Source organism: Zea mays, chromosome 5, assembly GCF_902167145.1.
Source record: "Zea mays cultivar B73 chromosome 5, Zm-B73-REFERENCE-NAM-5.0, whole genome shotgun sequence".
Lineage (NCBI taxonomy): Eukaryota > Viridiplantae > Streptophyta > Magnoliopsida > Poales > Poaceae > Zea > Zea mays.
The window spans coordinates 206,191,274-206,261,524 of NC_050100.1; the positions used below are offsets into that span (position 1 = coordinate 206,191,274).

General features: G+C 46.0%; 4 protein-coding genes and 1 long non-coding RNA gene across 24 annotated transcripts; all 5 read left to right on the forward strand.

Annotated features, from left to right (window-relative positions):
• The first annotated feature begins 14,376 nt into the window (after positions 1–14,376).
• On the forward strand, positions 14,377–18,131 carry LOC118472097 (uncharacterized). Its single transcript, XM_035959236.1, has 2 exons — positions 14,377–14,653; positions 17,676–18,131. The coding sequence occupies exon 2, from the start codon at positions 17,686–17,688 to the stop codon at positions 17,923–17,925; it is 240 nt and encodes a 79-aa protein (XP_035815129.1). The 5' UTR covers positions 14,377–14,653; positions 17,676–17,685; the 3' UTR covers positions 17,926–18,131.
• A 568-nt stretch (positions 18,132–18,699) lies between these two features.
• Positions 18,700–36,322, forward strand: LOC103627572 (peptide chain release factor PrfB1, chloroplastic). Of its 17 annotated transcripts, none has more exons than XM_035959240.1 (15): positions 18,700–19,617; positions 29,243–29,414; positions 29,501–29,702; positions 29,770–29,829; positions 30,075–30,297; positions 31,014–31,106; positions 31,441–31,488; positions 32,196–32,293; positions 32,387–32,564; positions 33,115–33,146; positions 33,974–34,054; positions 34,148–34,295; positions 34,970–35,185; positions 35,301–35,487; positions 35,872–36,297. In XM_035959240.1, the coding sequence occupies exons 9-15, from the start codon at positions 32,538–32,540 to the stop codon at positions 36,162–36,164; spliced, it is 984 nt and encodes a 327-aa protein (XP_035815133.1). In that variant the 5' UTR covers positions 18,700–19,617; positions 29,243–29,414; positions 29,501–29,702; positions 29,770–29,829; positions 30,075–30,297; positions 31,014–31,106; positions 31,441–31,488; positions 32,196–32,293; positions 32,387–32,537; the 3' UTR covers positions 36,165–36,297. The 17 variants fall into 17 exon arrangements, with proteins under 17 accessions (XP_035815133.1, XP_035815137.1, XP_035815131.1 ...); XM_035959244.1 differs by having other exon boundaries at positions 30,102–30,297; XM_035959238.1 differs by having other exon boundaries at positions 29,770–30,297.
• Positions 36,323–39,441: 3,119 nt separating this feature from the next.
• On the forward strand, positions 39,442–43,033 carry LOC118472098 (uncharacterized). 3 transcript variants are annotated; one of them, XR_004849679.1, is made up of 4 exons: positions 39,454–39,655; positions 40,528–41,665; positions 41,836–42,021; positions 42,470–42,955. It is a non-coding gene; the product is annotated as an uncharacterized lncRNA (long non-coding RNA). The 3 variants fall into 3 exon arrangements; XR_004849680.1 differs by having other exon boundaries at positions 40,528–40,786; positions 42,470–42,949; XR_004849678.1 differs by having other exon boundaries at positions 39,442–39,655; positions 40,528–42,021; positions 42,470–43,033.
• Positions 43,034–45,676: 2,643 nt separating this feature from the next.
• Positions 45,677–50,468, forward strand: LOC103627575 (probable protein phosphatase 2C 26). Of its 2 annotated transcripts, NM_001357211.1 has the most exons (5): positions 45,937–47,425; positions 47,604–47,690; positions 47,778–47,891; positions 47,977–48,241; positions 49,651–50,365. In NM_001357211.1, the coding sequence occupies exons 1-5, from the start codon at positions 46,130–46,132 to the stop codon at positions 49,854–49,856; spliced, it is 1,968 nt and encodes a 655-aa protein (NP_001344140.1). In that variant the 5' UTR covers positions 45,937–46,129; the 3' UTR covers positions 49,857–50,365. The 2 variants fall into 2 exon arrangements, with proteins under 2 accessions (XP_008646097.1, NP_001344140.1); XM_008647875.4 differs by lacking the exon at positions 47,604–47,690 and having other exon boundaries at positions 45,677–47,425; positions 49,732–50,468.
• A 4,395-nt stretch (positions 50,469–54,863) lies between these two features.
• LOC100383936 (E3 ubiquitin-protein ligase PUB23) lies at positions 54,864–56,271 on the forward strand. The gene has a single exon (NM_001176555.1). The coding sequence runs from the start codon at positions 54,917–54,919 to the stop codon at positions 56,192–56,194; it is 1,278 nt and encodes a 425-aa protein (NP_001170026.1). The 5' UTR covers positions 54,864–54,916; the 3' UTR covers positions 56,195–56,271.
• Positions 56,272–70,251: the final 13,980 nt, after the last annotated feature.

Here is a 70,251-nt window from a genome sequence, read left to right on the forward strand (position 1 = left end):
GCGGTCATTCCTGGATGAACCTGTCAGAAGTCTGGACCCTTGGGGAATCCAGAAGGGTTTCCGGAGGAAGGCAGGCTTCAGCTCTGTAGGCCGAGGGACATGGGGTCTCGTCGGTGGTCCGTCTAGACGTCGCCATTGGAGTGGGAGTCCCTAGTGAAGACGTCCTTCTTTTTCTTCTTTTCGTCCCGGGGGACGGCACCCGAGCCGCCCGGCTAGGCAGCCCCGGCTTGTGGGACCGAGTGCCATGCACGGCCCTCGGCGGCTCTGGCGCACTTGTCAGCTAGAGCAAAGAGCATGGGGACAGTTTCCACGTCATGTGTGGCCAGCTTCTCTAACATTTTCTTGTTACGTACCCCCTGTCGGAAGACCGTGATGATGGAGGCATCAGAAATACGAGGTATAGTGCCTCGTACCTTTTGGTGAAGCAGGAGGTAAACATCCAGAGGGTCTCTCCGGGTTCCTGCCTCACAGCATGGAGGTGGGCCTCCACACCATGCTGTTGGTAAGCGCTGACGAAGTTCGCAATGAACTGTGCGCAGAGATCTTCCCAGGTGTAGATTGACCCTGGGGCGAGATTCATGAGCCAAGTCCGGGCAGGTCCAGACAAGGCGACATGAAAATACGTCGCCATCACAGCGGTGTTTCCTCCTGCTGCTGTGATGGCGGTGACGTACACCTGCAGGAACTCCGATGGGTTTGATGTTCCATCGTATTTTTCTGGCAGGTGCGGCTGGAACTTGGGCGGCCATGACGCCGCGCGAAGATGGTCTGCGAGGGCGGCGCAACCCACGTTGGCCAAGGGGACACCCGTTTGGGACCGGGTGCCCATTGGCGTCTGCGGTGCTGTCGCAGCAAAATCTTGATCGAGGTTGCGACCCTCGATGTTTTGGCGGCGTTTGCGCGCCCTTTCCAAAGAGATTCGGGCGTCCTCTCTCGTACGCCTGCGGTTGAGTTCTGCCCGGAGGTCGTCAGTCTCTGCACCCCTTACGGAGGGTGAGCGTACAGACGCCGCCCCCTCGCGTTGGCGCCGGGATGACCGAGGCCTGGACCTGGTTGAGGTAGAATGCGCCATGCCGAGTAACCGGTCAACATCGTCACACTACTGCTTCATGGCCCTCGGTGAAGCCGTGGAGCTAGGGGGTGGCGTAGCAACTCCCTGGCCACAGACAACGCCGTAGGCGCTGCCTTCGACGGAGTCCGGGACACCTGTGCTGGCGTGTGCTGCTGCACTGCGTGTACAGCAGCAGCCCCAGACTCAGGGCGGTCGGGTACCTACGACGCAGAGGATGCAACCTCTTGCTCCATCACCAAATCTTCCGAAGTTTCGGCGTAGTGCTCGATGATCCACACCATCATGCTGAGCGAGGAAACGAGCAAAAACTTCAAGCCTAGCCCCCTACCTGGCGCGCCAAATGTGGGAGAGGAAATCTCTCCGGTTGGGGTGGCGGATTGCACCCGCCCTAAATCCTAAGAAGAGGAGGGGCCTAAGCGTTTTGCTTGTTACGAGATTGGTGGGTGAACACACGAGAGCACGCGAGGGTTTAGAGTGGTTCGGGCCGCCGGAGCGTAATACCCTACTCCACTGTGTGATGTATTGCTTGAGAGCTTGTATGAACTTGTGAGTGTCTGGGTGAGCCTAAGATTGGATCTATTTGTAACGTCGCATGCCTCCCCTTTTATAGCTGAAGGGGGCATGCACAAAGGCACTGGGCCCTGACATGTGGGCCCAAGGACATAAAGAATATAGCGCTTGGAGCTACAAATGTTTGCTGCCGGGGCAAGCTTCTCGTGCCCTGACGCCCGAGATCTCCGTATCCTCAGCGTACAGGGGAAGCTTCTTGTAGAAGAGATGATGAGCACAGTGCGCCGCTCGGCACGGGCGCACTGTTTGCCAACAGACTGGACAGGCGCGCCGTCTACTGGGTGACTCTGACGCCTCCTGCCAGTGGATTAGACAAGACGCAATAAATGCTGAGAGGGCACGTCGCCCGTCAGCGTGGTGGCAGGCGGCGTGTCCTCTCCGCAATAAATGCAGAGGCTGCGCGACGTTATGGGCCTTACGTCAGGCCCAGCCCGTTGGCATATGTCACGGGCCAAGGGCCACACGGCAGCAGCGGGTCTCTGCCTGAGCGGGGAGCGCAGGGCAGAGCCTGGACGCGTGTCAGCACTGGACCCTTACTCAAGCCGGGGTCCTCCCCGTCCCGTGCCGCGGGCCTTACTTGGAGGGACCGGGCATGCCTTTCTGGGAGCTCCGGACTTGTACGCACAGGGGTCCAGTGTCCTACTGTAGAGGTCCGGACCCAGTAATACACCCTGGGATGTATTACCTTTCCTTGCCACGCGGTGCCTTCAGACCTGCCCACGCGGTGGGGTCGGGTGCCGTTCTCCGTGTGACCTGGAGACGTCGTATATGTACAGCACCCTCATACTGTAGGAGAGGGTACCCCTGATTCAGGGTACCGACAATTACCTAATATTGCATCCACCCGTGTGGCTAGGCTGCCACGCGCCGCGATGACCCACCAAGTTGCCTCGACCTTTTGGTAGGGCTAGATGTCGAGCTAGGACTGCTCGACTCGATAAGCTAACGAGACACATAGTTAGTTTGGCTCGGTTCGTTTAGCTCGCGAGACAGAGTAGAAAAACAATATATATATAATAATTAATTTATAGTTAATTTCAAACTAATTTAACAATAGAAAAATTATAACTATACTCATAGTTTCACATACCAAATCAATGTAACATGAAATTAACACAACTCAGCACTCATCAATTTACAATTTATACACATGTTCATCATTTTAACCTGCAGTTATATTCCTATAGACCAATTTAACACATAGATATAGTTCATCAATCATTAGTTTAACTTATAGATCATAGACACCATACATACATATAACATGTTTCTTAATTATTACGTAAATAATATGCATATAGTTTTGTTTTGCTGAAATATAATAACTTGTTTAGCTCGCGAGCTAGCTCGTTAACAACTGAGGTATAATATCAGCTTAGCTCGTAAATAAATTCAAACGGTCTGATTCAATCTGATCACGAACTAAACGAATGGACCAGACACGAACATTTAGCCTTGCCACGCACGTCACGAGAGCCCTTGCTAGACCATAGACGGGTCGTCGCACGCGTAGCCACCCCAGTACCCCACGCACCCTCACGCCTAGACCCTGCCACGGGCCCTGCCGTGCCCGTGCCTAATCACCTAGGTTGTGCACTACGACACGCTTGGGTCGCCCGCAACAGTGCTTCCTCTAGGCTGCAAAAAATTCCCTTATTTTATGCTTTCCCACCCTTTTACACATAGTTAATTTATACTATATTTTCTGCTATAACTGTTGCACTTAGGTAAAATTATACTTAATTTATCTATTAAAATTTTTAGTGTACGTTTAAATTACATACATTCTGTGTATGGTTATTTATTCTATGTATTTCTGCTAAAATAATAAATATAATAATACATGGTTAACATTAATTTTGTGTACAATCATTTAAATTATTGATATGAATGGTGTTGGGATCATGCTTCGTCGCCGAAGGTCCTGCAGAAAGAAACAGCTTCGGCTGAAGCTGCTCGTACGCGATACCGAAGGTGCCATTTCGTGAAGCTTCGGAATTACAAACCGACTTAAAGATAGAATGACCTTTTAGTCCATAAGAGTCCGAGTCATTGTTGTAAACTTTTACGAGGGGTACGATTGTAATTCCTCACGGGCTATGTCCTGTGCCTATAAATAGTGAATATTATTCCTTTACTGTTCACGCATCCCTGTAATTGCAACTGCATCACTCGGAAATTACCTTTGTCAAGGCAAAGGTATAAATGTGTCTAAATATTATGTTTGAACATCTTAAATTTATAGTATATAAATGATGCTATTTATCTCCAATTTACTTGTCTTTAATGCCTTATGATTTATGTTACTTTATATTATCTTTGTGAGCTGAATTATGAAGGTATAACCTTCGTAATTCTGGCATTATAACCTTCGTTCGAAACACATCCTTGGGGAAATAATGCTTCAGCGGACGAAGGACATTGAAATTTAATATTTTATGTTGCCTTGTTCTTAATTCATAGCATTTTAGAACAAGTCCCCAACATTGGCGCCCACCTCCGGTGAACTCACTTCCACTTTTTTGAGTTGATGGCTTCGTTCAACGATCAAGCCGGAGCTGCTTCGGCTCCGAAGCTGGTACTCCCGATAACAGGCGGTTCATGCTCAGAGCCAGCCAACAAGAAGTAGAAGAAAGAAGCACAGAGAAGGGTACAACACGTTGGGGTGCAAGGACCCTTCATCAAGTCAAGATGGTCTCACATTCCAATTACCTTCTCTCAAGAGGATCTCCAACTCAAGGATTACCCACACAATGATGCTATGGTCATCTCTTGTGTGATCAAAGGATTCCTGGTCCATAATGTTTTGGTTGATACAGGCAGCGCAACTGATATCATATTTGTTAAGGCCTTCAGACAGATGCAAGAGCCCGAGGATAAAATTCATGATGCCACACATCCCCTTTGTGGCTTCGGAGGAAGGCAAATTGTAGCACTTGGAAAAATCACAATGCCAATAACCTTCGGATTCATTAACAACACAAGGATTGAACAAGTTATATTTGATATTGTTGATATGGAATACCCTTACAATGCAATCATTGGTCGTGGTACTCTCAATGTCTTCGAAGCAATCCTTCATCCAGCCTATCTTTGCATGAAGATACCTTCGGACCAAGGGCCCATTGCTATTCATGGAAGTCAGGAAGCTGCCAGAAGGGCCGAAGGAAATTGGACAGACTCAAAAGCAATCCATAACATAGATGGAGCTGAAGCTTGTGAGCAATACAAGTTCAGAAGGGAAAAAGCTGCTTCGGCTGATCAGTCGAAGCCCATGCTCTTATGTGAAGACATAGCAGAGCAGAAGGTGCTACTGGGATCTCAACTGTCCGAAGAGCAGGAGAAAACCTTGATAAGGTTTTTGTTCAACAACAAAGATGTTTTTGCTTGGTCAGCTAATGATCTTTGCGGAGTAAACAGGGATGTTATTGAACACTCGCTCAATGTTGATCCATCCTTCAGACCAAGAAAGCAAAGGCTTTAGAAGATGTCTGATGACAAAGCCGAAGGTGCTCGCAACGAAGTGAAAAGACTCCTTAGTGCTGGAGTTATCAGAGAGGTAAAATATCCAGAATGGTTGGCTAACACTGTTATGGTAAAGAAGGCCAATGGTAAATGGAGAATGTGCATTGATTTTACTGATCTCAATAAGGCCTGTCCGAAGGACGAGTTTCCATTGCCAAGGATAGATCCCTTAGTCGATGCAGCAGCTTTATCAGAGCTTATGAGTCTGCTGGATTGCTATTCAGGTTATCACCAAATCTGGATGAAGAAGGAGGATGAACCGAAAACCAGCTTCATAACCCCCAGTGGAACATATTGTTACCTTCGGATGCCTGAGGGGCTCAAGAATGCCGGAGGAAGTTTCAGCAGAATGACAGCGAAGGTCCTCCATTCTCAGACAGGCAGGAATGTGCTAACTTATGTTGATGATATCATTGTAAAAAGCACGAAGCAAGATAACCACATTGCTGATCTGCAGGAGACCTTCGCTAATTTTAGACAGGCTGGCTTAAAGCTGAATCCAGAAAAATGTGTCTTCGGAGTAAAGAAGGGGAAACTTCTTGGTTGCTTAGTTTCAACAAAGGGAATTGAGGCTAATCCAAGCAAAATCGAAGCTATACTTCGAATGGAACCACCAAGTACAAAGAAGGGGGCTCAAAGATTGACAGGAAGGCTGGTATCTCTCAACAGATTCATATCTAGATCAACAGAGAGAAATTTACCATTTTTCGAAGTGCTGAAGTCAGCCGAAGTTTTTCAATGGGGACCAGTCCAGCAGAGGGCCTTCGAAGAACTGAAGCAATATTTGATAGATCTAACAACATTAACTCCACCAACGCCAGGGGCTCCTTTGTTATTATATGTGGCAGCTTCGCACTCAGCGGTAAGTGCAGCACTTGTCCAGGAGAAGCTTGAAGGCCAAGTTAAGAGGCAGGCCCCAATATATTTCATATCTGAAGTTCTTAGTTTATCAAAGAAAAATTATACAGAATTGGAGAAGGTACTGTATGCTGTTTTGATGGCCTCCAGGAAGCTTCGGCATTATTTTCAAGCTTACAACATAATTGTTCCTTCTTCACAACCTCTGAAGGATATTATGAAAAACCGAGAAGCTACTGGAAGGATTGGAAAATGGGTTGCAGAGCTCAATGAATTTTGTATTGATTATGTCCATAGATCTTCGATTCAGTCCCAAGCCTTGGCAGACTTCATTGCTGACTGGACGCCAGGGGCTCAGGAGGAAGAAACGAATAAAGATGCCGAAGCATGGACAGTATTTTGCGATGGGTCTTGGGGAACCTTCGGAGCAGGAGCGGCTGCTGTGTTGATTTCACCTTCCAAAGTTAAAACTTGTTATGCGGCAAGACTGGATTTTAGTTGCACAAATAATATCACTGAGTACGAAGCTCTGCTCTTGGGTCTTCGGAAGTTAAAGGCAATGGGAATCAGAAGGGCCATTCTTAAAACTGACTCCCAAGTTATTTCTGGTCATATTGACAAGAGCTATAAAGCAAGAGACCCGAAGCTTGAAAAGTATTTAGATACAGTCCGAAGGATTGAGGCTTCCTTCGAAGGATTCTCTGTCAAAAATATTCCTCGTGGAGAAAATGAATACGCTGATCTATTGGCCAAGTCAGCAGCGCAGGGGCTGCCTCTACCTTCGGAAGTATTTTTCGAAACAATAAAAGCACCTTCGGTCGAGCTTCTTGAAAGAGCGGTTCTTAACATATCCCTGTCTATAGTGAGGATTGGAGAACTGAAATCATCTCTTTCCTTCAGGGTAATTTTCTTTCAAATGACGAAGCTTATAACAGGAGGATAGAAGCAAGAGCTCGATCATATGTCATAATAGAAGGGGACCTATACAAGCGAGGGGTCTGTTCCCCGTTGCTCAAGTGTTTATCCAGATCCGAAGGCATAGAATTGATGAAGGAAATACATGCAGGCCTGTGTGGATCTCACATTGGATCTATGCCTTTGCTTGGGAAAGTTTTTCGTCAAGGATTTTATTGGCCAAAGGCAGCTTCGGATGCAACGGATTTAGTCCAAAAGTGCGAAGGTTGTCAAAAATGTGCAAGAGATCAAAAACAACCTTCGTCTTTAACTCAATTAATACAACCCACTTGGCCGTTGCAAAGGTGGGGCCTTGATTTGCTAGGCCCATTACCACCAGCACAGGGGAACTTAAGATATGTGGTAGTGGCAGTGGAATATTTTTCCAAGTGGATTGAGGCAAAGCCCTTAGCCACAATAACTTCATTTACTATTCAAAAGTTTTTCTGGCAGAACATTGTTTGTCGCTTCGGAGTGCCGAAGGCCATTACTGTGGACAATGGGACACAGTTTGATTCTGAAGCCTTCAGAGAATTTTGTGATCAAATTGGCACGAAAATCCATTTTGCATCAGTCCGACATCCAGAGTCAAATAGACTTGTCGAAAGAGCTAATGAGATCATAATGACAGGAATAATGAAGTCAATCTTCAATCAGCCTAGGGGAAAGTGGCCAGACGAGTTAATCAAAGTGGTGTGGAGCCATAACACAACCATGTCAAGATCAACAGGTTTTACGCCCTTCAAACTATTGTTTGGTGACGAAGCAATAACCCCGGAGGAGGCCAAAGCAGGATCAATAAGAACAGTAGCTTCGGCAGAAGGCGAAGACGAAGCTGATTGCTCTGTAGAAAAAGATGTTATAGAAGGGTTCAGACTTCAAGCTGTGGAAAACATCAATAAATATCAAGCTGAAACAATAAAATGGCGTGACAGAAAGGTCAAGCTGAAGAACATTGAACCAGGACACTTGGTACTTCGAAGAGTAGCCAACCCTGAAACAGTAGGCAAATTACAGCTGAAGTGGGAAGGCCCCTTTTTGGTAGTATCTTCGTCAAGACCCGGTTCCTACAGATTGAAGGATATGGACGGCAACGACATTCCTAGATCATGGAATGCGGATGAGCTTCGGCGATATTATGTTTAGCTTAATGTAATTTTTTCTATTCTTTTTTGTGGCACCCTTTTCCTTTCCAAAGGGGGAGAAAAGTTTTTAATGGGGCCACAACATGTAATTTTCCTTATTTCAATTCTATAAGAGTGATATCCCCCAAAAATGTAAATGTAAATGCAAAGGAAAAAAGAAAAAGGAAATAGGGAGAAGCTCAAAAGTCGTTCCTAAGGGAATGCAGAGCGTACAGCGAAAAATAAACGCTGATTCCGCCGAAAGTAAAAGGCGAAGAAGCTCCTAAGGGAGGCTTACAGCGAAAAATAAACGCTGATTCCGCTGAAAGTAAAAGGCGAAGAAGCTCCTAAGGGAGGCTTACAATGAAAAATAAACGCTGATTCCGCTGAAAGTAAAAGGCGAAGAAGCTCCCAAGGGAGGCTTACAGCGAAAAGTCAACGCTGATACACCGAAAAGTAAACGGTGAAGCCGAAAAGTAAACGGCAAAAAGATTTGAATCATTCCTAAGGGGATGAAGGGCTGTGATTATGGTTTTTGAACATGTGTCCCAATATTCATTTGCACAATACATTTCATCATGTCATTTGCATTCATAAACATTCATTTAGATATATGTAGAATCATCATCATACCACACAAACAAAACAGGTGCTTCAACAATGAGGAAAAACTTCGAAGGAAAAATTTTTATGCTTCGTTGTGAACGAAAAGAAGGGAAGGTGTTTTTCGCCTTCGGCTCAAAAGAGAAGTTTCGTCCACAGCAAAGCAGATTGTACACAGATAGCAGAAACAAAATATATTACAAGGTATGTACAAATTTACATGAGTTGTTCCATAACTATATTACAAAAGTTTCTCCAGAATTTTTGCAGGAAAATATATTGTAAGCAACTATCAAACTTCAGGCTAGGCTTCGTCAAACTTCAGCTTCGTCATTCTTCAGCTTCGTAATCCTGCGTACATCAAACAACAGAATAATAAAGGTGCAAATTCAAGGAGAAAGTAAAAATAACAAATATAAGTTTCTTACCGGCTTAAGATGACTTCGAGCTTCGTCACCCGCCATTTTTCGTCCGCCACTTACCCAGATCTGGGTCAAGAATCTATTTCCAATGCTTCGGGCCAGGCTTGGGATATCTATCAGATCTGATGCTGATAAGCTGAAGTTTGGTCTATTCACAATATTTCCATGCGTACAGCCAGCCTTCAGAAAAGCGGTAGCTGTGCCCCGAGAAGCTACCAGGGCGCAGAAGTCGGCATGCCCACCAATAACTTCGTCAAGGACATCAACCTCGCCTTCAATATATTCTAATGTGCTGGGCAAATTTTCAGCTGAAGGTGTAAATTTTGCAGAGCTGGCTCCGACAGAATGAAACACATCCTTCAGCCGCTGCACGCATCGGCTGCCGAAGCTTAGGCATTTTTCTTGAAGTTCCTTCAAGGATTTTTGCAAATTTGAATTTTTGTCCATCTCAGTTTTAAGGCTTGCTTCAAGGTGTTTCTTTTCTTGCTTAAATTTTTCTGATTGTTTCAGCAATTCATTCTTTAAGTTGTTGTTCTCTGCTTGGACTTTAGCCAAGGAGCTTTCTATAGACTGGATAACAAAGTCTTTCTTTTCTAACGCACCTTCGTGCTCTTTAACCATGATTTCAAGGTCTTGGATGGTGAAATCCTTCTTTTTCAGATCAGCTTCGTAATTTTCAACTTTTTCAGCCAAATCTTGGATGATGGCTTTGTTCTTCTCGTCTTCGAGATCTTGTTGCATTTTTAGAATCTTACTTAACAATATGCTCTGTCAAAAGAATCTTCGTTAAAAAATGACCTAAATAATAATAATAATAATAAAATAGCAATAATATCTGTTACCTTAAAATTAGCATAAAGTAAGCTTCCGGCGATATGGTGTCGTTGGTAGCGGCAGAGGTCCGCTTCCAGCTTCGGTAGGCCAATGTTTTTGGAGAGGGTTCTAACAATTTTAGCTTCACTGCGGTTTCGAAGACATCTCAGCTTTCCTTCGTTAACCCCACCAAACAGTGTAGCCCCTGGCTTATATCCGCAGGATATGGCACATTTTTTAAGCTCTTCTTTTTCAGCATCTGTCAATTCTTGCCCAAGTAAATCTTGAAACTTAAAATCTCTTTCCTCCAAAATGTCTTCAACTTGCTTTTCCCCCTTTTCAGTAGCTGTGCTCGCTGCAGCCACAACAGCTTTTTCCTCAGCCATTTTCAGGAGTATATTATCAATAACTTCAAGTGTGTCTTCCAGGTTTGGATCTTCTGTGGCCCCGGTTTCGGCTGCGCCGGTTTCAGCTTCGGGGGCTTCTTCTCTGGTGGCTTCGGCTGCGGCGCCTTTGGCTTCGGCGGTCTCGACAAAAGCAACTTTTGACACTGTCGCCGGTGGCGGCGTCTGATGAATCACATCTGCTATCTGAATAATTCTTCGTTTTTTCGGCAGTGCAGGACCTTCTTCTGCCGAAGCTGCTTTGTCCTTCTGAAAAAACTTCGTCAGTTCCGGCGCCAGTGGACTTAGCTTGACAGGCAAGGGTTCAGTCATTACCTTAATAATCTCTTCTACATTGGCAGCAGAAGGTGTTGCAGGAGTATCTTCTTCTCGAACCAACGTTTTTGGTTCTGGAGATGCAGTTTTTCTCTTTCTTGCAGCAGCCACCTTCGGCTCAGGGCTCAACTTTTCAGGACTCAGTTTTTCAGAAATCTCCTTTTTCTTTTTGGCCACTTTGGTGCTCTCTTCGTCAACAGCGCTGGCAATTCTTTTTTTCTTCGGGCCGCCAGCATCTCCACCCAATCGCCCATAGTCAGGATATTCGAAGCCTATAGCATCAAGTACTCTGTTTAGCCTTCGTTTCGGCTGGGTGCCGAAGGCTGCTGTCATCAATCGGTCTTCTTTTTTAGAGTAATTTCCAAGAATTTCAGTACTCATTATTTCGATTGTATCAAGCCATTCTTGGCAGGGTGCCTTAAAATATTTCTTGAACTTATAATGGTAGGGTAGTCGGACAAGCTCCCCCTCTTTCTTCTCCCCTGTAAGCTTCGGCATAGCCCACTCCTTCATAGTTGGAAATACTCTGAAGGCCAGAAATTCCTGCACTAAATCTCTAGTGCCAATGTGCTCTGAAATAGTCCTGAATTCAGCCAGCGCGATCCGGGTTGGACCTTCTACTGTCATATTGCATCGGGGTCTGGTTTTTCCGAAGATCAGTTCAAGTGGACTCTGTACCAGCTTCTCCTTGTCATCGTCAACTTTGACGTAGAACCATTCTGATTTCCAGCCTGCCGGCCACTTGCTTCGGTAGCTGATCACAGGAAATTTTGTGGTTTTCCGATAGGCAAAATTATAACAACCAAAATTTTCGTGCAACCCATCCTCTCTGGCCTTGGTTTGGTAATGTAGCTCGTGTACCTGACAGAAACCTTCGGCAAATGCCTCCACCGCCTGGCTTCGGAGAGCCCAGATATAAACACTAAGCCTAACAATGGCGTTAGAAGTCAGTTGGTGAAAATAAATCCCAAACTTTTGAAGCACATCAGCAATCATCCTATTCAAAGGAAATCTCAAGCCAGCTTTAAGAAAACTCTTGAAAATCACTATTTCATCCTTCTCTGGCTTTGGGGTAGTTTTCTCTCCACCGAAGCGAATCAGCTTTTTCTCATCTTCGCTGAAGTAGCCCGATTTCACCATCTTGGAAAGATCAGCCTTGGAGATAGTCGACTTTCCAAAGTCCAGATGACTAGGCTTGCTCGGTACTGAGATATTGTAATCATTGTCAGAATCAGCCTCCTCGATATCTCCTTGTTCTGCTTTGGCAGCGGCTTGTTCTGCTTCGGCAGCGGGAACTTCTTCCGACGTCACCAATCCAGATCGCTGCATTGCTTCCGAGATAGGAACAGTCTCCACACCTTCGGCTTCGTCTCCCTCACGCTCAACTCTAGCAGTAGAGCGCACTCTGGCCATTTAATTTTGAATTTCTTGAAAGATTTCTTCGAAATTAATAACCTTTTCTTTCGAAGCTCTCCTTCTAACGAAGCAAACGCCAAACAGAAGCTTCGTTTGAATGTGAAAGTCAAGCTTCGGCTATGGTTAAAAATTTTGGTAGCAAAACAGTGCAATAGCAATGAATGCTGTGGTAACTTCACACCTACCTGTCTGTTTATATAGTGCTGCAGGTAAGAAGGTGAATCGTCAGGATTTTTACACCAGGCAAACAGTTGCTCGCACCCGCTGCGCGGTGGGCCGCAAAAACCAAATAGTGAACCTGCACTGTGGGACCGCTCTGCGCTCAGAAACTGTATCGTTTCTCGACAACGAGCTAAGGGAAGGTGTTTTTCGGACCTTCGGCTTCCTGAAGCCTAAGAGACTTTTTTCACGGATCAAGCTCGTTACGAAAAACGACCTAGCACCGCGAAGGGGCTACTGTTGGGACCATGCTTCGTCGCCGAAGGTCCTGCAGAAAGAAACAACTTCGGTTGAAGCTGCTCGTACGCGATGCCGAAGGTGCCATTTCGTGAAGCTTCGGAATTACAAACCGACTTAAAGATATAATGACCTTTTAGTCCATAAGAGTCCGAGTCATTGTTGTAAACTTTTACGAGGGGTACGATTGTAATTCCTCACGGGCTGTGTCCTGTGCCTATAAATAGTGAACAATATTCCTTTACTGTTCACGCATCCCTGTAATTGCAACTGCATCACTCGGAAATTACCCTTTGTCAAGGCAAATGTATAAATGTGTCTAAATATTATGTTTGAACATCTTAAATTTATAGTATATAAATGATGCTATTTATCTCCAATTTACTTGTCTTTAATGTCTTATGTCTTATGTTATTTTATATTATCTTTGTGAGTTGAATTATGAAGGTATAACCTTCGTAATTCTAGCATTATAACCTTCGTTCGAAACACATCCTTGGAAAAATAATGCTTCAGCGGACGAAGGGCATTGAAATTTAACATTTTATGTTGCCTTGTTCTTAATTCATAGCATTTTAGAACAAGTCCCCAACAAATGGTATGTCTAATTAAGCCGAAGTTACTTTTGTGTGACATGCTATGAACAAAACTAAATTTCTGAAGCTTACCTTATACGGTAAGAACTATCTGATCTAAGGGGGTGTTTGGTTTGTAGGGACTAATGTTTAGTCCCTACATTTTATTCCATTTTAGTTCCAAAATTATCAAATATAGAAACTAAAACTTTATTTTAGTTTCTATATTTAGCAATTTATAGACTAAAAAGGAATAAAATGAAGGGACTAAACATTAGTCCCTAAAAACCAAACACCCCCTAAGTTGACACTGTTTTTTAACGATGGAAACTTTAATAAAATATGCATTGAGGGCTCACATTTTTATCCTACATGTTTTTTTGTTGTCATTCCGTTATTATCTCCGCCTTCCATGGTTATCACGTGCAACATCTCTACAATACAAAGCACGAGTTGTGCGTCACTTCATCTCGCTATATCACATTTAAATAATAAAAACTAAGAATATGCATAAATGATGATTTAAACTATGTTTGTTAGCTCCAAACTCACGTCTACACCCATCTAACCAATATAACACAAGTATTTTTGTAGTTTATATTTATACTCAAGCATAAATGAAAATCATAGTTATAAGTACTTTGCTAGTGTATTTACATATGTGACTACTATATATATTTTTATACCATATGAATATTGTGTAAATTAATTTATTTTCATTGACATCTTTATGACAACACTTGTTTTTTATAATATTATAAATGGTTGGGATATTTGATCATAATACCATATAATTATCTAATGTTGTGTATAGAATATAGAATATAAAATTATTGAGATGGAGATGTGTATCAAAAGAGACTACTTTATTTATCAACCAAATTTTATAAAGCTGATATGACAATCTTAAAAACAACATGGTAAAACCCATCATTAAGGCGATCTAATTTGAAATAAGGGAGTAGATTTTTTCCATAAAGAATAGTATATACTCCCTTTGTCCCAGAAAAGAAGTTGTTGGACCTTTTTATGCCAAATTTGAGTGACTTGTTTTATTCAAAATATTTGTGAAAACATATAAATTATAAAAAAAACAGTTGATAGTTAAAATAAAATATATGATAAGCTGAATCAGAATGAAAATAAATAATAATTATATTTTTTAATAAGATGAGTTGGTCAAACTTAATTTTAAAAAAAATCAAAACCACATCATTTCTGAACGGGGGAGTATCAATTAGCGTAGGGAATCCGCGATTTCGATACGCGTGATTTCTTTCTTGTCTGTTGTCTCCCGGTCCACCTTTTCACCGCCCGGGCCTTGCTCTCCTTCGACTTGCCTTCCCTTTCCTTGCACACACCACCAGACGAAATCACCCAAGTCGCGTGCTTCCATTCCCAGCCCAACCGAAGCGAAGCACGCCACCGGCCTCGAAGGGATCAGCTTCTCTAGCACTCATCCTCGTGGCCTTGTTCCTCCTCTTCTATAAGGGACTGCGTCGGAGTGGAGATCCGTGCCGACATAGTCCGACTTTATCGCTCGCTGGTAAGGAAGCCTACCTTGCTTGGACGGATTGTTCGGAGAACGAGCTGTGAGTTGTGCGGGATAGATAGCATATTTCTTTTGCTATATGACTCTGAGTAATTGGATCCGGATCTTCCTTGGATGGATGGATGCTCCGATCTCCCCATCAGTTTGATGTGAAGTGATTTCGTCGCAGCAGGGGAAGCATGTGTTGTTTGGAATTTAATTGGCCGTGAAACTCGTGTTATCTTATAGCTTTGACTACCCGTAGAAGGCCATCTCTACGGCCATCTATTCTTACTTCTTAGGCTGTGCAGTTGGTCCAGATTGAGGCGGTAGGATAGGCAGGCTGTCTGAAACTTTTGCTACTTGTCATGTGAGTGTCGGTTTCACAGATCGAGCCTCCCTGGCTTGGAGTATTAATAAAGCTTAGTCAAACCTCCCTGGCTTGGAGGCTGTGGTAAGAACCAACCACTATCTCGTTAGTGACCAATTAGTTCATGGAGGGACTAAACTCTAACAAGGCTACAGGTTAGTTCTGGAGATCAGACGCGGATTAAACGCCACCTTTGTTATTTCTTGTTTTCTAGTCTAGCATAGTTGATTCAAGAATTAAAACTATTTCCGAGTAAGTTGTTATGCAAATATTTAGTCTTGATAAGCCTTTGAATTTCACGAACCCAGCAAAATGGACTGTTGTTTCTCATTTTTATTGGATAGCTTTGGATTTCCCTGGCAGCATGAATATCAATACACCAATAGACCATTCATAGCTATTTGATTTGATTATTAGAAAAAAAGTATAATCACTTGAAGATTGAGATGTTCTTGTCCTTCAGCCCTCGCCGCCTTTCTTTCTGCCCCTTTTCAATCATGTGAGATGAAAACTGGAAACTTATGATGTAGCTAGGATTTCCCTTACACAACAGCACTGTGGATCATTTTCGGCGGCCCACCCCTGGCCGCCGAAAATTGTCTGTTATTTTCGGCGGCTTGACCTGGCCGCCGAAAATAAGCCTATTTTCGACGGCCCCTGACACAACTTTTGCCTTCTCTTGTCTATGTGAGCTATTAGGACATTGCTTTGAGATCAGAAGATAATAACCTATGGGATTAGTGAAACATTGCTTAGACAGTCACGGGAAAAAGTCATACCAACAATGTTGGATATATTTTCTTGACCTACGTGAGAAGGTCTTCTTCTTAATACTAGCATATAGCTCATACTAATGCTACGATCCTGCGGAGGGGAGGGGATGGATCGACGGCGGCGGCGGCGCGAGGGAAGGTGTTGACGACGATGGCGGTGGCGACGACACGTGTGAGGGGGCGGGCGGCGATGCGAGTGAGGGAGAGGGGCGACGGGGACGCAGGGGAAGGGGAGTGGGAGGCTCAAACTATCTCCAGCAGACTCCCTATCCTACCCCTATCTCACTCTCTATTTCAAACTTCACTCTGTAAATAGTACAATCTACAGTACTTTACACAGCCGTTTACACTGACCGATGAAGTTGGCCTCAGGGCAGCGGGGTCGTGGGGGAGGGGGAGAGATGAGGGATGATCCAAATAATAATTTTCATTGGATTTGAGTAAGTGAGAGGGTTATCGAGCGATATGAACCGTTGGTTTTTATAGTGTGTTAAGTTCGACTCCAATTTATTTGGTGGAGGGATGGAGGTGATTTGGTTGGGTGAGTTTTGCAAAGTTTAAACTAGTATAGATAATGTCCGGGGATGTCTTACTCCCCGCAGGTTGAGTTTTTTTTTTACGTTGTTAGATATATGGTAGCGACCAGGAGAGGAAATCCATGAATTTTATATGTTACCCACTGAAATTTGGGTACTAGATTTGGGCATTTTCTACATTTAAATTAGTGTCCTTATTGCTTATAGGCTCGTTTATTTTAGTGGAATATAAGGATGTGATTGCGGTTTAGAAAACTCCGATGATGCCTTGAGTCTATCATATCCTTTATTGGTACCGCACTATCATATCCTTTATTGGTACCGCACTAAGTAAATGCAGCAATAATTTCACTTAAAACCTTCGTTGTTTGTGAAAGATACAAATTCCTGCTACTATAGCTATTTGAAGTATTGTTGCCCGATGTGCTGACTGCTGAGGTAGTAAGTAGTATGGATCTCGTTGGTTAATACCTTGCATTTTGTTTCTTCATTCTAGCAATTCAGCAATTGACCGTGATGCACTTCTACATAGCTATTTTGAAGTCTTAATTTAGTTGACTAGTTGATTTAGCTATTAAGCTTAGGTGCATCTAATTTAGGACTATTGCATTTTCTTGTTCCCTTGGAACTTGGAAGTAGTGAACTGAGACATGATAGCTGGGATCTTTCTCTACGAGAATCAATTAGTCAGCTGCAGCATATCCAGACCAGGGCTTTCAGCGATCAACTTACTCGCCAAATGATGATTTTCCCATTTCCAAAGTTTTCTTTCTGGCCTTCAAGGACCCCTGTTACTGCAGAAATATCACAGTTTTTTCCCCTCTGTTCTTTGGATGCCTTTTTGCAATGCCGTGTATGCATTATATATGCCCTTTGGAGTAATTGGTTATTTTACGAGTAGAGATGAAAACGGTCGAAAACAGTATTTATTTGGTAATCAGTTTTTTTGTCATTTTTCTTTGATTGCGAATAAATAGATATAGAATCTACTATACAAATTTGTATTTTTGTTTTTAACATTGAGTTTGTAAAGATTCATAAAAGGTAAACCTCAAATTTATCATATATTTTCCAAATAATAGATATAAAATTTCGTATGGATTCGAAAACAAATTCGGTATTTGTTTCATTTTTGTTGTTGTAGGGAGCAAATAATAAATAAAACAATTTATGTAATATTTTATTCTTAATTGTAATAATGTGTTTGATAACATAAAAAAAATCAACATCAAATTTTATACATATCTATTTTAAAATATTAAATTTATCCTAACAGTTTGGATTACCAATTTCATCCCTAATTACGAGTCTCATAGTTTTGAATTTTTGATGGCCTTCAATCAACACTTGAAATGCAGCCTACGATTGATGGCCTCACCTTCACCAACCGAGTTCAGTAGGGAAGCAGCTCGTCAGTCTCTCATCGCAATCTCCCAGACCATTCCGGAGACACCTTCACCCGAGACTGTGAAGGCACCGATCTCCATTGCAGAAAACGGGAAGCTGGGCGATGGGGCGGATAAGTTCAGATCAAAGCTGATGTCCATCACAGACCTGTCTTCTGATGCCCAACCTGCGCAGTGCCCTCCCGAGGATATTGCTGCTTGATCGTGTGATTTTCCTGCTCGACTTGCGGACATAATGTATCAGTGCTTGCTGATGCTCTGGGCATTTAACTGTCGTGCATTAAACTGAACGTCCTTGTGTTACTAGTCGTTTTTCTTTGTTAAAATATTCAGGGAAACCGGTGGAAATATATTGTGCAAGTTTCCTTACCGTTGATAAGGAACTAATTAGGGGGTGTTTGGTTTCTAGGACTAATTTTTAGTCCCTCAATTTTATTCCATTTTAGTCCCTAATTTACTAAATATAGAAACTAAAACTCTATTTTAGTTTCCCTATTTAACAATTTATAAACTAAAATGGAATAAAGTGGAGGGACTAATGTTTAGTCCCTATAAACCAAACACCCACTTAATCTGAACATCCAGTCATACACTCATGCCCGGAAAACCTCTTTGTTTGACAATGGACTCTAAATTTTACACTACAAAATATAAGGATCGGATTGGACTCTATTTTTATTAATTTTTAAACTAAAAATAATTTAAATCCCTAGCAATTTATGAAAAAACATTTAGATCATGATACCATCCCTATTTACGAGTCAAATCCAGGCCATGAGCGAAATTCACATGGAAGCTACGTACGGACCGATTTATTACAATGGTAGCACATGCAATTGAGTCTAGTCTATACTACCTATTAAGGCTCTAAGGGGTAGGCTGCCTCCCCTGTTCTGCCTTTAGCCAATCTACACCGTCCATCTATATGCGTCAAATCATCACCGTTCGTCCGTCGTCTCTGCTTGCGGGCCGTGCGCGTCGCGACCACTTCCACCACCTCCTCCACTCCCCTCCCGCTCCAACTCCTTCCCTAACGTAGGCGTCTCTGCGCTCGGCGCCCTCACCGCCTCTCCCTCCGCCTCTGCTCCACCTCCCCAGCCGCCCACAACCACGCGTCCTCGCCTCCCCGACCAGCCTCCACCGTGACATGGTTGCCGCCTCCTCTCACCTCCTCATCTCCCACTCCTCCTAGCGCAACCGACGGTGACAGGGATGAGGTTGGGTGCGGTGTGGTGCCGCTCGATGCGCTCTGCTCCTCGCCCACGCTCGCGCAACGCAGGACCTTCCCCAACCGCGACGACAGATCCTCATCCACACACCCGCGGGCGCCTCCACCTCCCTGGGTTCCCCTCTGCTCCTCGTGCCCCGCAGTAGAGCAGCCACATAATTAGGGTTCTTCAGTCTGATTGACAAAATGTCCACCTAGGGCTTTTCTCAATCTCAAATGCTGCGGAGGCAGGGAAATTTGTTGGCTTCCGTTGTGTTTTTTTGCTGTGAAATTACGGCCGACTGCGCGAGACCGCGAGTGACCGCCGGTCGAGCCCCGAGTGGTTCTCCTGCAGGCCTTCCCTCGTCTGGTCGAATCATAAAATGCTTACATATGATGACCTACTTCTTATTACAGTTTAATTTACAAACGTAGGGTTAGGTCAAGATTTTTCTCCATTTGCTTCTTGGACTCATCTGAACTTGCTGTGAAGCTTCCTGGCCATACTAACCCTCCAGGTTCTTCAACTGCAAAAGGCATCCAGCCACTCATTCGGCCTCCGTCGAATCTTGCTACGGGAACCGCAGCTCTTTCACCATGACCCTTCAGAATCGTGGAGTGCGAGTTCACTCTCGAAGGATGGAGAAAGGAAGCGGATGGAGGAAGGCCCATCATCATCTGAAGTCTGTATGTCTTTCTTGCTGCACACCTCCCCTCTTGTGCGCATTCTGGTGCTGAAAGGGAATTAGGCTTACACCTAGTTCCTAAATAATTTTGGTGGTTGAATTGCCCAACACAAATATTGGACTGACTAGTTTGCTCTAGTGTATAAGTTATACAGGTGCAAAAGGTTCACATCTAGCCAATAAAAAGATCAAGTGTTGGATTCAATAAAGGAGCAAAGGGGCAACCGAGGGCACCCCTGGTCTGGCGCACCGGACTGTCCGGTGTGCCACCGGACAGTGAACAGTACCTGTCCGGTGCACCAGGGAACTCAGACTCAAACTCTTCACCCTCGGGATTTCTCGGAAGACGGCGCGCTATAATTCACCGGACTGTCCGGTGTGCACCGGACATGTCCGGTGCTCCAAGGAAGCTCGGCCCCCTGAACTCGCCAGCCTCGGGTTCGCGCGGCAGCCGCTCCGCTATAATTCACCGGACTGTCCGGTGTACACCGGACTGTCCGGTGTGCCAGCGGAGCAACGGCTCCCTGCGGCGCCAACGGCTCCCTGCGGTGCATTAAATGCGCGCGCAGCGCGCGCAGAAGTCAGAATCGCCCATGCCGGTGCACCGGACATCAAACAGTACATGTCCGGTGTGCACCGGACACCCAGGCGGGCCCACAAGTCAGAAGCTCCAACTGCTAGAATCCAACGGCAGTGATGACGTGGCAGGGGCACCGGACTGTCCGGTGTGCACCGGACTGTCCGGTGCGCCATCGAACAGAAGCCTCCAGCCAACGGTCACTTTTGGTGGTTGGGGCTATAAATACCCCAACCACCCCACATTCATTGCCATCCAAGTTTTCCACTTCTCAACTACTACAAGAGCTCTAGGCATTCAATTCTAGACACATTCAAAGAGATCAAATCCTCTCCAATTCCACACAAAACTCTAGTGACTAGAGAGAGTGATTTGCCGTGTTCATTTGAGCTCTTGCGCTTGGATTGCTTCTTTTCTTTCTCACTTGTTCTTGAGATCACAACTCCATTGTAATCAAGGCAAGAGGCACCAATTGTGTGGTGGCCCTTGCGGGGAAGTTTTGTTCCCGGCTTTGATTAGAGAAGAGAAGCTCACTCGGTCCGAGGGACCGTTTGAGAGAGGGAAGGGTTGAAAGAGACCCGGCCTTTGTGGCCTCCTCAACGGGGAGTAGGTTTGCAAGAACCGAACCTCGGTAAAACAAATCTCCGTGTCTCATTTGCTTATTCGCTTGGGATTTGTTTTGTGCCCTCTCTTGCGGACTCATTTATTGTTACTAACGCTAACCCCGGCTTGTAGTTGTGTTTATATTTGTAAATTTCAGTTTCGCCCTATTCACCCCCCCTCTAGGCGACTATCAATTGGTATCAGAACCCGGTGCTTCATTAGAGCCTAACCGCTCGAAGTGATGTCGGGAGATCACGCCAAGAAGGAGATGGAGACCGGCGACAAGCCCACTACAAGCCAAGGGAGCACCTCATCGGAAGAGTCCCGCACCAAGAAAAGGGAGAAGAAGAAGAACTCCTCCAAGCGGAAGGAGAAAAGATCTTCCTCTTCTCACCACAAGGAGAAGAAGGAAAAATCTTCTTCTCACAAGCCGCATCGGAGTGGGGACAAGCACAAGAGGATGAGGAAGGTGGTCTACTACGAGACCGACACTTCATCGACATCTACCTCCGGCTCCGACGCGGCGTCTGTCACTTCTAAACGCCAAGAGCGTAAGAAGTATAGTAAGATTCCCCTACGCTATCCTCGTGTTCCTAAACATACACCTCTACTTTCCGTCCCATTAGGTAAACCACCAACTTTTAATGGTGAAGATTATGCTATGTGGAGTAATTTAATGCGATTTCATCTAACCTCTCTCCACAAGAGTATATGGGATGTTGTTGAGTATGGTGTACAGGTACCATCTATAGGGGATGAGGACTATGACACAGACGAAGTGGCCCAAATCGAGCACTTCAACTCCCAAGCCGCAACCATCCTCCTTGCCTCCCTAAGCAAGGAGGAATACAACAAAGTACAAGGGTTGAAGAACGCCAAAGAGATTTGGGATCTTCTCAAGACGGCGCACGAAGGTGATGAACTCACCAAGATCACCAAGCGGGAAACGATCGAGGGGGAGCTCGGTCGCTTCCGTCTTCGCCAAGGGGAGGAGCCACAAGACATGTACAACCGGCTCAAGACCTTGGTGAACCAAGTGCGCAACCTCGGGAGTACAAAGTGGGATGACCACGAAGTGGTTAAGGTTATTCTAAGAGCTCTTATTTTCCTTAACCCCACACAAGTTCAATTAATTCGTGGTAATCCAAGATATCCACTAATGACCCCCGAGGAAGTCATCGGGAATTTTGTTAGCTTTGAATGCATGATTAAGGGCTCCAAGAAGATCAACGAGCTTGACGAGCCCTCCACATCCGAGGCGCAACCGGTGGCCTTTAAGGCAACGGAGGAGAAGAAGGAGGAGTCTACACCAAGTAGACAACCAATTGACGCCTCCAAGCTCGACAATGAGGAGATGGCCCTAATCATCAAAAGCTTTAGGCAAATCCTCAAGCAACGGAAGGGGAAGGACTACAAACCTCGTTCCAAGAAGGTTTGCTACAAGTGTGGTAAGCCCGGTCACTTTATTGCAAAATGTCCTATGTCTAGTGACAGTGACAGGGGCGACGACAAGAAGGGAAGAAGAAAGGAGAAGAAGAAGTATTACAAGAAGAAGGGCGGCGATGCCCATGTTTGTCGGGAGTGGGACTCCGACGAAAGCTCAAGCGACTCCTCCGACGACGAGGACGCCGCCAACATCGCCGTCACCAAAGGCCTTCTCTTCCCCAACGTCGGCCACAAGTGCCTCATGGCAAAGGACGGCAAAAAGAAGAAGGTTAAATCCAACTCCTCCACTAAATATGAATCTTCTAGTGATGATAATGCTAGTGATGAGGAGGATAATTTGCGTTCCCTTTTTGCCAACCTTAACATAGCTCAAAAAGAAAAGTTAAATGAATTAGTTAGTGCTATTCATGAAAAGGATGACCTTTTGGACTCCCAAGAGGACTTCCTAATCAAGGAGAATAAGAAACATGTTAAGGTTAAAAATGCTTACGCTCTACAAGTTGAAAAATGTGAAAAATTGTCTAGTGAGCTAAGCACTTGCCGTGAGATGATTAACAATCTTAGAAATGAAAATGCTATTTTAAATGCTAAGGTTGATTCACATGTTTGTAATATTTCAATTCCCAATCTTAGAAATGATAACGTTGACTTGCTTGCTAAGATTGATGAATTGAATGCATCTCTTGCTAGCCTTAGATTAGAGAATGAAAATTTAATTGCTAAGGCTATAAATTTTGATGTTTGCAATGCTACTATTTCCGACCTTAGAACTAAGAATGAAATGTTGCATGCTAAGGTTGTAGAACTTAAATCTTGCAAACCCTCTACATCTAATGTTGAGCATGTTTCTATTTGCACTAGATGCAGAGATATTAATATTGAGGCTATCCATGATCACCTAGCCTTAATTAAAAAACAAAATGATCATATAGCTAAACTAGATGCTAAAATTGCCGAGCACAACTTAGAAAATGAGAAATTTAAATTTGCTCGTAGCATGCTTTATAATGGGAGACGCCCTGGCATCAAGGATGGCATTGGCTTCCAAAGGGGAGACAATGTCAAACTTAAAGCCCCTCCTAAGAACTTGTCTAACTTTGTTAAGGGCAAAGCTCCCATGCCTCAGGATAACGAGGGTTACATTTTATACCCTGCAGGCTATCCTGAGAGCAAAATTAGGAAGATTCATTCTAGGAAGTCTCACTCTGGCCCTAACCATGCTTTCATGTATAAGGGTGAGACATCTAGTTCTAGGCAACCAACCCGTGCCAAGTTGCCTAAGAAGAAAATTCCTAATGCATCAAATGATCATGCCATTTCATTTAAAACTTTTGATGCATCTTATGTGCTTACTAGCAAATCCGGCAAAGTAGTTGCCAAATTTGTTGGGGGCAAACACAAGGATTCCAAGACTTGTGTTTGGGTACCCAAAGTTCTTGTATCTAATGCCAAAGGACCCAAAACAGTTTGGGTACCTAAAGTCAAGAACTAAATTTGTTTTGTAGGTTTATGCATCCGGGGGCTCAAGTTGGATACTCGACAGCGGGTGCACAAACCACATGACCGGGGAGAAAAGGATGTTCTCCTCATATGAGAAAAACAAAGATCCCCAACGAGCTATCACATTTGGGGATGGAAATCAAGGGTTGGTCAAAGGTTTGGGTAAAATTGCTATTTCACCTGACCATACCATTTCCAATGTTTTTCTTGTTGATTCATTAGATTACAACTTGCTTTCTGTTTCCCAATTATGTCAAATGGGCTACAACTGTCTTTTTACTGATATAGGTGTCACTGTCTTTAGAAGAAGTGATGATTCAATAGCATTTAAGGGTGTGTTAGAGGGTCAGCTATACTTAGTAGATTTTGATAGAGCTGAGCTCGACACATGTTTAATTGCTAAGACTAACATGGGTTGGCTCTGGCACCGCCGACTAGCCCATGTTGGGATGAAGAATCTTCATAAGCTTCTAAAGGGAGAACACATTTTAGGACTAACCAATGTTCACTTTGAGAAAGACAGGATTTGTAGCGCATGTCAGGCAGGAAAGCAAGTTGGAGCCCATCATCCACACAAGAACATCATGACGACCGACAGGCCGCTTGAGCTACTCCACATGGATCTATTCGGCCCGATTGCTTACATAAGCATCGGCGGGAGTAAGTATTGTCTTGTTATTGTGGATGATTATTCTCGCTTCACTTGGGTATTCTTTTTACAGGAAAAATCTCAAACCCAAGAGACCTTAAAGGGATTCTTGAGACGAGCTCAAAATGAGTTCGGCTTAAGGATCAAGAAAATAAGAAGCGACAACGGGACGGAGTTCAAGAACTCTCAAATTGAAGGCTTCCTTGAGGAGGAGGGCATCAAGCATGAGTTCTCCTCTCCCTACACGCCACAACAAAATGGTGTAGTGGAGAGGAAGAATCGAACTCTATTGGACATGGCAAGAACCATGCTTGATGAGTACAAGACACCGGACCGGTTTTGGGCCGAAGCGGTCAACACCGCCTGCTACGCCATCAACCGGTTATATCTTCACCGAATCCTCAAGAAGACATCATATGAACTCCTAACCGGTAAAAAGCCCAACATTTCATATTTTAGAGTTTTTGGTAGCAAATGCTTCATTCTTATTAAAAGAGGTAGAAAATCTAAATTTGCTCCTAAAACTGTAGAAGGCTTTTTACTTGGTTATGACTCAAACACAAGGGCATATAGGGTCTTCAACAAGTCCACTGGACTAGTTGAAGTCTCTTGTGACGTTGTGTTTGATGAAACTAACGGCTCACAAGTAGAGCAAGTTGATCTTGATGAGATAGGTGAAGAACAGGCTCCATGCATCGCGCTAAGGAACATGTCCATCGGGGATGTGTGTCCTAAGGAATCCGAAGAGCCTCCAAGTACACAAGATCAACCATCCTCCTCCATGCAAGCATCTCCACCAACTCAAAATGAGGATGAGGCTCAAAATGATGAAGAGCAAAATCAAGAAGACGAACCACCTCAAGATGATAGCAATGATCAAGGGGGAGATACAAATGATCAAGAAAAGGAGGATGAGGAAGAACCAAGACCGCCACACCCAAGAGTCCACCAAGCAATCCAACGAGATCACCCCGTCGACACCATCCTCGGCGACATTCATAAGGGGGTAACTACTCGATCTCGGGTTGCTCATTTTTGTGAACATTACTCTTTTGTTTCCTCTATTGAGCCACACAGGGTAGAGGAAGCTCTCCAAGATTCGGATTGGGTGGTGGCGATGCAAGAGGAGCTCAACAATTTCACGAGGAATGAGGTCTGGCATTTAGTTCCACGTCCTAACCAAAATGTTGTAGGAACCAAATGGGTCTTCCGCAACAAGCAAGATGAGCATGGTGTGGTGACAAGGAACAAAGCTCGACTCGTAGCCAAAGGGTATTCACAAGTCGAAGGTTTGGATTTCGGTGAAACCTATGCACCCGTAGCTAGGCTTGAGTCAATTCGCATATTATTAGCCTATGCTACTTACCATGGCTTCAAGCTTTATCAAATGGACGTGAAGAGTGCCTTCCTCAATGGACCAATCAAGGAAGAGGTCTATGTTGAGCAACCTCCCGGCTTTGAAGACAGTGAGTATCCTAACCATGTTTATAGGCTCTCTAAGGCGCTTTATGGGCTCAAGCAAGCCCCAAGAGCATGGTATGAATGCCTTAGAGATTTCCTTATTGCAAATGGCTTCAAAGTCGGCAAGGCCGATCCTACACTCTTTACTAAAACTCTTGAAAATGACTTGTTTGTATGCCAAATTTATGTTGATGATATTATATTTGGGTCTACTAACGAGTCTACATGTGAAGAGTTTAGTAGGATCATGACACAGAAATTTGAGATGTCGATGATGGGGGAGTTGAAGTATTTTCTAGGATTCCAAGTCAAGCAACTCCGAGAGGGCACCTTCATTAGCCAAACGAAGTACACTCAAGACATTCTTGCTAAGTTTGGGATGAAGGATGCCAAACCCATCAAGACACCCATGGGAACTAATGGGCATCTCGACCTCGACACGGGAGGTAAGTCCGTGGATCAAAAGGTATACCGGTCGATGATTGGTTCATTGCTTTATTTATGTGCATCTCGACCGGACATTATGCTTTCCGTTTGCATGTGTGCAAGATTCCAATCCGACCCTAAGGAATCCCACCTTACGGCCGTAAAACGAATCTTGAGATATTTGGCTTATACCCCTAAGTTTGGGCTTTGGTACCCTCGGGGATCCACATTTGATTTACTTGGTTATTCGGATGCCGATTGGGCGGGGTGCAAAATCAATAGGAAGAGCACATCGGGGACTTGCCAGTTCTTGGGAAGATCCTTGGTGTCTTGGGCTTCAAAGAAGCAAAATTCGGTCGCTCTTTCCACCGCCGAAGCCGAGTACATTGCTGCAGGACATTGTTGCGCGCAATTGCTTTGGATGAGGCAAACCCTGCGGGACTACGGCTACAAATTAACCAAAGTCCCTTTGCTATGTGATAATGAGAGTGCAATTAAAATGGCCGACAATCCCGTCGAGCATAGCCGCACTAAGCACATAGCCATTCGGTATCATTTTCTTAGGGATCACCAACAAAAGGGGGATATCGAGATTTCTTACATTAATACTAAAGATCAATTAGCCGATATCTTTACCAAGCCACTTGATGAACAATCTTTTACCAGACTTAGGCATGAGCTCAATATTCTTGATTCTAGAAATTTCTTTTGCTAAGCTTGCACACATAGCTCTTTTGAATACCTTTGATCATATCTCTTTTATATGCTATGACTAATGTGTTTTCAAGTTTATTTCAAACCAAGTCATAGGTATATTGAAAGGGAATTGGAGTCTTCGGCGAAGACAAAGGCTTCCACTCCGTAACTCATACTTCGCCACCACTCCAAGCAACTCTCTCTTCTTCAGGGGAGAAATGAGCATCAAGGAAAAGGACTTCATCCTTGGGGGAGAGAGTAAAAGCTCAAACGCAAAAGGACTTCGTCTTTGGTATAATCTTAACTCACTTATTTATGACCAAAGGGGAAGATTGCACTTCAAGGGCTCTAATGATTCCGTTTTTGGCGATTCATGCCAAAAAGGGGGAGAAATGAGCCCAAAGCAAAAGGACCGCACCACCACCACCAAATTCAAAAACTTAGTGCTTTCCAAAAGTCTTTATCATTTGGTATCCTATTGTGTTCAAAAGGGGGAGAAAGTAGTATTTCAAAAATGGTATATCAAAACCCTCTTGAACACTAAGAGGTGGATCTCTTTTAGGGGGAGTTTTGTTTAGTCAAAGGAAAAGCATTTGAAACAGGGGGAGGAAATTTCAAATCTTGAAAATGCTTTTGCAAACTCTTATTTATTTACCTTTGACTATTTGCAAAAGATCTATGAAATGGATTTACAAAAAGAATTTGCAAAAACAAAACATGTGGTGCAAACGTGGTCCAAAATGTTAAATAAGAAAGAAACATTCCATGCATATCTTGTAAGTAGTTTTATTGGCTCAATTCCAAGCAACCTTTACACTTACATTATGCAAACTAGTTCAATTATGCACTTCTATATTTGCTTTGGTTTGTGTTGGCATCAATCACCAAAAAGGGGGAGATTGAAAGGGAATTAGGCTTACACCTAGTTCCTAAATAATTTTGGTGGTTGAATTGCCCAACACAAATATTGGACTGACTAGTTTGCTCTAGTGTATAAGTTATACAGGTGCAAAAGGTTCACATCTAGCCAATAAAAAGATCAAGTGTTGGATTCAATAAAGGAGCAAAGGGGCAACCGAGGGCACCCCTGGTCTGGCGCACCGGACTGTCCGGTGTGCCACCGGACAGTGAACAGTACCTGTCCGGTGCACCAGGGAACTCAGACTCAAACTCTTCACCCTCGGGATTTCTCGGAAGACGGCGCGCTATAATTCACCGGACTGTCCGGTGTGCACCGGACATGTCCGGTGCTCCAAGGAAGCTCGGCCCCCTGAACTCGCCAGCCTCGGGTTCGCGCGGCAGCCGCTCCGCTATAATTCACCGGACTGTCCGGTGTACACCGGACTGTCCGGTGTGCCAGCGGAGCAACGGCTCCCTGCGGCGCCAACGGCTCCCTGCGGTGCATTAAATGCGCGCGCAGCGCGCGCAGAAGTCAGAATCGCCCATGCCGGTGCACCGGACATCAAACAGTACATGTCCGGTGTGCACCGGACACCCAGGCGGGCCCACAAGTCAGAAGCTCCAACTGCTAGAATCCAACGGCAGTGATGACGTGGCAGGGGCACCGGACTGTCCGGTGTGCACCGGACTGTCCGGTGCGCCATCGAACAGAAGCCTCCAGCCAACGGTCACTTTTGGTGGTTGGGGCTATAAATACCCCAACCACCCCACATTCATTGCCATCCAAGTTTTCCACTTCTCAACTACTACAAGAGCTCTAGGCATTCAATTCTAGACACATTCAAAGAGATCAAATCCTCTCCAATTCCACACAAAACTCTAGTGACTAGAGAGAGTGATTTGCCGTGTTCATTTGAGCTCTTGCGCTTGGATTGCTTCTTTTCTTTCTCACTTGTTCTTGAGATCACAACTCCATTGTAATCAAGGCAAGAGGCACCAATTGTGTGGTGGCCCTTGCGGGGAAGTTTTGTTCCCGGCTTTGATTAGAGAAGAGAAGCTCACTCGGTCCGAGGGACCGTTTGAGAGAGGGAAGGGTTGAAAGAGACCCGGCCTTTGTGGCCTCCTCAACGGGGAGTAGGTTTGCAAGAACCGAACCTCGGTAAAACAAATCTCCGTGTCTCATTTGCTTATTCGCTTGGGATTTGTTTTGTGCCCTCTCTTGCGGACTCATTTATTGTTACTAACGCTAACCCCGGCTTGTAGTTGTGTTTATATTTGTAAATTTCAGTTTCGCCCTATTCACCCCCCCTCTAGGCGACTATCAGGTGCCCACCGAGAGCCTGCGAACTGAAAAACTTTCTCATGCAGTAGTTGCAGGAGAAAGTCCTATGTGGAGTGCCCACTGGTTTCACCTCTTGAGGCTTGACTTCTTCACTTTTTGGCGCATCAAGACCCAACTTCAGCCACGGTACTGTGGTACTCTCATCAGCTAGACCAGCTTGGTTAACTTGGTCTGCTGACTTCTGCTCTTCCACCCCAGGTACTCTCTCCATTGCTCTGTTTAGATAGGGTTTTCTGAAGTTTGTGTTGTCATGCCTCCCCCTGCTTTGCTATTGCTATAAAAAGAAGCAGGGGTCTTCGGGCAGCAATAATTCAGCAGAAAAGGCGAGCCATCGGTACTTTGAAGTGGACCAGAGGATATGCTAGCTTCAGTAGTGGCAAACATGTTGGTCCTTGTTATTCTTCGAGATGATATACCTGTCATCAGTACTCAGTAGTGACCGGCTTCAACAAACTTCAGTTTCCTGTCCAGCTCACTCCCTATCAGGTTAGCACCTGCTCTAGATAGCAGCGTTATACATTTCTATCAGGTACAGTCCTGAAACCTCATGCAGGTGTTGTGCGCCTATCATCCGGGGAGCTACTGCTCACAATTATAATTTGTCTTTGTCGAGGTAAGTCTTTACTACTCCTTAAGACCCTAACGTAGGCGTCCACACTCATGCTTAAGTCGTGCAATTATGAATTAGTAAGCATATTTAATACTAGAATAGTTACTCTAGCCCTGTTCAAAAACCTGAGACTTAAATCACAATGCAGTGAGTTATATTCAACTTATTGCTCGACCTGCCATCCTATCGCTTTGCAAATTCGTGAGCGACCCGTCGTTGCAATCCAAATGTCGCCATGTTCCTTCCAGGATAACATGACGTGCTCCACCTCGTAGACGGACCTGTGCCACTACTCATCGTCAGCACGCCATGACAGCCGCAGCAACAAGGTCACCTCCTCTCGGAACGGTGGCCGGTTCCTCGCCTCCCGCCACAGGAAAATATCACTCTCAGATTTCTTCATCTATGGGTCGGCGCAATCCAAGAGTGACACACACCAGCAATGAATGGCTCTGGTATTGACCAAGATGAGTGAGTCTACAAACCCCTCGATCTAAAAATTCATGGCATATTTATTTTGACGAATACTAAAGAATTGCAACTACCATTCACTATACTTCAAAATGGAGAAGTTTCTACTAGCAAACATGGATGCAATTATGCGTCTTAACAAGCATGATGTGAAGTAACAATATACGGGCACCTGACTATAGTAGAGTTAAAGGTAGTTGATCATTTGATAGCAATGGTAATGCGGTATCCTCCCTGACTGGTATAATAACTCCCTCACGGGATGGAGTGTCTTTTAGATTGTGGTCGTCGTTCATTGGCCTACGTGCCGCCCTGTACGTATGCTAATGTAGTCTACTTTGCCACTCAGAGAGTCAAATGAAGGTTGCACCATGCAGGCATAGAAGGCAGAAATCAGAGATCCTTCGTGCCCAGTATGTTGACGTTAGAGAGCTCTGGTACAGACACCATGCATACAGATTTAGTCGGTCTAATAACATCGTTTCTTCTCCCATAATTTCTTTGGACTGAATTCGCATTCCTGCTACTCACTTACTCCTGAATCCGGAATTCCTGATATGGTGGTGACATGCCAGTAGCAGCAATCAGACTCAGCTGCTACTTGTTGGCCAGCTGAAATATGTAAAAGCATGCTACTTATTATTCTGTAGTTTGTAGTTTGGAGTGATGTTCTATCATTTAATCCGCAAAGTCTTGATAATACATGATCTGTGTAGGAACATGGAACATTGAGACGTATGTCAACCCAATGAATTGGATATTGAAGAATGGCTGGATATAGATGAACCAGCTGATATTTATGTTCTTAGGTAATTTTTTCACTCAGATAAACCTTCATTCTTTCATGTGAGTTAAACATGCTCTCGAATTTAAAAGGGGAAAAACAATAACGTAAACCTTTTATATATATTCTACTGATATTTGTGTCGTGCAATTGTGAATTAGTAAGCATATTTAATACTAGAATAGTTACTCTAGCCCTGTTCAAAAATCTGAGACTTAAATCACATTGCAGTGAGTTATATTCAAATCAGCACTAAATTTTTTCTTGCGATGTACTCATAGCAGTAGCACTAAATCTTTTAAGTGACTCATTCCATGACTTAAATGCATTTTTACTGATTACTTCCCATTTCTTGCTAGCTGTTTACGTGCATCTGTTCGATCTATGGCTTCTCGGCGCTCTCCCAGGTAATTTTCTCGTCTCTTCATTCGAACTCATAGCAGTATCACACAAGTTTTTCTTGATTAGTGGTATACTCAGACCAGTGGTATATTTAGAACAAGTTTTTCCTGATTAGTGTTATACTCAGATCAGCGCTTAAAAGTATAACAGACTTAAATCACATTGCAGAGAATTATATTCAGATCAGCACTTAAAAGTATCACAGACTTAAATCACAATGCAGAGAGTTAAACCCTAATGTCTCTTTATTTTTATTTTTGTATGCTTGATTATTTATTCTCTTGGTGTAATTTTCTTTTTTGTTTGCCTTCATCTGTAGTGAGACATGTGGCCTGCAGTGAGTTATATTCACTGCATCACTAGATTTTTACATGCAGCGTACTCTTAAAAGTTATTATTGTTATGTCTTGACCATTTGGTTTTATCATACTCTTAAGATGAATTCGATTGTTGTTAGATATAACCATTGAATAAACTTATTATTATGCCTTGACCATTTGGTTTTATCATACTCTTAAAAGCTACCTTTAGTGGATGTTTTTTGAAGCCACAATTATATTGAATTCATCTGTTTCTATATTGTTTGGCAGTCAAGTCAATGCCACAATTATGAGATATTGAAATCGATGGTAATATATGTTTTTTATCGACTAATTTATGTGTCTAACCGCACACACCACTTCTACGGTCGGCCTTATGGCTTCTCCAATAGGGAAGAATGTGCGCCTTCAAAGGAAGGTGAACTTAAGAGTAAAAGCAGCTAATGAGTTATAGTTTAACAAGGATGGCTCAGCTATCAAGAAGCTCCAGGTGAGCTCCACATTTTTTTTATTTATGATGATACAATGATGTGTTGTTGACCCTCAACCAGTCGCTAATCGTTTCTTTTTCCCTACATTTTAGACTGGAGTCAATAAGCTTGTTACTGCTACTTCCTAACTGGTGCATAGATAATTTAACGCCGCTTGTGCGGCAATCTCCATCTATATGTGACCTGCAAAAGATAAATCCTTAAATAGTAGGTCAATTGCGAAGCTTTGTTAGTGATGATCCGATGATCAAGAACCGAAGCACCTTCAAGGTACAATTTCCTTTATTTGCTAAACTGTGTTAATTGTTTTGTTTTAGAAAAATAGTGTAGTCATGGCATATGTATGCATGCGGTGTATTAGGAAACCATGACTACAAAACAGTTATGGTTAAGTCCATATAACTTTTCTATGTGCTTGTTATCTGTTTTCTTATAGTGATCTTCTAATCTTTTTGTCGAACTCTACTGTAGAGAAAATAGAACTTTGATGTAAGTTACAAACAGGTGAACTAGACAAACCATTCTGTTGTAGTTGACAATCATGATATTTGAAAAACGAGCTCACAACTATATTTCACACAATTGATGCTCCAAATTATTTTTCTGTAATTGAAACCTAATGTAGGAATGTGTAGGATATTTGATTTGCCTATTAGAGAAAGATTTGATAGGATGTTTGCTTTGCTTGGTAGGGAAATATTTGATAGGATGTTTGCTTTGACTGATAGGAAAATACCAACATTCTCATCTTCTTATGGCCCTGTGCTTTTACTTCATGTGCTATCTGAATATAGAGTATAATGTAAAGCTATTTTTGCAGATTGGAACTGCAGAGTGGTCGGGTTCTCAGATGTAAGCTGCACAACATTAAGCTATCTCCCCATCGATATTGCACACTTTAACTTGTTACCATATTTAGTTCTTTTGTATGCCTTTATAGTGGCTTGTTAATTTACACTGCTGGTTCCTGCAACCTTTTACAAATTGGTAAAAATGAAAATTGAGAGAGGAAAATTTGTGCTGAAGCTTTATTCGTCCTTTGGTTAAGTGATTACTGAATGAAAACAAATTTAAAAATAGTAATAAGGTTTTTGTTCTATCAAACACAATCAAGATTTGTTAGCTTGCTTGCTGCTGCTTAGATCAATATTGGTTTCTCACATCAACTATGCTAATGTTGAGGTGATAATCAGTCTTTCACTAGCATAATGATGTATATGCAGACTAATTTTTGTCTCCGTTGCATGGCATTTGTGTTGTTGTATACTGCTCAAGTACTGCTTATGAGATTGCTTGAACTTTATCCTAGAGCCTCAAGAGTTGTCGTTGGCCAAAGCTACATCTATCTTTCTTTCAGTGTTTTGCTGGAACTGATAACGTTTCGAGTCTGCAGAAGAATGAATCATAGAAAGTTAATGTGTGCATCCATGGTTGTGGTCTTGACACGGCGGAGCGGACCTCGCTCGGGAAGCTGCTGCAGCCGGTAGACTATTGATTGGAACTTTTAGGTACATAAGTTCTCCACATGTAGATGAGCGTTATCATCATAGATATGGGGTTTGTCATCAATCTTTGTTTATAAACATCCTATTAGTTATTATTTTTTATGTGCATTGTAATAATATGCTTGGAACTTATTACTTGTTTCTTTTCTTTATTTATTTATTTATTTATTATAGGTCAATCCCTGTTTTGTTCCCATGCTTGAAATTGATGGTCTTCATTTTGTTGGTTGTGACAAAAGTCAAAACCGGATGGAGGTACTAAGCAAACAACCTATGTTATTCTTGGGTTTTGAATTTCTTTTCCAAAAGAACCTGCTTGCACATATTAGCTGATTGTGGAGCTACAAGATCCCTTCTATTTAGGTGTTTAGTTGTGGAGCAGATTGCGGGTTTTGAATTTCTTTTCCAAATGTCGTCTTCACGCCCACCGCGGAGGGGTGGTGACCGAAGAGATAGTGGCAAAGGCGTCCCTTGTGGGCTCTGCTCCTATCTCGCGGTATGAAGCCTTTAACTTATGAGATGAGATAGGAGTCTGTGTTCTTATCCCAATATAAGGTCTACAATGGCACAATGCTTGTACCATCTGTTTTTGCGGTAACTTATTTTTATCATGCAGTGCATGTGATTTGAAACTTTGTGTTAGCCTTTATTGCTTTCTACCTTATGGCACCTGTAGTAGTGAACTGATGATATTATTGTGGACTCTGAAGCTTTGTTTGCTTAGAATGGTAATTTTGTTGTATTCTATTTCACAGGATAAAACCGAGTTGAGCAATTGTCGTTCATCTTAGTGCTAATTTATGGGTATTGCTACTTAACAATAACATTTCGTTATTGTTGTACGAAACCAGTGCTTCATGGTAACATATAGTATATTGCTACTTAAAAATGATTGCCAGTTTTCCACAACACCCATTTAAACAAGATCGACATATGTGATATATAGAAACCATAGCAACACACGTATATGGCTGCAATGTAGCGGTTCCGTTGCAACGCACGGGCACTCACCTATTAATTATATGGATCTGTCTGGCATGGTTGTGAAAAAATATAGTTATGTACTGACCTCATGAAAGAATGTCGATGACCAAAATTTTCATTTAAAAGCATTTGTTTGCTTACTCTGTGTGCTTGTATCCTACTAAAAAAATTGTTTGATCTATGCAGGATTGGGCTGACATGTTACTAAGGATGTATGTAAGATGGGGAGAGAAGCAGCGTTATAAGACACGAGTAGTTGAGAAATCACCTGGTGAACAGGCCGGTATAAAATCAGCAACTGTTGAACTAGAGGGGAGATATGCTTATGGCTATCTCTCTGGCGAGAAAGGGACACACAGGATTGTTCGTCAATCACCATTTAATGCTAAAGGGCTTCGGCAGGTAATATTTGCATTGCACTGTTCTAATTCTGTAAATTTATCAACATTTTGTCTAAGTTAAAGATATTGTACCTTTCTAATTTTTAGTTTTCTGCTATATGTGCTACTTTATGCAGACAAGCTTTGCTGGTGTTGAGGTTATGCCTCTTCTACCAGAGGAATCCATGGCTGTGGACATACCTGAAGAGGACCTGGAGATAAGCTTCACAAGAGCTGGAGGTAAAGGAGGCCAGAACGTGAACAAGGTGGAAACGGCTGTTCGCATGGTTCATATTCCAACTGGAATTGCAGTTCGCTGCTCAGGTATAATTTCACACCAGTTTGCATTTGCATTGTGGTGAACAACACATACTCAGTCTTCTCTATGTACATTGGATCTTAGGCAATCGATTACAAAAAAAGCAAAAAAAAGTAGTAAATGAATTGGTGGTAAGCAAAAGATGTGAAAAACTAATTGATGCCCTCCTGAAAGTACCAGAACTTCCTACCCCTGAATCGTGACCATAGTTGATAGGTAAAATCTTAGCTTTTACCAATGCTGGATTGCCACTCTTGCAGAAAAGCTATTTACAACTTTGTGTAGCCAGGATGTCTGAAATATCTTTGAAAATTGAAATCAAGAAGTCAAAGTAACTGCAGGTAATACGAGATAAATCTGGCATTTGTTTTTAATGTCCAACTTTGCAGAGGAGAGGAGCCAGCTGGCCAACAAAATAAAGGCCCTCAGCCGGCTCAAAGCGAAGCTGCTGGTGATCGCCCTGGAGCAGCGTGCATCAGAAATCAAGCAGATCCGTGGAGACATTGTGAAGGCAGAGTGGGGGCAGCAGATACGCAACTACGTCTTCCACCCCTACAAGCTCGTCAAGGATGTCAGGACAGGGTGTGAGACGTCGGACATCACTGGCGTAATGGATGGAGAGCTAGATCCCTTTATCAGAGCATACCTTAAGTACAAGCTAACTGCGGCAGCTACCAGCTGATTTTTGTTGAGGAGCATAGCGATGAGTGATACCTACATCCATTGTATTATGTTGTAGTATGAGGTTTTCATCTCTCTCTTGATTTAGTATAATTTCATAGCACTAGCAATCTAGCATTGTATTTATTGATCTAGGAATCGAAGTGGAAACATGGCAAACATGGGTTGCCATTCTGTGTTCTGTCATTCTCATTCCCCCTCCCCGCACTGTCTTTCTCATTCCCCCCTCCCCGCAAAGCCCATTCCCATTCCTTGCTGCCATTCCGTGTTCTGCCAATTCTCATTCCCGGCTGCCATTCCATGTTCTGCCATTCTCATTACCCCCTCCCCGTAAATCTCATTCTCATTCCCACGTGCACCTTACGCCTAGCTAAAATCTATACTACCTATTAAGGCTCTAAGGGGTAGGCTGCCTCTGCTTGTTCTGCCTTCTGACGATCTCAACCGTCCAATACACTTTAGAGTCTCTCAGCCGTCTGATGCGTCCGATGCGCGCACTCTCACCCCCACGCATCGCCCCGCCCCCATCGTCCAACCGTGCGAGCACCCCATCGTCCCGCCGCCTCCTGCCCCCCCCCCTCCTCCGCACGAGCCGCAGCCGGCCCCCGCAGATCGCGATTACCTCCCTGCACCCTCGCCGTTGTCGTGGCGTCGACCTCAGCCGCACCCCCGCGATCTCCATCCCGGCACCCTCCCCTCTCCCTCATGCTTGCTCTTCGGATCTCGGGAGTCGGGACTCGCCCCTCGCGCGGCCCCCGCTCGTCTGCCTCGTCCCCGACTTCTCCGACCGCGTCGTTAAGGCGCTCAACCTCTCCATCATCGTCCGCGACTGCCTACGAACTTCTCCGAACTAACTGCTCACAACCAAACTCTTATCTCAAACAAACAGGCGCTTAGAAGGCGCGCTGGCCGGTGGATGACGATGGCGGGTGGCGGGGGACTGAACCGGTCTTCATCGAGGGGGCAGCTGCCGCCGTAAGAGCTGCTTGACGATCTCTTCAGGTATTTCACAACAATCCTGTGTGCTGAAAACAATGTAGATTACTTTTCAATTCTTTGGCTAGGAGTAACTTGTTGGTTGCTGAGGATGATGCTTTTAACCGTAACCGCAGGGAATGCGCTAGGCGGCTTATCAGCTTCCATACCCTGGCTCTGGAAAGCAAGCAGAAGGCGGTGTACAGGAAGTACTCCAAGCCCAAGCTCGGCTTCGTCGCGCTTCAATCCCCTGACAAGAAGCTATTGTCAGGTTGAGGCTCGCTGCTGCTCATTGTTTTGTATCATCGCTTCGATGGTACCATTTGTTTGGGTCGTGTGCTCTTTGCTTTTCTACTGAAGCAGATCCTGTGTTGGTTAGTCAGTTTGCTTAAACGACTACTGAACTCTATTTCTACTGAAGCAGAGCCTGTGTTGTATGTGTGTTGGGAGAACGTTGAATATGTGATGTCAAGCTCAAACTTCTTCTCATCCTTTCATGTCTTTAATATATATATATATTTTAAAAAAAATCCAGTAGTTTCTAAATCTTTACTTAAAACAATAGATATATGGAAAGCGTTACAACATTTCTATTTTTGAATTGTTCAATTCATCCAGTAAAGCAACATAAGGTTGATCCGAATTCAGGTTCACAAGAAGTTCTATAAAGCAATACAATCCATGGGAAGAACACTGAAGTGCCCTGAGGTCTGTAGACCATGTGCATATATTTTTGTTTCTCTCAATTTATGCCTGGATATTCAAGGAGGAATGTTCTATTGGTACAAGGATCCTATTGTTGGACCAGGATTTTCCAAGGTACACACACTTACTAGATATCATTATATCACTAAACAGATTAAAAGCCTGAAATTACAAACCCTTATTAATTGTTAAATCTTGACTGAGAGGTTTCGTTTCAGCCATATCATTTTTTGTAATTTTGTTCATATGTTAATTATGAAACGTTTGTCTGATTATCCAGTAAAATGATCCGGTCGTAAAATGGCAAGGCGTGCAAGTTACATTTTGCAGCTTCTCTATGTAAATGAACATGATATTATCTGCTTATTGTTATTATCTGCTTATGGCCAGACCAATATATATTGAGTTTGAAAAAGAAGCTTGACAAAAAGGCTTTCAGATTTATGCTATAAACGTTCACATCGAAGCTACTTTTTATGCTCAATGAAATGCCCTGATCATACTCACCATAGGGATAGAGTGAAACTTATGCTTGAGTCTGCCCACTTGTGTTGTTTATCCTGTCTTTCCACTTTCCAGTGTTGCATACTGATGAATATATATCTAGCAGGTAACAAAGCATCAGCTACTGTTCAACCCTGCCTACTGCTCCATCATGATATAATTCCTAAATGATGTTCAGACACTTAATGATGCACTTCGTCTGTTCTCTACTCCCAAATCTTTGTAAGGACACAAAACAATTGATGAAAAGGTACATACCTTGTCACCTTTTTGTTTAGTATATTTTTACATTTAGTTTCATCACCACACAATACAAGTGGATTATGCAATACATTGTGGTTTGTTTTATCTTCAGATGCATTTTATCTTCAGATGCATTTTTAGAAGGTATTGGAATCTAACCTGCACCTCTTGATGTGCCCTAGATCTAACTTGCACCTCTTGTGATATATAAAACCTAACCTCTTGGGGACCTCTTGCAGATTCTTGTGCGGAGGGCCAAGAATTGGTATACATGCTTGGATTCAGGGAGTTCCTGCTGCGCTGAAAGAACTTAATGTCTGTATTCAATCCCGCAATTCTAAATCCCACCAATCTGATTGGTGAACTTTATTATTTTTAAAAAAACAGTGAACTTAAGTGTTGACTAAGTAGGTGCCCGTGCGATGCCACAGAACATAAATTGCTTCTCGATTTGTATATCAGCTATGCTTCCTGTGGAGCAAGGAAGCGAACGCAAGCCAGCCTTTTGTATTAGTGCATTCTGTTCAGTTCTTACTTGATCATCCCGTGTTCTCGCGTGTGCCATGGCCGAGTGGCAAGCTCAACACTGGTATTGTTGTCTTGTCTCAAATGAAGTCCGGTTCCACAAGTTAACCGAAAATCTTCATGGGTGATAGCTGTGTCAGATTCTTCCGCGCATAGGGCAAGTAATGCAAGTGATAGCTGTGTCAATTTACCCCCATTTTTTTGGGCATCACTTGTCTCAAATGAAGTCCATTGGAGGTTCGCAATTTATGTTCCGTGGCATCGCACGGGCACCTACCTAGTCTAGTATAAAGGTTACCAATAACTCGATGGAGCAGGTCCAAATCGCGGACCAAACGGGCGAGCTGCTGGGCAAGGCGCGCGTCTCTACTCTCCAGGCAGTTTTGGCCCCTAGTTTTCTGCTGAACGCGAACCATGTCCATGCCGAACCCCCGCGCACACCACGCCAGCGGGGGTGGAGACGAAGGCGGCGCTGGCCGCGGCAAGTGACTCGGCATAAGCAGCGCAGGATCGCCGTCGTCCATCCCCACCGCAGAATCGGTAACGTCTCTCTCACACACTCCTCGCTATTTGCGCATTCTAGCTCGGCTCGATCTGACGGGCCTTAGGACTCGAGTCATCTACTGTAGGTGCTAATTACTTGCGTTGCGTTTGAGAGGATCGCACCGAAGGGCCCGAAATTAGGGCGAAGTGTTATTGCTATGTTGCAGCGTACTACGTAGGGGTGTTTGGTTTGAATAATCAAACCAAGATGAGTACATCATAAGCTCATTACTAAAATTTGGTGGAATGATCTTATTCTTCGTGTTAGTACTAATTATGGGAATGAGATGGTGATGCATTAACTCATTTCATTATACAAACCGAACAAAAAAAAGTAAAGAGTGAGAAGATAATGAACTAGCTCGTTCCTAAAACCAAACTACCTATTTTTGGATTGATCAACTGAAAGATAGGTTTAACTTTAGATACCATTTGACTTTTTGGAAGAAGTCGGCTTACTTACATGATGAAACAGAATTTGTAAGTGGGATTCCAAGGGCTTTCTCTAGTACGATGAACGCACATGTGATATTCGGCAATGTTCTGTTTCTGATGGCTATCTATGCAGATACATTGATTCAGTGCGCGCTTGCAAATGCATATTGACGTTCATACGACTCGTGAATTTTGTCTGCTTGGATCTTGAATCCAGAGATAGTGGAAATGTGGAATTATCCACAATGTAGCACTTCCCTTCCATGCATGGGAACAACTAAGTCTCTTTTTGTGTGATTCAAGCACATAGGGGTTTGCATACATAATTTTTGCAGCGAGACAGGGATTCAATAAGAATGTACAGTCGAATCATGTTGTGAGATCTATGGATCCTCTAACTTGTAAAATACGCTCCTTTTTTATTTGAATTGCAGACTGGCGATTACAAAATAGTGGACAAGAGTTATATGGTTTGAGTGCATTAATTTAGAAGATTCGTCATGTTCAAGCACTAGGAGTATTTTCAGGATGTCCGGTGCGATTGAAATGATGACTTCTTGCAGGTAGTGCAGAGAGACTGATAGTTGATGTGGCATGACAGCTCAGTAGTTCACTGCCCATAGACATAATGTGATAATGCTCATGTTTTCACACCTCACTATGACAGAACTTGGTGCATTAAGACTCTGTCTGGTAAGATTCTAAATGGTAGCAACTGCTTTTATTCAAATTACTCACATTACATTATCCTGCATTCCAATGTACTACAGAATTACAACTACCTTTCAAATAGGTTCGCAAGTGCTCAGCAATCTTGACTGTTAAATAGATTTTAGTGTCTTAGAATGCTCTCAAAACTCTAAATGCCAATAACTGTATGGAGATCTCTGAATCATTTCACACATACACTTCTGTCCTTCCAACTTCTCTTGACAACGGTCAAGTATCCTTGATTGTACATGGTTGAGCTTGATGTTGTATTTTCCTCCTTGGTGGTTCTTACCAGATGTGTTGCACAAGGTTGAATCCCCAACACAAATGATAAACTGACACTTCCCCTCTTTATCTAGAATCAAATTTCGACTGTGCATACAGTTGAGCCAATTCATATGCGTGCTTGGTGCATTGCATGTTCTGCGCATGCCTGGTTGATAAGAGCTCGGCAAGTGTTGGAAACTATGTTGCCATACACCATATCTTTGAGTAAAGGATACCTTGTACTGTGGTATTAAGAAACTCTGGCAATTAATTTACTTTGTCATGTCAAATTTACTTTTGCAAATGGCTAATCTATCACGCAGCTATTGATCCATCATCCATCCACAGCACTTCTTATCTGTTCTGAATAACCTTGTGTGTTCGATGAAAAATATAAGATTTTTTTTTCACTTGATCATCGTAGCAATATCCTGAAATTTGAGCAAATTTTACCCTTAACATACCAGTTTGCCTTGGCTGCACAGCTGTCTGTTGACAGCAGCTTCCAAGCTCTACAATCTTTATGGTTCATAATAGGCAACTTTCTCAGTTCATTGAGTGGATCAAATCACAAAAAAAAAAGGTGATGAATTGGTAAGTAATCAAAGAAACTATTTCTCTGTATGTATATAGCACAGGAGCCTATGATATTGTGGTTACTGAGCACTCCAAGTTACTTATTTTAATTTCATAGGGATAGAACTTTTTATTCACTAGGGTCCATCCTCCAAGTTCCCTTTTTTATATTTCTTGGGCCCCTGCAGAATCACTCCCAGAATAGTGGATTTGGTCTCCTGGGTCGAGTTTCCTGGAGCTAAGCATCTTTGCTGCCGGTACCACAATAGATCTGCTGGCTTTTGGCCGTCAGCAGGAGCAGAAGGCTGTTTTGATGGTACATTTGTTTGATCTCTAGTCTTAAAGCCAAAGGTCAATGTTCTGTGCTGCAAAAGGTGCACTGGACTTTCTTTATTTCATTATCAATGTCCTAGTTCTGTAGAGGGCACATGTCTCTTGTCCCTCCGTACCTATTTAGGTATCACTATAGATTTTTTTTTTCAAATTAATCTATAATTTTTTAATAATACTTCTATCTCTAAATAAAGTTATTATAAAATAAATTCAACAATCTATTTAATAATACTAATTATGTGTTATAAATAACATATTTATTTGTATATTTAATTAAAGTTAAATATATCTGACTTCTCACAGTACACATCTGTAATTTTTTTAGTTCATCTTGCTCCAGTCCAGCCATAGGCCCATAGCCCTGGGGCCTGGGCTAGGTCCTCTATCTGCTTGCATTGGACTTGAGAAAATATATTGCCATTGCAGAACTTTTAGCCTCTACTCCCATGTTGCTCTATTCTATATTAATATATGGTTATCTTAATCCAGGGACATGGCGACTAACAGAAGTCCAAGATTCCTTTCTCATGGATGGATGGTCCCAATTGAGTTGGACGTTTTCGGTGGGAAGCGGACAAACCAAAGCAGGTTCCCGTTTGACACCTAAACTTTCTTATACAAAATTACTTCTTGCAAGACCTTTTCCAACATAACACTTACATATAAATCTGCATCCTTCTAACCCTAACGCTTTCTAGTTGTCTGAATTGTGCCCATATTTTGAAGCACATGAAAGTCTATTCCTTGTCATGGGAGCAATCAAGAGATTGCTTAGATCACTAGCTCACTGTTGAACGTTGATTGGTTGGCGCGAGCTTTGCTTCGATCGTGAGGAGTGGGTGATTTGATCCATTCATCGCTTGTTCTGAGCATTCGGGGACTAGGTTGTGGCAAGACAAAATCTGATTGGAAGTATTGATACAGGTTGTGGCAAGACATTTTTTTAGTTTTATAATCCCTTTCTCGAGAAAAAAAGAACTACGTGTTCTGCACGTGACGTACGACAACAAAAAAAACTGGTGCTTTATAGTAATAGAAGACAAAACTATATCTAATTCATTCTCTATGCACCCCGCAGCTCCTTGCTCAAACCAGAGCACTGGACTGAATGAACAATGAGAATAGCTAGATCGAACTCAGCAATTGATATCTCTTAAACATAGTTGGCTCTAAGAAAAAATTCTGAGAGCGCTGTGAAGGGGCGTGGCCAGGGGGTGGGTCTGGCGGAGGGCGCAAGCTGAGTCCTAGTGGTGAAGGGGCGCGACCAGGGGGCAGAGGGAAGGGGTCAGCGGCCTGGTCTAGGGATGGCCGACGATGGGGGCCCGACACACTGAGGAGGCCACCGGCTGGGTAGGGGCCCAAGGAACCGGCGACTTTGGGTGTGAGAGGGTGGGGAAGAGAGAGAGAAACTGGCTCTGATACTAAGATAGAATGAAAAACCTTAACTTAGGGTTGAGAGTTGTATTAATAGACTTAGATTGTTGGGTCTGGCCCATTACACAGGGATATAACTGTGATTAAGGGGCTAACTCCAAAACCCTAAGCGGGTACCCTAAGACTGTCTCCAGTGGTTCGCGTAAAATAGGGGGACGCGGAACTGTATATGACACTGTTTGCATAGTAAAGTTTAAAATAGTGAATGCCATTGGGGATTGAATATGAGATTTGATGGAGATAGCCTAACACCACCTGTCTTTTATTTTTTAGTGACACAACGTCATCATACCTCTTCGCTTTGGTGTTGGACAGGTGAGAGGATTTTTTAATCATAGTCTGAAACTCGAGTGTTGCTCAGACCATCAAACCAACTCAACTAGAGTCTCTTTTGCTTACTGATAATTCTTTTAACTCGAGTTCTTCAGTTCTCTAATGTTAACCTAATGTCAGTAACGGATCTAACGGTAGGGCGGGTGGGGCTCTAGACCCCTCTACCGCTACTAATACTAAACTCTTAGAGCCTCATCGAAGCTCCTCCTAAATTTAAAAATGTGCAAACTATTATATATGTCTACTACGAATGATTATTGATATCATATCGTTGTAACACTTTAATTTAGCCACTCCTAACTTTTTTTTTTCAGTTCCGCTTCCGTCCCAGCCTGCTGTGTCGTTAAAACATTACAGTACTTCTTTTGTTTGTCTTGGCACATGTGGAGTCTCTGATTTTTTTCAACCAACTTTTCGATCTCATACACTTGTCTGTTGCTTGCTGAGATTTCACAGCGGGACGGGGGACAAGTAGAGGCCAAAAAACAATGGGAACGCAGTTCGGCACACTGAATTTTGACTTGCCAGGTGCCCTCAGAGATCAGAATCCAATGCTCCCTGACGGCCTGACCCCCTCTCGCTGTCTTTCGCCCCCTCCCCCCTACTACACTCACGTGAAACATCCTGTGGAAGTCTTCTGTTCCTCCGTTTGCCCATGTTTTTGTCCTTTGTTTGTTGTTGGTGCCGTTGCGCTGACAGCTGGGTTTGGAAGAGTGAAATACGTTGTTCAAATTAGTTAGTTGCTCGCATATTACTATGGTTTTATATCATGTATGTAAATCTTACTTAAATAAGTTTTTTATTAAAACACGATTCTATTTTTTAGTTTTAAATTATTAGCATATATATTTACAATATCTATTTTATAGAAGCCAAACTCTTTATATCAAGTGAGTAGGGTTCAAATCCGCTATATCCTATTTTTTGGATATTCTATGTGGGAGGATAAATTTATTCGACCGCTAACGCACGAAGAAACTCACGCTTAAATGTAGTAGAGAGGTATTTATTTAAGCAGAGATATTGAAGGCTGAAATCTGGTAGCGTAGAACCTACTCATTTCGTTCTTAAATTATTTTTTATTAAACCACTATAAAATATCTTGATGACTCCCAATTTCTAGGAATACTTTAAACAAACAGTTTAGCAAAACTAAAATATGTACAATACATTTAAGAGTATGACAAATATATATAAAAAATAAAATTTTTTTAATATAGGTATTTATATATAAAGAACTTGATTTAGAGGACGTGTTGTTGGAGACGAAGAATATAGAGTACACAATATAAATTCTATGATGAGATAGGAGTTAGAAAATAAAGCTGAAAAAGCCTAAGGCCCCGTTCGGCAGGCCAGCGTCCAAACCAGGCCAGGATCGAAAGCAGCCCAGGATCAAGTGATACATGTGTTATCACTAATTCCTGGTCACTAGTCCAGGAACCAATCCAGGAGGTAGCTCACCAGGACTCGTTCCAGACTAAGAATTGAGCGAAAGGAATTCAAATCAGGTGGGTCTGTTTCTGGTCCAGATTAAAACGAACGGCTCTAGTAGACTGGGCCGGATTCTAAGCCGGGTTGATTCATCCCGCCCGGAAAGAGGCCGGGAATAGGCCGTTCCAGCCGAAACGAACGACGCCTAAACCGTATCCTTGTCAAACGCAGGCACACTTTGTAAACCGTGCCTGACATTTTTCTTTGAGACCGACGAGGAGCCCACTAGGGCGCCGGTCATCCAGTTCGAGGTCCCTAGGCTCTAGCTGGCCCGCCAAAGCCATCCAATTTGCCGCGCCACCGCGCGAATTTACTCATATGCCCCTGGGTGGAGTCCCATCTGCCGTAATTAAACCGAGTACGGGTGGCAGACTGGAAGGACAAGCGTTGACTTAATGACTACTCTCCCCTCCGCAGTCCGCACCCTCCACGTCAACACCGCGCCGCCACGTCACTGCTTCCCCTTTCTGCTCTCTACAGCCGTGCAGCGTGAGGAAGGCGGGTGCGGTTGCGCCGCTGCGGACAAAACGACCACACACAAGGCCACAACCACAAGTCCACAACCATACAAGCTCCACCTGGCAGCTGGCACGGCGCTCTTCCGGTCTCCCGGGGCTCGGCTCGTGTCTTGAATTTTTTTGCATGGGAAACATTGAGGAAGACTGATTTTGTCAAACGGACCCCGTGGCCACTGCAACTGCCAACTGCAAGTCATCGCTCACGGCGCACTCGCGCACGGCGCACTCTTCGGCTCCTCCCCTCCTCGGCAGTGCGGCACTGCGGCGTATACTAGTAATAAAAAGGTACTCGGTCTCGGAGTAGCTTGGCGAGTGCTCCACATCGTCTGCTTGGCTGCTTTCCACCGCCGGAGACGGAGTGTCGGATGCCATGGGCAGCGGCGCGTCGCGGCTGCTCACCGCGTGCGCGTGCTCGCGGCCGCCGCCGGCGCCAGCGGACGACGGGCCGTGCCTGGACGACGCGCTCGGCCACTCCTTCTGCTACGCCGCCAGCTCCGCCGCCGCCGCCGCCGCGGGCCATTCGTCATCCTTCCGCCACGCCATCTCCGGCGCCGCGCTCTCCGCCAACTCCTCAGTGCCCGTGCCGATCTACCAATCCTCCGTCGCCGGCGGCATGCCGCCGCAGTACCACTCCGCGTTCCACACTTCCTCGTCGTTCTCCTCCGCGCCGCTGCAGCTATCCAACCTCTCCTCGGGGCCGCTCTTCCTCTCCGGGCCCATCGACCGCGGCGCCCAGCTCTCCGGCCCGCTCGACCAGGCCGTGCCCTTCTCGGGCCCGCTCCCCGCGAAGCCCACCAAGCCCGCTCGCCCCTCGTCGTCGCGAGGGTTCTCGAGGAGGTTCAGGAAACCCTCGTTCGGCAGCCTGCGGCGGAGCATCTCGGAGAAGAACCGACCATGCGTCGTGCCGCTCCGCCGGGAGGACGGCGTTCAGTGGGCGCACGGCCGCGCCGGGGAGGACAGGGTCCACGTGGTTGTCTCCGAGGATCAGCGCTGGCTTTTCGTCGGCATCTATGACGGCTTCAACGGCCCCGAGGCCCCGGACTTCCTGGTCGCTAATCTCTACCGCTTCCTGCTGCGCGAGCTCCGTGGGATCTTCTACAAAGAGGCCGATCCGGAATCCAAGCGACTGTGGCAGTTCCTGGCGGATGGCGAGGACGAGGATAGCGAACTCGACTTCTCGGGCTCCGGCCGGTTCGCGCTATCGCTTGCCAGGCTCAAGGAGCAGAGGCATCCCTTGTGGGCCCATGCGGCCGCCGCTGGCGATGGTCAAAGCGGCAGGGAGTGGGGAGTTAAGAGGTTGACGGCCGCACCGGCGGTGAGGGATCACAGGGCGGTACTGAGCGCACTGGCCCGGGCGCTAGCTACGACGGAGTCGGCGTACCTGGACATGACCAGTCAGTCAATGGGATCCCACCCAGAGCTGGCAGTGACCGGAGCTTGCCTGCTCGTGGTCCTGTTGAGGGATGACGACGTGTATGTAATGAACCTTGGGGATAGCCGTGCCATTGTGGCGCAGCGACGGGACGACGAAGATTGCTTGATTGGGAGCATTCCGGTGGAGGACATTGGTGTGGGCTTGGAGATCGAGACAAGGATCCCTGGGTATTCGGCAATTGGGCTCGAGGCATTGCAGCTGTCGACTGATCATAGCACGAGCGTTGAAGAGGTAACCTTTTTGCAGACATAGCTGAATTGATGCATAGTGCTAAATTGCTAATGCATTTGTGCATCTACTGAGTTTACTGAAAAGATGAGCTTGCATCATATAAAAAAAATATTCAAACACATTTTTTGTTATCCTGGTTGAACATGCCCTCTGGTAGCTTCTGTGAATACATGTGCAGTATGTGGACTGGCCTGTTCAACAGCATGGTTTTACAATCGGCAGACCATTTTTCTTTTGGAGTTATGAATTTATATATCGTGGGATAGTATGAGTGGATGTGAAGCATCATAAGTGTTTTAATCTATGAATTCTTTCTGCATATGAACTCATGTTCTTTTGTGTTGATGTGCAGGAAGTGCAGAGGATCAGACGCGAACATCCAGATGATGATCAGTGTGTTGTTAATGATAGAGTGAAAGGTCGTCTAACAGTTACCCGTGCATTTGGTGCTGGGTATCTCAAACAGGTAAAGAGACTGTAGGTTGATTGTTATGAAAGGTCCATGTAGGGGAAACAAGTAAATTTTAATGAGAAGTCTGTCTGATTTACAGGCAAGGTTCAATGATGGGTTGCTAGAGATGTTTCGCAATGAGTATATAGGTGATACCCCATATATATCATGCACACCTACTCTTTGCCATCATAAGCTCTCCATCAGGGATCAGTTTCTTGTTCTTTCGTCTGATGGCTTATATCAGTACCTAAGCAATGAGGAGGTAGTGCTGCATGTTGAGAATTTTATGGAGCGGTTTCCTGAGGGTGATCCTGCACAGAGTTTAATTGAGGAGCTACTCTCCCGTGCTGCAAAGAAAGCTGGTAAGCTTATTGTGTGGTCTTCTTCTTCCATGCTAAATGCAAATGTGCCCATTTCTTGATTGTTTTCGATGTTGAGTTGTTGACCGTTTCATTATACCCTTGGCACTAAGGTTAACATACTTGTGTGTAATGTGCAAACATTTATGTGCTTGTACATGTTCATGTTGGGGCGTTGGGTGGCTCACTATGCTACTTTCTGAAATAAACAAAAAATCTATTTATATGCATAAAAACCAGCAGTAACCCAACACGGTACACGGCAGGGGTAAGTCAGCTGCCAACACTGGGCATGTGAGACTGTCAGTTCCTAATTTGTGAGAATATTTTGGCCAAAGTTTAATACCCGCACTTGATGGCACATTTTACACTACTAAAATTCTGCTTGAATGCCCTATCTGACAATTTGATACCTTTTATTCTTTTATATTATTCCTTTTATTTTTTTATCATTTGATAGGGGATATTTGTCTAGATTTAGTCTTTGATCAACATGGATAGTGTTCATATGTAGTTTTGGTGGATACAAAGGTTTAGAGCACACTCTACAGGACTAAAATGGCAGCCTGAGGTTCTGTTCCTAGATAAGTTTGTGCTAGTTTTTAACTTTGGATTGGAATTTAATAGTTTACTGATCTACCACATGAAAATCATATTGTATGGGTAGAGTTTCACTTGTCCGTGAATCATTTTGGTGGCATGAAGTATCTGTGCCAAATGACAAGCTTTGCATTGTTTTGGAGGGCCGCAGATAAAGTTTCCAATTCTATTTTTCCCTAGTGTCATATCGTGCAAATTGGTTCAGAGCAATGCTTCATATAAAATTTCAGCACAGAGATGTTCAATTCAAATGACAAACTTAATGAACTTATGTGTTTTGGGTGTAATGAATCTGGGAATGTACAACACCATTAAATACCCCTTCTCCTGAGAGGTCTCGAGGGGTTAATTGAAAAAAATTAGAGGACCGTCTCTTTGCGAAAAGTCTGTCTCTTACTCGTTTTTTCAAGCATAATAGACTCACTCTGTACACTGTACAACCCTAGTTAATATTCATCTTTTGAGCTACCTTAGAGTTAATGCATTCATGTTTTAGAGACACTCTCGTCTAAGCATTGTACATGCCCTAAGCTCCATTTAATCATTTTTGCTCTATGATAGGAAAGTTCTCAATGATAGCTTTTGCTTTTATTAGAACTTCCGTTGCTGTTACAATGTGTATACAGTGCAGTAGACAGCTGCATAGGTGGGATGTCGCATCTAGTGCATGGTTGAAGATTTAACTGTATAGCTATAATGCATGTGGTTGAAAATTTTAGTTGTAAGACACACAACTGTCACAGCTGAAACATCTTTGTACCTTGCTCTACATCATTGTTATCTATTCCTACATCATTGTCGTCCTGCTTCAGTCTCTAGATCAATTAGTGGTTCTTCAAGATTTCTCTTCCATGAGCAATACTCCACTACTAACCTGGAGTCTGCCTTTTCAGGCATGGACTTCTATGAACTATTAGATATACCTCAAGGGGACCGCAGAAAATACCATGATGACGTCACCATTATGGTTATTTCTCTTGAGGGGAGAATATGGAAATCCTCTGGAACATATGTGTGATGTTCAGCTGATATACTGTCCGTGTCAGTATTTATTCCGATGCAATATTCAGCTGAAATGAACTTCAGCCGGTCAGCACTCCCAGGCGATTGCACATATGCTCACCAAGAGGGGAAAAGTCTGGCATGACATACAGCTATGTAGTCCATACACTTGTCGAAGTGGAGTTCTCCAGCTGGGGATCATCGCTGATCCTTCACATCAGCTTTGTCACAGCTCATGCTCATAGGTTAACTCGGGCAGATTAAAGTTGCAGAAAAATGACAGCCTGGTAGGGAGGAATTCCTGGAAAAGCAGAGCCAATTTTGTTCTGTTTGCCACTACAGCTTTGTTTGGTTACATACTCACCACTGACAATTTTTTCCACCTCACACTGAGTTGTCATAGAGTTGGGTGCTTATTTTATCCTTGGAAATAGAAAACTTTTAGGTATATGCAGCTTTTTCTCATTCATGTGAGGATTGAGCCTGTATTATATTGGAAACTAGAACTGATCATGTCAGAAAAATGGATGATTGGCACCTCATTTTGTCCTGACTCCTGAAGGTGGTTCTCCTTCGAGTCTTTGAGCCGTTAGTGGCATCCGTGAAAGAAAATTTTACATTTCGCCTCCACTGGAAAAACAAAGCTAGTGCCTCCTAGCCCTTGGCAAGTTATTTGGTTGGTCCTCAGAAAAGCTAAGAGCTGAAAGATATTTTGGAGGCAATCCATCAGTCGTTGGCGATATTTTTCATGTGCATGGTATATCTGTTTGTCGATCCTGACGATATTTAACTCTCAACATGATGAAGAAATTTCGGTTAGGCAAAGACTGGCTTGAGCATGTAACTTTTGCACTGTATTTGCTTCCATTTTTTCCTTTTGCAATTTAGACCTAATCCTAGTAAGCAAGCACGAAATGACCCCAACTTAGCCGCAGAATAGTAGTTATTACACCCTCAGTCGTAGTATATAAACGAAAAAACGCCCCACCCATTTTCGACCTAGTTTGGATACTCTAGTATTGATCTCAATCTATATGTGTTGAGGTTAGGTCTGGAAACGAACCGAGCCAGGCTCGGCTCGGTGGAATAGCGAACCGAGCCAGGCTCGGCTCGCTCACTTCGCGAGCTCGGTAATAAGGCTCGGCTCGATATAGGCTCGCGAGCCTGTACATTGAGTACTCAAACAACAGTAATTATAGTCATTAGCTCAAATTTGAAGCACAATATGTTCCATATAATAAAAAATTATGTCCCTGCACTCTAGATCCTTGTGAGTTGTGATCAAAACAACACACTGGTCATTGGATCTAGATGACTGGACACTAGTAAACAAACTGACAAGTGATAGCTGCAATAGTTCGGGCCGAGCCTCGAGCCGGCTTGGCTCGTTAGTGTAGCGAGCCGTGGAATTATGCTCGGCTCAGGCTCGTTTAGTTTCGCGAGCCTCACCGAGTCGGCTCACGAGCTTCGAGCTTTTTTTCCAGCCCTAGTTGAGGTGGATTGGGGTGGGGTGTAAATTAGTTAATTTACACCTCAATCCACCTCAACACATATAGATTGAGATCAATACCAGAGTACTCAAACAAAGCATTCATGAGATCCATTCCCTTCATCAGTTCAGCTCCTCACTCCTCTCTATTGCAGCAATGTCTTCAGCTCCTCACTCCTCTCTATTGCAGTAATGTCACTGCTTGTCGTATCATAGGTCCCCTCTCAAGATATATTGCTCTAGGTAGGGATAAAAACGATCGATAAACACTAAAACTATTTCCGTTTTTATATTGTTTATCGAAAACGAAATAAAAAATAGTAACTCTGAAAACAGAAACGAAATCGTATTTTAAAAACATTGAAAACAAAAATTATGTATAGAAAATACATCAATAATGGTCGGAATTAAAAATACGATCGGTTAACATACCAATATAAAAATATCTCAATATAATAAGATCATAATTATCATAAGTTAAAAAATAAAACAAGTTCAGAAAGATCACAAGTTACAATTTGCAAGTTCATGAAGATCACAAGTTCACATGAATAACAAGTTAACAAAGATCACAAGTTCACAATTCACATGCATAACAAGTTAACAAAGATCATAAACTCACATTTCATAAGTTGACAAGTTTACAAAGACCACAAGTTTGCAATTCATAATTTAACAAGTTTGGAAAATTTCGAAAAATATCCTTACAGACTCCGATCTAGAAAAACCGAAAACAGTTCTGGAATTACAAAAAAAAATCAAAAATGTTTTTTCGATTTTTTGACTAATTTCGGTAACAAAAGGAAATGGTTGGTAAAACGTCACACCGATTTCGAAGCAAAATTTCGATAACAGATTCTGAAAAAAAATCAAAAACGGTTTTCAAAATTCCGAGGTTCTTTTCATCCCTACCTCCAGGTTTAAATTATAAGTCATTTAGCACAACAACATGATCATCAAAATATAGCTTCCACAAATTTTTTTTTGTTAAAATATAAATGATCTCTCAATACAATTAGGGCATCTTTGAATGCATTAGATCTAATAATTAGTTGGCTAAAAATTTGCTAGGTAAATTAGCTGACTAACTCGTAGATGATTTTAGCTAGGTTGAACCAACTAATAAACTAATGGATATTTGAGGGTACAACTAATAATTAGCTGGACTATCAGTTAGGCTGTTTGGATGTCTCTATCCAATTTTAGCAGCTAATTATTAGCATTAATGCATTCAAATATGACCTTATATTTTTGTAAAATTACCTTTTAAGATAAATCGATGCATATGACCATTAGGTTTTAAAAATTAAATAAACCAAGGTTTTACAAGATTGATTTAAATTTCGTGTATAACGACTTGTAATTTGGACTAGGGGGTATTTCATAGCCTTTTTACCGCCTCTTCTACACAGTTCGTCTCGATGGCAAAAACTTACGAGTTGGAGATAACATTTGATATATATTTTTTTATATTTTTAAGAATCTCCAACAAATCAGTAGGAGGGTAGGATAGGCAGGATGCTGAAGACAGCCTTTACTCAGCCTGGCCATCCTGTGTAGTTTCATATACCGCAAGTGCCCTACTACAACTGTTTGCGTGGTCGACTGGTCGTGTATCGATTAGGATATTCAGACTTCAGTTGCAGTACGAGAACAGCTACAAAGTTTGGAACGGATCGTCTTTCTGTTGGGCGGATCGATCTCCCGTAGGTCTGGGTCGCCGTGCCAGGTTGTTCTCAATCCGCAGACACCCTTTTGTTGATTCGGTCAAAGAGTTTGAACAGTTTCATTCGGTCGATTTCTGCCCTTTGCTTCTGCAGTTGGCAAAAAACACGGGCGGGCTGACTAAAACCCAAGCAGTAGGTAAATTCAGAGAGAAAAAGAAGTACTATGACTTAATGGAATGAGAATTTTCATACTGCATTATTTTATTTTTGATTTTCAAGAAACTGCTGCATTTTCAGCTTTACAAAGGGTTTCTCAAGTACCGCAATGCCTCAACGAGCAACTGAAACGGAAGCACCCGGGTTGGTACGCTACTTGCCAGACAAAGCCGACCCATGAGCAATAATCCAGAAGACTAGCTATAAGCCTAGAACTGGATTCCAGGTGAGGTTCAAAGTCGCGTGCTACGGGGTCAGGTAGTAGTAAATCGTAGGCCCTGCAGCGGGGGAATCCCGAGACGGGAAACTACGAAATCACCGAGATACGCTTATTTATGATTGGTTCATCGTGAAATAATCAACCCAGAGAACAAATCACTGGTACGACCAGCACGATCTCGCGGCAGATTAGTCCCGAGTACCCCGATGTATATATTCTATTGGCATGCGGCCGGTGACAATTCTCCGCCCCATTATTCTACACGGGTTAGTCAACTTTGCCAATGATTCGCTGTGATCACGAGACGCGTCTAAAGCAGTTTATTTTTTATTATTCTCTTATGTACATAATAAATAAATAAATATAAAAGAGAAGTGGAGAGGGTTGATCACCCAGTGTGATTTTTTCAGAGAGGAGATTCGAAACGAAGAACACCAAAGTTGCACAATGACAGGATTGAATGTGCAGTGGACTGCTGAGGCTGGAGGATTGAACGTACAGTAGTTATCTCGCATTTAAAGTGGCTATAGGTGTCGGACCGATTCTCTTTCCCGCTTCTTCATGCCAGTTGTGGTCATGCAGCCTGTACTTGTCATTTGTGTGTGTGTGTGATGCACGTTAGCCTGACTTCCAGTTGTGCGTGACCACTAACTTTCAGATGTGCTTAAATGCAAACAATATTGAGCTCCCATGCTTCATGATGTTACCCCAAAAACAATACCGTCCTACAATGCTTGGCACACAGGCATTTGCAGCCCTTACTCGAAGTGGAAAATCTACACGGTACTCTTCAGGTTGAAGGTATGGAAAACCTTGGGTATTTGATTTGACCAGGAGCAAAGTGGCAGATCAAATGCCACTTGTTTACTCTGAGAATGAACGTCAGGATGGGGACAGACACCGTCGCCCGACCGCTCGCAACCAATGCACGAATATGCTGGCCCAAGTGACTTCAGCATTCACAGCACTTAGCACAAGATCTCACCTCACATTATATTGTCCTCCGCCAAAGCCAAATCTCTCTACCATCTCCACTGAACAACTCCTACGCCATTCATTTCAGGGAAAGAAAAAAAAACACCTCTGAAGATGCAATTTACAATTCGAAAACAGTCAAATAGAAGTTGCAGGCTCACATCATGTAGGACCACAGTTTGCAAAATTTCCATAAAGGTTACATCAGATAGTCTCAATAAATATGCCTAATTTCTGGGAGATTAATAACGTCGTTCAAAGTCACCTTATTTTTGCCTGGCCATTAACAATTTCTGAAAATTCTCATGGCTCATAATTGTGCGCAGAATGCATTTAACCTAGTTTATTAGCGAACCTTCCGACTCCGCCCTGTCCCTGTCACGTCCGTCAATAAAGGCCCTCATCACATCACCAGCTTTGCTTGGCCAGCGCAGCGTGGTGGTCTGCGTGCGCTCGCTGCATCGGCATCGCGATCTGTGGTGGTGGCGGCGGCTGTGCGCCAGCCAGCCATGGAGGAGGAGCCTCCTCACCTGTTCCTTTGCCCCATCTCCATGGAACTCATGGACGACCCCGTCACGGTCTCCACCGGGGTCACCTACGACCGCCGCAGCATCGAGCGGTGGATCTTCGGGTGCGGCAGGACCACCTGCCCCGCCACCATGCAGTCGCTGGCCAACCTTGATCTCACCCCCAACCACACCCTCAAGCGCGTCATCGGCTCCTGGCTCGACCGCGGCTCGCCGTCCACGTCGGCGTCGGCGTCACCGTCCGCGTCGTCACTGTCGAGCCCGGCCCACGAGCTGGCCACACCGCTGTCGCGGATCCTGGAGGCGGAGCGGCTGCGTTCGGCGCTGGCCGGCCTCGACGAGACGCCGTTCAAGGTGACGGCGCTCAAGAACATGCGCGCATGCATGGCCGGCGACGTGGCCATGCAGTGCGAGTTCGTGTCCTCGGGCGGGATCCAGGCGGCCGGCCGGGTCATGGCGCAGGCGCTCGCGGAGAGCGGCGCTGGCGGCGACTTCTCCGCGTTCACGGCGTGCGAGGAGGCCGCCGCCGTGCTCGCCCTCCTCCCGCTCGCGGACGCGGCGTCGGTAGGGCTCCTCCTCGCGCCTGAGCACATGAGGCCGCTGATGGCACTGCTCCAGCGCGGCAGCGCCGAGGCGAGGCTCCATGCCATGGACATCGTGACCAAGATCTCCAATGCCGGCGCCGGAGACTGGACCGCCCGCGTCGAGGTCGACGACGTGCTCAAGTCCCTCCTCGAGCTCCTGGCCGACGAGGTCTCAGCGAGGCTCAGCTCCCGCGCGCTCGACGTGCTCCTGGACGTCGTCGAGCTGTCCCGGGTCGGTCCCACCAAGGCCGTGGAGGTCGGCGCGGTGCACGTCCTCGTCGAGCTCCTCGCGAATGCTGACGACCGCCACGACGCCGAGCGGATACTGCTGCTTCTCAAGCGCCTGTGCAAGTGTCCCGAGGGCCGCACGGCCTTCGCGGAACACGACCTGTCGGTGGCGGCCGTGGCGAAGACGATGCTGCGGGTGTCGGAGCTGGCCACCCAGCTGGCCGTCAAGGTTCTCTGGCTCGTATCCGTGGTCGCGCCCTCGGAGAAGGTCCTAGAGGACATGGTGCTGACCGGCGCAGTGGCGAAGCTTCTGGGCTTGCTGCACGTCGAGAGCCCGCCAGCGACGAAGCAGAAGACGGTGCGGATGGTGAGGATCAATGGCGTGTTCTGGCGGCAGTACCCTTGCTTCCCGACTGATCTCAGGGATTACCTGCGGCTTCTTGACTGACTCTTGGATTGGTTTAACCAGACTGTATTTACTAATTATAAGCAAAAAATTAAAAGGCAGAAAAGTATGTATTGGACACTTATTGCGGTCACAGAGAAATACGAAAGTGTATATATATATATATATATATATATATATATATATATATATATATATATATATATATATATATATATATATATATATATATATATATATATATATATATATATATATATATATATATATATATAGACGGCACTAAAATGCACCTGGTTGTATTCTCTACATTGAATGCACCCACCTGCAATAACATCCTAAGCACGTCCTCGGCCCTCCTGTACGCGCGCCTCCCTGCCCCCCGCCGCCGCGTGCCTCCGTGTCCCCGCGCCACCCTCTCTCCCACCGCCGCCGAGCGCCACCCTCTTCCCCACCGCCGCCGAGCGCCACCCTCTTCCCCACCGCCGCCGAGCGCCTCCCTGTCCCCGTGCCGCCGCGCGCCTCTCTGTCAGCGCGCCTCCCTATCCCCCGCATTAGGTGTGATTGCAACTGCTGTATAATTCTACCCAAATATCTGTTAAAAAATGTAAACAAAATGATTGCAACTGCTGATGTGTTGTAATTGCAACTGCTGGTGTGGTGTGATTGCAACTTCTATATAACTATGTCCAAAAATCTGTTAAACAAACAATGATTACAACTGCTGGTCTGGTGTAATTGCAACTGCTAGTCTGGTGCGATTGCAACTTCTATATAACTATGTCCAAAAATCTGTTAAACAAACAATAATTGCAACTGCTGGTCTGGTGTAATTGCAACTGCTAGTCTGGTGCGATTGCAACTTCTATATAACTATGTCTAAAAATCTGTTAAACAAACAATGATTGCAACTGCTGTCTGGTGTAATTGCAACTGCTGGTCTGGTGTGATTGCAACTTCTATATAACTATGTTCAAAAATCTGTTAAAACAAACAATGATTGCAACTGCTGTCTGGTGTGATTGCAACTGCTGGTCTGGTGTGATTGCAACTTATGTGAAGAGGTTGAGCCGTTCGCGGAGAAAGAGGGGAGTGGGCGGGAAAGTGAAAAGGTTCTGTCGGGAGCGTGCGGGAGGGACGAAGACGGCCTAGGTGGGACAGTTGGCTCGGACCTAGCGCGTAGGTTCGGCCTGGGTGCATTCTCTATATTGAATGCACCCAGGTGTAATATATAAATACAGTATATATATATATATATATATATATATATATATATATATATTGTATATTAGGAGCCCTGGGCTTCCAATAACTAAAGAAAGCCCGGGCCAGACAGTGCAATCCGGTCGAGCCGGACCACATCCGGACGTCTATAAAACAGGACTCGGAGTGCTAGGGTTCAATTTTTCACGCCCCGCCGTGGCTCCCCGACCTCGACATGCGGTGGCGGCGGTTCCCAGGCCGGCGGTGACGGCCCCTGATCCAGAGGGCGAGCGACGGCAGCGCCCTTGTGCGGCGGCGGCGGATCCCAGGCCGGTGGCCGCAACTCCATTACCTCGACGCGCGGTGGCGGAGGTTCCTCGATCCGCAGCGAGACCCTTGTGCGGGCAAGCGGCGGCGGCGCTTCCAAGGCCGGCGAGCAAGCGACGCCCGTCGACGTGCGAGTAGCAACGGCGACGCATGAGGCGCGATGTTCGAGCGAGCGACGTCACGGAAGGGGTGAGATGCGCGCAGCATGATCGCGCGTGACATCCTCCGATCCGGCATATTTTTCTTTTCGTTTATTGTGTTTTATGCCTACCACATGTATTATTTACGCTAAAACTGTACGATTTTATGCTTTAACACAGAGTTCGTATATCAGTTTACTGCATGCACATTGAAAAGACAATTCCTTGATTTATGTTGTTCGTAATTTGCACGCATGCAATGGAAACTCCCACGATTTTGCCATAATTTTTGGATCTGTATAAAAATAGAAACCGCATGCATGCGACTGCCATGTTTTTCGGATCTGTCATAAAAATAGGATCGTAATAACAACCTACTAAAGATATCAACCTCTAATTGACTCGGTATTTACGCTTATAATTGAAGGATTTTATGCTCAAAACTTAAGGTTTTTACGCTCCACCCGGAGATGCGTCCACCAGTGAACAACATGCCAGATTTTTTACGCAGTGTAAGGAATTGCATAAATACCTACATCGTGTAGTATAATTTGTTTCATTATACATCATAAATTAGTTCTAATGCGTTTAGCTGCATGGCTGTTGGAGGGATCCTATATTTATGAAGGAAATAAAACATTAAATGCGATTTTTTGTTTCTATGCATGCAATTCATTTCCTTTCATTGCATATTCTTTCCATCATAAATTCGTGTGCATACAGCTGGTAGCAGATTTTTACGCAGTATACCGAATTGCATAATTATCTACACAATGTAGCATATTTAGTATCAGTATATATCATAAAATGGTCATTACGAGTTTTAATTGCATGTCTGTTGCAGCGGTCCTAAATTTATGGAGGAAATAAAGCATTTAAAATAGAAACCGCCACACATATCTTTCCTAAATTTACGCGCATGCAAGAGAACATGTTTGACTCATGCATGCATTTTGCCATAATTTTTGGATATGTATAAAAATATAAACTGCATTCATGCGGCTGCCATATTTTTCGAATCTGCCATAAAAATAGGATCGTAATAACAACCTACCAGAGCTATTAACCTCTCACATTGGCCAGGTATTTACGCTTATAATTGAGAGATTTTATGCTTAAAACTTAAGGTTTTTACGCTCCAACCTGGAGATGCGTCCATCAGTGAACAACATGCTAGATTTTTTTACACAGTGTACTGAATTGCATAAATACATACACCGTGTAGTATAATTAGTATAAGTATAAATCATAAACTGGTTCTAATGTGTTTAACTACATGGTTGTTGGAGGGATAATATATTTATGAAGCAAATTAACCATTAAATACATTTTTTTTCTATGCATGTAATTCATTTCCTTTCATTGCACATTATTTTCATCATAAATTCGTGCGTATGCAGCTGGTAACAGATTTTTACGCAGTATACCAAATTGCATAATTATCTACACAGTGTAGCATATTTAGTCTCAGTATATATCATAAAATGGTTCTTACGTGTCTAGCTGCATGGCTGTTGCAGCGATCCTAAATTTATGGAGGAAATAAAGCATTTAAAAATAGAAACCGCCACACATTTTTTCCTAAATTTACGCGCATGCATTGGATCATGTTTGACTCGTGCATGCATTCCTTTTTTTACGCTAACAAACGTGGGGCAGGTGGCGCACTCGACAGGCTGGTTGGGCGCTTGGGTTGAACCAGTTTGTAGGGGTGGTCGGCCTGGGCTTCCTTTAACTATTGGAAGCCCAGGGCTCCCGTTATACCTACCCTATATATATATATATATATATATATATATATATATATATATATATATATATATATATATATATATATATATATATATATATATATATATATATATTTCCTTACATGCGCGTAAATTTAGAAAAGTGATGTGTGACAGTTTCTATTTTTAAATGTTTTATTTTCTTTATAAACATAGGATCGCTGCAACAGCCATGCAACTAGGCTCATAAGCACCAGTTTATGATATATACTGATACTAAATATACTACACTGTGTAGATAATTATGCAATTCGGTATACTTTGTAAATCTGTTACTCGCTGCATACGCAAAATTTATGGTGGAAAGAACGACAATGAAAGAAAATGAATTGAGGATGCATAGAAACAAAAGATCGTATTTAATGTTTGATTTTCTCCATAAATATAGGATCCCTCTAACATCCATGCAGTTAAACTTGTTAGAACTAGTTTATGATATATACTGATACTAATTATACTACACTGTGTAGGTATTTATGCAATTCGGTGCACTGCGTAAAAATCAGTTTTGTGCTGCATGCACACAAATTTAGGATGACAAGATTTGCGATGAAAGAAAATCGATTGGCATGCATGGAAACAAAAAACTTGTTCAAATGATTTATTCCCTCCATAAATATAGGATCGCTCCAACAACCATGCAACTAGGCTCGTTAGACAAGTTTATGATATATACTTATATAAATTATGCTACACGATGTGAGTATTTATACAATGCGGTACACTGCGTAGAAAATCTGGCATGTTGTTCATTGGTGGATGCATCTCCAGGTTCGAACATAAAAACCTTAAGTTTGGAGCATAAAACCCCTCAGTTATAAGCGTAAATACCGAGCCAATGCGAGTGGTTGATAGGTTTAGTAGGTTGTTATTATAATCATATTTTTACGGCAGATCCGAAAAAACATGGCAGTCGCATGCATGCGGTTCATATTTTTATATAGATCCAAAATGACAAATCGTGTGAGTTCCATTGCATGCGCACAAATTTTAGATTATATTTTCCTTTCCAGTTCACGCGCGCAAAAAATTGGATGACATGAGTCGCATAGAGCATAAATTCTTATACAATGTCGCATTAATTACCTACACCGTGTAACATAATTGATAAAAAAATAATATTGGTCCAACTAAGAACGCCAGTGGAAATTAGGGACAACTTTATGGCAGACGTAAAAATCTGGCATTTACGAACATAAGTGATTTGATTTGATTTTTTATGATAATTACGAACATGCGGGAATTAGAGATAGTTCTATGGCAGACTGTCGGCGTTTCGACCCCGGGGGGTCCCTGGACCGACGAGTTAATTTGTCGCTGCGCGTCCCAGCCCAGATGGGTTGACGCGAGATGGAACACAAGGGGGGGAAAACGTGGCTCGTGTTACCCCGCGCCAGGGGGGTGTGCTCGTAGTAGGGGTTACAGGCGTTCGCGCGCGAGAGAGAGTGAGCCTGTTCGTCAGCTCGTTCTCCCGCGCGACCCTCCTCTTCCTCGCATGAAGGCCCTGGACCTCCCTTTTATAGATGCAAGGAGAGGGTCCAGGTGTACAATGGGGGGTGTAGCTATGCGCTAACGTGTCTGGCAGAGAGGTGCCTGAGCCCTGTGTACATGCCAACGTGGCTGTCGGAGAGGTGCTAGAGCCCTATGTACGCGGTAACGTGGCCGTCGGAGAAGTGCCTGAGCCCTATAGAAGCATAGCTGTCAGTGCTGCTGGGATCTTGCTGACGTCTCCTTGCTTCCGTAGGGGGCTGAGAACCACCGTCGTCATGGACGCACGCGGGGAGCCATCATTACTTGTTACCGGGGCGAGCCAGATGGGACACCGGTCTTGTTTCCCCGTAGCCTGAGCTAGCTAGGGGTAGGGTAATGATGTATCCCCTGTGGCATGGTCGGTCCGAGCCCAAGGTCGGGCGAGGCGGAGACTTCTCCTGAGGCCGAGGCTGGGGTCGGGCGAGGCGGAGACCTCCTTCCGAGGCCGAGGCCTAAGGTCGGGCGAGGCGGAGCTCCCTGTTGCGCCCGAGGCTGAACTTGGCTGTTGTCAGCCTCACCCTGGTGGGTGGCACAGCAGTCGGAGCGGGGCGAGCGGCGCTGTTTTCCTGTCAGGTCAGTCAGCTAAAGGGTGAAGTGAATGCAGTCACTTCGACCTTGCCGACTGAGGCACGTGTGTCAGGATAAGGTGTCAGGCGATCCTCGCATTGAATGCGCCTGCGATACGGTCGGTTGGAGAGGCGATTTGGCCAAGGTTGCTTCTTGACGAAGCCTGCTCGAGTTGGGCCTCGGGCGTGCCGAGGGTGCGCCCACTGCCTGAGGAGGCCCTCAGGCGAGACGTAACTTCGTCCGGGACTACAGTTCCCGCCCGAGGCTGGGCTCGGGCGAGGCGAGATCGTGCCCCTTGGGTAGACGAAGCCTTGACCTGAATCGCGCCCATCAGTCTCTGCAGCTTGCGCTGATGGTGGTTACCAGCCGTGTTTAGGAGTGTTGGGGGTACCCCTAATTACGGTACCCGACAGTAGCCCCCGAGCCTCGAAGGGAGTGTTGGTACTCGCTTGGAGGCTTTGCCGCACTTTTTTTGCGAGGGGACCGGCCTTTCTCGGTTATACTTTGTTCCGGTGGGTGCGCGCGAGCGCACCCACCGGGTGTAGCCCTCGAGGCCTCGGAGGAGTGGTTTGACTCCTCTGAGGTCTTAATGCCTTTCGTGATGCCTTGGCCGACCTGGTTGTTCCCTCATGCGACCTGATTGTAGCCCGGGTGCATGGTCAGGTTCCGAGTTTTTAGGCTGGTTTGTTGACGCTGTCAACGGTTAGGCCGTAGCCGGGTTGCGAGAGCAGCCCCCGAGCCTCTGCACGGAGCGAGAGGACGATCAAGGATTGTCTCAACTTTTATTATACGCCCCTTCGTCGCCTTTCCGCAAGGAGGAAGGGGGGGGGGGGGGGGGGGGGAAAGCGCCATGTTGCCCTCGGAGGGCGCCGAACATGGTGTCTCCAGTGAGTTGCTAACGGGTGATCCGAGTGGACGCCCGTGCCCCGTTCGATAAGGGTCGGCTAGTGGCCCAGAGGCATGCTCCAAAAGTACCTGCAGGTGATTTGCCGGACCCGAACCCGTTTGATAGGGTCCGAGGGCTCGATGCCTCCCTCTGGTGGGATTCCGTTACAAAATCGCTCCTGCTGGTCTCGGAAATGTCCTAGGGTACCTCGGGAGCGTAGCCCGAGCCTCGGCCATGTAACGGACGTACCTAGAGTCATCCCTCACTCTGCGTGTTCTGGGGCGGCTGTCGAACCCTTCTGAGGGGCCAGCCTTTGAACCCCTGATCAGTAGTGGGCGCGGAGCCCGGGCGCTCTGGGGCGACTGTCGAACCCTTCCAAGGGGCCAGCCTTCAAACCCCTGATCAGTAATGGGCTTGAAGCCCGAGTGCTCTGGGGCGGCTGTCGAACCCTTCCGAGGGGCCAGCCTTCGAACCCCTGATCAGTAGGAGGGCTCGAGGCCCGCTTTCTTCGTGGAGAAGGATCCCTTTCGAAATATCCCCTTTCCCGGTCCCTGTAGCAAGACAAAGAAAGGGGAAGAGGAAAAGGATATGAATTTAAACGGTGTGGCACACCTTTTTTGACGCGGTCATCATGGCGGAGGTGAAACGACGCCCGCTTCGCCTGCCAAAGGTGTCGCTTGCCCCTCCGAGGAGTTAATGCGATGGGACGGGCGGTTTGTGGGGCGACCGCGTGCGCGAGCCGTTCAAGGAACGGAACTCGGGCGCGTCGTCTTTACGCCGTGGGAGAGGGCTCCCCTGCCGCTTCAGGAGGGGACGCGAGCCTGCAGGCGATTTGACCGCTGCTTCCGCTCGTCTGCTGCCGCCATTACTGTCGGCCCACTTTTGGCCATACCAACCGTCGCGCTTCCTCCCGCGGCTGACTGGCCCGTGATCGTTGCACCTAGTTGGCACTGTTGGGTCACGCGCAGGGCTGCCTTGAGTCGCGGTACTGGTTCCACAGTCGAGAAGATGCGGCATTGGCACGAGTGGCGGTGTGGTTTCCTTGCACGCAGTAACCGTTGTGCCGGTTGCATGACATGCGGGCCCAGGCCTTCACGCTGACCCACCGGATGCGATGAAGCCGAAAGGGTGCACAACCGTGGTGCGGTTGCACGCCTCCTGCATGGCGATCCACCCTTTCACCTGCTGGTTTTAGCGAGAATGGGGGAACGCTTATAACCGCGGGGTGGTTACCTGCTTCGCATGCAGTGGTTTGGCTTCTTCCGTTTCGGGTCAGCTTGCATGACGTGTGGGACCCCCCCCGTGTCATAGGGGGAGGACCCCAGAGCGCGTCGGTGAAGACTTTGCCCGTGACGCTTGAAGATGCGAGTGAGGAGAGCCGCCTTTAAAAAGGGGTCGATCCCCCGGGCGGTGGACATGCCTTCGCACTCCCCTCATGCATCGCGCCCTTCCACCTTCCGAGCCTCCGGATGGGGGGCACTAGGGCTGGACGAAAAACTCGTAGCTCGTTAACTCGTTTGAATCGACTCGATAGTGGCTCGATTCGACTCGACTCGTTTATAATTTGTAACGAGTTGAGCTTGTATTTCAACTCGCTATGATAAAGAGCCAGCTCGAGCTGGCTCGCGAGCTGACTCGCGAGCCAAACGAGTTGGAGTAATTAGTCAAATCACAATAATCTTCGATCCAAAATAGTTAATCTTCTACTCTATTATAGTTAATCTTGTTCTTTGTTGAGTGTGGAACCTTAAGTTGCAAACTCTATCTTTTTTCTAAATAGATCTCCTTTTCTTTTGCTACATGTTTTTATATCTGTTCATAGACACTAGACATGGTATTATCGAGCTGGCTCGCGAGCTAAACGAGCCAGCTCGAGTCAGCAAACGAGTCGAGCCGAGTTGGATCTTTAGCTCGTTAACATAACGAGTCGAGCCGAGTCAGCTCGTTATCTTAACGAGCCAGCTCGAGTCGAGCCGAGCCAGCTCGATATCCACCCCTAGGGGGCACCCGCATTGCCTTCGTCTTGCTGTTGTTGGAGGAGCGCGACCTCGCGGGGGTTGGCACCCTTCAGCCATCGCTCGGCTTCAAGGATTTTCATCGTGCAGCCTGGCTGCATTCCCTCACCAATGGTCATCCAGGATGACGACCACCAGTTCGGTGGTGGGGAGAAGCAAGCCGGGCTGCGGCCTCTGCCTCGCCCTCAGCTTCAAGGATCTTCATCATCTGAGCTGGGGAGGAGGGTTGGGCAAGTCGGGGCCTGCCTCCGCGTGGGCCGGTGACCCGCTTCTTCCTCCGGCGCTCGGGGGAGAGGGGCATCCTCCAGTTGTGCGGAGGAGGTGTCCTCCAGCCATGCGGGGGAAGGCGAACTGTCGCTGCTCGGACAGGGTGCAACTGTCCGTCCTCCACCCCAGGCGGCAGTTGTGCCGTGTGCGGGTCGGCCACGTCCAGGTCCTCCCTATGCCGTCGGCTGCACAACACGTCGTACGCCGCGAGGGCGGTACTCGTGTTCTGGGACGGTCCCGTTCTCGTTATCGTGGCGAGAACAGGAGTGAGGACCTACCGGTGCGCTTTGGGGCGGCCGCCGCTCGCTGGTGCGGTGTTGGTGGGCAGGTGGCTGCCATCGTCGGTGCTGAGGTGGTGGCAGCCAGAGAAGGTTTCTCCGCTGACGATACCGTCGGCGCCACCTGCGGTCGGACCTCTGGCTCTTCGGCTTTGACAACTTGTCCTCGCCCCTCGAGTGGGGACGTGGGCGAGGGCCTTCTTACAGCAGCGTTTGCCCTGAGGTCATCGCTGCTGCTGTTTAGCCGCCCGAGGCGGAGGTCGTTGTCGCTGCTGGTGCAGTGGTCGCCGGCGAGCCACCTGGGGTTTATTGTCCCGCAGGCCCTCTGGTGTAGAGGTTGTTCATACCCGCGGGAGTGGAACCAGAGTTCCGTTTGTAATGGCACCCTGAGTATGGGTGTTTGTTCATTGTGGCTGTCGAGGCCTGAACATCTAGGTATTTGGGTGTAATACCGTGTTTCTTCCTCATTTCGAGCACTAGGACTCGCCTGTCGGCTAGCTGAACCGCTTAACCGAGCGTGAGTTGCCTCGCGCGGAAGGTGACGAGTGAGGTATCCGTATCCCGGAGGCGTAGAAGTCTCTCGGCTCGGTCGGCCTTGCCGCTCAAGGCTTCTCTTGCTTAGTTTTAGAACCTTCGGCCGCTTTGCGATGAGCCGAAGCTGGAGGCAGCGGTGTCGGCGTGGACAGAGGCGGAGTCGGCTCGAAAAGAGGCTTCGTCGGCCCGGGAGCATGTGGCTTCCCTGGCCGAGGAGGTGCGGTAGCGGCGGCTGGAGCTTGGCCAGGCTGTCCGCTAGCGGGACCAACCCTGGAGTCATGCTGCCGAGGCCGTGAGCCGGGCTGAGGTCCTCGGGGGACAGCTGGCTGAGGCTACGGAGCGGCCAGCCGAGGCGTCCGCTCGGGCCGGAACCCTTGTGGAGAACCTGACCGTGAGGGCCCGAGCGTGGTGCTGGCGTCTTCCCTTGGGGTGGAGATCCTTCCGCCCGTATTGCCGTCCGAGGCTGGGCCAAGTTCCGTCGAGGGTGGAAACGATGCCGAGGGTGCTGCTGCTCCCTCTGCCGATGTCTGAACCTGCAGGAACAGTTTGTCTGTAGTATGCGTATGTCTCTGGAGAAGACGTCAGGGGGAACCGTTGTCCGCCCCGAGGCTATTTTCGCCAGCTCATCCGCAGTCTCGTTGTACCATCGAGCGATGTGGTTGAGCTCCAGCCCATAGAACTTGTCTTCCAGGCGTCGAACTTCGTCGCAGTAGGCCTCCATCTTCCGGTCGCGGCAGTGGGAGTTCTTCATGACTTGGTCAATGACAAGCTGCGAGTCACCGCGAGCGTCGAGGCGCCGAACCCCTAGCTCGATGGCGATGCGCAACCCATTGACCAGAGCCTCGTACTCGGCCACGTTGTTTGACGCCGGGAAGTGGAGGCGCAACACGTAGCGGAGATGTTTCCCGAGGGGTGAGATGAAGAACAGGCCAGCATCTGCTCCCGTTTTCATCAGCGACCCATCGAAGTACATGGTCCAAAGCTCGGGTTGGATCAGAGCTGTTGTCAATTGGGTGTCGACCCACTCAGCCACGAAGTCCGCCAAGACTTGGGACTTTATGGCCTTCCAAGGAGCGAACGAGATTGTCTCGCCCATGAGCTCCACTGCCCACTTTGCTATCCTACCCGAGGCCTCTCGGCACTGGATGATCTCCCCCAGGGGGAAGGATGACACCACAGTCACCGGATGAGACTCGAAGTAGTGTCGCAACTTTCGCCGCGTCAGAATTACTGCATACAGTAGCTTCTGAATTTGCAGGTAGCGGATCTTGGTCTCGGATAGCACTTCACTGATGAAGTAGACCGGCCTCTAGACGAGCAGTGCATGCCCTTCTTCTCGTCTCTCGACTACGATCGTGGCGCTGACCACCTGAGTGGTTGCGGCTACGTAGATCAAGAGGGCTTCTCCCGCAGCAGGGGGCACCAAGATGGGCGTGTTTGTAAGGAGCGCCTTTAAGTTTCCGAGGGCTTCCTCGGCCTCGGGGGTCCAAGTGAAGCGCTCGGCCTTCCTTCAGAGGCGGTACAAGGGTAGGCCTTTTTCGCCGAGGCGCGAGATGAAGCGGCTCAGAGCCGCAAGGCATCCCATGACCCTTTGTACTCCTTTCAAATCTTTGATAGGCCCCATGTTGGTGATGGCCACGATTTTCTCCGGGTTGGCCTCGATGCCCCGCTCGGAGACGATGAACCCCAGGAGCATGCCTCGAGGGACTCCGAAGACACACTTCTCGGGATTGAGCTTCACGCCCTTCGCTCTTAGACACTTGAATGTCGTTTCAAGGTCGGAGAGGAGGTCGGAGGCTTTCCTCGTCTTGACAACGATGTCATCGACGTAAGCCTCGACCGTTCGGCCGATGTGCTGTCCGAACACGTGGTTCATGCACCTTTGGTATGTTGCACCTGCATTCCTCAAGCCAAATGGCATAGTAGTATAACAGTACATGCCAAAAGGTGTGATGAAAGAAGTCGCGAGCTGGTCGGACTCTTTCATCTTGATTTGGTGATAACCTGAATAGGCGTCGAGGAATGACAGGGTTTCGCACCCAGCAGTGGAGTCCACAATTTGATCGATGCGAGGCAGAGGGTAGGGAACCTTCGGACATGCTTTGTTTAGACCAGTGTAGTCTACGCACATCCTCCACTTCCCACCTTTCTTTTTCACAAGCACCGGGTTAGCTAACCATTCGGGATGGAATACCTCTTTGATGAACCCTGCAGCCATCAGCTTGTGGATCTCCTCGCCTATGGCTCCACGCTTTTCTTCGTCGAAACGGCGCAGAGGCTGCTTCACGGGTCGGGCACCGGCTCGGATATCCAGTGAGTGCTCGGCGACATCCCTCGGTATGCCGGGCATGTCCGAGGGACTCCACGTGAAAACTTCGGCGTTTGCATGGAGAAAGTCGACGAGCACTGCTTCCTATTTGGGGTCAAGCTCGGAGCCGATCCGGACTTGCTTGCAGGCGTCGTTGCTGGGGTCGAGGGCGACGGACTTAACCGCCTCAGCCGGTTCGAAGTTGCCGGCGTGGCGCTTCGCATCAGGCACCTCCTTGGAGAGGCACTCCAGGTCGGCGATGAGGGCCTCGGACTCGGCGAGGGCCTCAACGTACTCCATGCACTCCACGTCGCATTCGTACACGTGTCGGTACGTGGACCCGACAGTGATGACCCAGTTGGCGCCTGACATCTTGAGCTTGAGGTACGTGTAGTTGGGGACGGCCATGAACTTGGCGTAGCACGGTCTCCCCAGCACCGCGTGGTAGGTCCCTTGGAACCCGACCACCTCGAACGTGAGGGTTTCTCTGCGGAAGTTGGAGGGGGTCCCGAAACAGACGGGCAAATCGAGCTTCCCGAGGGGCAGGACGCGCTTTCCGGGGATGATCCCGTGAAAGGGCGCCGCACCGGCCCAGATCGTGGACAGGTCGATCTCCAAGAGCCCGAGGGTCTCGGCGTAGATGATGTTGAGGCTGCTGCCTCCGTCCATGAGGACCTTGGTGAGCCTGGCGTTGCCGATGACGGGATCAACAACGAGCGGGTACCTTCTTGGGCTCAGCACGTAGTCGGGGTGGTCGCCTTGGTCGAAGGTGATGGGCTTGTCGGACCAGTCTAGGTAGACTGGCGCCGCCACCTTTACCGAGCAGACCCCCCGGCGCTCCTGCTTGCGGTGCCGAGCCGAGGCGTTCGCCACTCGCCCACCGTAGATCATGAAGCAGCCATGGACCTCGGGGAACTCCTCTTCCTTATCGCCCTCTTTCTTGTTGTCGTCTCGGCCTTTTCCATCTCCCACCGGGGCCCGACCTTATGGAAGTAGCACCGAAGCATGACGCATTCCTCAAGGGTGTGCTTGACGGGGCCCTGGTGATAGGGGCACGACTCCTTGAGCATCTTGTCGAACAGGTTGGCCCCTCCGGGAGGCTTCCGAGGGTTCCTGTGTTCGACAACAGCGACGGGATCTGCGTTAGCAGCATCGCGCTTTGCTTGCGCCTTCTTCTTGGCCTTCTTCTTCGTGCCGCGCTAGGCGGACGCCTTGGGGACGTCTTCCTGCTACCGTCCCTGAGGCTGCTTGTCCTTCCAGAAGATGGCTTCGACCGCCTCCTGGCTAGAGGCAAACTTGGTGGCGATGTCCATCAACTCGCTCGCCTTGGTGGGAGTCTTGCGGCCTAGTTTGCTCACCAGGTCGCGGCAAGTGGTGCCGGCGAGGAACGCCCCGATGACATCCGAGTCGGTGATGTTGGGCAGCTCGATGCGCTGCTTCGAAAAGCGCCGGATGTACTCTCGCAGGGATTCCCCTGGCTGCTGGCGGCAGCTTCGGAGATCCCAGGAGTTCCCAGGGCGCACGTACGTGCCCTAGAAGTTTCCAGCGAAAGCCTTGACCAGGTCATCCTAGTTGGAGATCTGCGCAGGAGGCAGATGCTCCAGCCAGGCCCGGGCAGCGTCGGAGAGGAACAGGGGGAGGTTGCGGATGATGAGGTTGTCGTCGTCCGTTCCTCCCAGCTGGCAGGCCAGCCGGTAGTCCGTAAGCCACAACTCCGGCTTTGTTTCCCCCGAGTACTTGGTGATGGAGCCGAGGCCCGGAACCAGGTCGGGAACGGCGCCCGTCGTATGGCTCGACTGAAGGCTTATAGACCTGGTGGTTCGAGCGAGGGGCTCCGATCCTCCTCGCTATCGTAGCGTCCCCCACGCCTGGGGTGGTAGCCTCAGCGCACCTTCTCGTCGAGGCGGGCTCGACGGTCACGGCGGTGGTGCTCGTTGCCGAGGCGACCCGGGGCTGCAGGCGTTGCGTCCCGCGTGCACCTGGTGTGGACCGAGGCCTCCCGCATGAGTCGGGAAGTCGTTGCGCGATGCTCCGGGGGGCACCCTTGCCTTCGGGAGGCAGAGCTTTCGGCCCGTCAGATCGCGACGTCCTCCAGGAGATTCTTGAGTTCTCCCTGGATACGCCGCCCCTCGGTGGTGGATGGCTCCAGCATTGCTCGGAGTAGTATTGCCGCTGCAGCCAGATTCTGGCGACCCCGCTGGAGGCCGGGGGCAGCCTTGCCCTGGCATCGTCAACGATACGACACTGGACGTCC

Bases quoted from the DNA above. Each gene is read 5' to 3' on its own strand.
- LOC118472097 (XM_035959236.1), top strand. From the start codon at position 17,686: ATGGCCTCACCTTCACCAACCGAGTTCAGTAGGGAAGCAGCTCGTCAG.
- LOC103627572 (XM_035959237.1), top strand. From the start codon at position 32,538: ATGATCAAGAACCGAAGCACCTTCAAG. The intron at 32,565-33,114 runs GTACAATTTCCT...CTATTTTTGCAG, and splicing joins AGAACCGAAGCACCTTCAAG to ATTGGAACTGCAGAGTGGTC. The intron at 35,488-35,871 runs GTATAATTTCAC...CCAACTTTGCAG, and splicing joins AATTGCAGTTCGCTGCTCAG to AGGAGAGGAGCCAGCTGGCC.
- LOC103627575 (NM_001357211.1), top strand. From the start codon at position 46,130: ATGGGCAGCGGCGCGTCGCGGCTGCTCACCGCGTGCGCGTGCTCGCGG. The intron at 47,691-47,777 runs GTATGAGTGGAT...GTTGATGTGCAG, and splicing joins AATTTATATATCGTGGGATA to GAAGTGCAGAGGATCAGACG. The intron at 48,242-49,650 runs GTAAGCTTATTG...GTCCTGCTTCAG, and splicing joins CCGTGCTGCAAAGAAAGCTG to TCTCTAGATCAATTAGTGGT.
- LOC100383936 (NM_001176555.1), top strand. From the start codon at position 54,917: ATGGAGGAGGAGCCTCCTCACCTGTTCCTTTGCCCCATCTCCATGGAA.